This window comes from Hordeum vulgare, chromosome 7H (genome assembly GCF_904849725.1).
Source record: "Hordeum vulgare subsp. vulgare chromosome 7H, MorexV3_pseudomolecules_assembly, whole genome shotgun sequence".
NCBI lineage: Eukaryota > Viridiplantae > Streptophyta > Magnoliopsida > Poales > Poaceae > Hordeum > Hordeum vulgare.
The window spans coordinates 148,119,365-148,191,453 of record NC_058524.1 but is presented as its reverse complement, the minus strand read 5'-3'; the positions used below and the strand labels follow the sequence as shown (position 1 = coordinate 148,191,453).

The 72,089-nt window shown below is 42.9% G+C and overlaps 1 protein-coding gene and 1 pseudogene across 1 annotated transcript; both read right to left on the bottom strand.

Moving 5' to 3' along the window:
* Positions 1-12,683: 12,683 nt before the first annotated feature.
* LOC123408510 lies at positions 12,684-13,439 on the bottom strand (annotated as a pseudogene).
* A 31,166-nt stretch (positions 13,440-44,605) lies between these two features.
* LOC123410583 (thioredoxin reductase NTRA) lies at positions 44,606-49,641 on the bottom strand. Its single transcript, XM_045103527.1, has 2 exons — positions 48,482-49,641; positions 44,606-44,959 (listed from the first exon to the last, which is right to left on the bottom strand). Exons 1-2 carry the CDS (start codon positions 49,518-49,520, stop codon positions 44,889-44,891), a joined length of 1,110 nt encoding a protein of 369 aa, XP_044959462.1. The 5' UTR covers positions 49,521-49,641; the 3' UTR covers positions 44,606-44,888.
* Between the last annotated feature and the right edge of the window lie 22,448 nt (positions 49,642-72,089).

Genomic DNA, 72,089 nt, shown 5'->3' with positions numbered 1-72,089 from the left:
ATCTAGGGTTTTAGCACATACGATCTCGAGGCCGATCAACTCTGTAATCCCGATACACCATCAATATAATCAAGCAGGACATAGGGTTTTACCTCCTCAAGAGGGCCCGAACCTGGGTAAACACCATCTCCTTCGCCCCCCGCAACCGTTCGATCCAATCTCCTCAGTTTAGGAGCCCCTACCCGAGATCCGCCGGTTTTGACACCGACAGGGACGTCGCGCGTGAACTTCTCCCAGGAGGTGTCAAAAAACATAAAATTTCCATGCACAATGCAAAAAAATCTACAAAAATAACATAGGAAAAAAGACTTACTGGAAAAAGTTTAACACAAATCCTATATCTATTGAAAAAATAGCATCCTACTATTAATAAAAATGTCGTTCTCTTAATAATTGGAAAAGGCACAACTAAGTGACATGGTTTATTTAAATTAACCCACTGTTAATTAGAGTAAGTGGGGCCACTAGTCAAAGCGTCAAGGGGTTAATTAGTGGTGTAATTAGTGCCTAATGGTGATGCCACGTTGTCGGTTAGCCCCAGAGCTAAGTCTGGTGCGGCGGCGCTCGCCGGCCGGCCATTGCACACCACGGCTAGCCGCGTAGTTGGGCGCGTTGGAACGGCCGCAGCAAGGTAGTCGACCGGTGGCCTCGGTTTTGCTCGGATGGCCGGAGTCGAGCATGGCATCAACTACACCGACGGTCGGAGGTCGGTCAGCACGGGCTTAAGGTCGTGGCCGGATTTCGAGCAGGGCATGCTTCTACGGATGACCTACGGGTCCGAGTGCGGGCGGCGTTGCAGTGCCGACGGTGGTTCTACGGTGGGTGGGGGCGAGCACCATCGGCACAGGCGGAGGCGGGGCCGGCGTCGGCACTTCGGTGGGCGGGGGCGAGTAGCGGAGGCGGGGAGAGGGGAGGGCCGTTACCGGCATTGTCGAGGAGAGGGGCGGTGAGGATCGGAGGTGAATGGCAAGCAGGAGCGGCAACGATGACGGTGTCGGGGAGAATTGGGCAGCCCCGCAGCATCGTCTGTGATATTTCTCCCGAGCGGTAGGTGGCACCAGGAGAAGAGAGAGTTATATAGGAGGTACCTTTAGTCCCGGTTCTAGTCACTAATTGGGACTAAAGTTCCTTTAGTCCCGGCTCCAGCCACCAACCGGTACTAACGGTCCTTCTTTTCGGCGGCCCAAATTCCACACGGGTGGTGGTTACAACCGGGACTAAAGGTGGCTATTTCTTTTATATTTTGTTTTTCTGAACAGAACAATTTCTGTTTTTTTATTTTGAATAACTCTTAGAATATTGAAATTTTTTGAGTAATGTTTTTGCTTTAGGTCACAAAACTTATAAACTTTCTATTAGTGCCAGTAGTTTTCAAATTTGAATAGTTTAAATTGGAATTCTTTGAACTTTGTATCAATCACTAGTTTGTGAATAACTTTAGTGTAAAATAGCTTTTTGAGGGATTCTTTTTCCTCTTGTTCAATATTAATGTGTTTTATTAGCATGTTCAATTTGGATAATTTTAGGATAATTTGAATAGGTGTTTTAATCAAAAACAAATTTTGTTTAGCTCTTTTAGTTTTATACCTTTTTCCTTTGTTTTAATTATTTGGCAGTTCAATTTCATAGATTGAAATTAATTCTCGTATAATACATAACAATTTTAAACTAAACCAAATGAGTTAATTCAAATTTCTGTGGACTCATCTTGAACATCTCTATCAACTATATAGTATCATTTTGACAGAAAATTACATAATTAATTTTGCACTTATTAATTTGAAAAGCACTACAAATGAACTGTGAAAATGTTGAAATTTGGCATGGTATCATCACTTCACCCACGTAGCATGTGCTAATAAGTTGAGAGGGTTACGGCAAAAACTGGAGGCACTTCATGTACAAACTCGACAATCTCTTTCGAAGTTTCAAAGTTTCGAACGAAAACTCATTTGTTACAAAGGCATTTCATTTTTAAGCTTATTTCAACTTGAGACTTTTTATGCGTTCAATATGCACCATTCAAAACCACATCATCAATTTTCAACCCTTTCTGTCTTCATTTGCTATTTTTCATGCATTTAATGATTTTCTTGAGCTAAATGACCTTGAAACTAAAAACTACTACAAATGAACTCTGAAAAGGTTGAAGTTTGGTGTGGTATCATCATATTACCCACATAGCATGTGCTAAAAAGTTGAGAGGGTGACGGGAAAAACTAGATGCACCTCGTGTACAAACTGGACAATCTCTTTCCAAGTATCACAGTTCCGGACGAAAACTCATGTGTTACAATGACATTTTATTTTTTAAGCTTATTTCAACTCCAGACTTTTTGTGCATTTAATATGCACCATTCAAAGCCATATCATCAATTTTCAATCATTTCTAAATTCATTTGCTATTTTTCATGCATTTAATGATTTTTTTGAGCTAAATGACCCTGAAACTGAAAAGCACTATAAATGAACTCTGAAAAGGTTGAAATTTGGCATGGTGTCATCATTTCACCCACATAGCATGTGCTAAAAAGTTTACAGGGTTACGCAAAAAATGGATGCACTTCGTGTACAAACTGGACAATCTCTTTTGAAGTATCACGGTATCGGACGAAAACTCATGTGTTACAAAGGCATTTCATTTTTAAGCTTATTTCAACTCCATACTTTTATGCATTTGATATGTGTCATACAAAGCCACATCATCAACTTTCAACCCTTTCTGACTTCATTTGTTTTTTTGGACATAATTGCATTGATTAACTCCTACATAATGTTTCTTCGTGTTTCAAATGCCAAATTTCCAAAACACATATATACACCAACTCTTACAAAGATTCCCTCTAGTTTGTTTGATGTGGGACTTTCCAGCTATAAGTACGAAACTCACTAGAGAAGAAAGTGAGGACGGTGAATCCGATCACATCCCAGACTGGGATCTTGGGGTATAAAAAAATTTCTTCGCATGTGTCCCTTGCGCCGTCACCATGGACAATCTTCATCATTTAACAGGATGCTTGGGTGAGTCTTCAGTGTGAAGGGAGGAATTTCATGGAACTTTTCATAATCTTCTGACATGTCTGTCTTCTCCTCCACACCCACAAAGTTTCTTTTCCCTGAAAGAACGATGTGGCGCTTTGGCTCATCGTATGATGTATTCGCTTCCTTCTCTTTTCTTTTTCTAGGTTTGGTAGAAATGTCCTTCACATAGAAAACTTGTGTCACATCATTGCTAGGACGAATGGTTCATTTGTGTACCCAAGATTGTTGAGATCCACTATTGTCATTCCGTACCGTGGGTCTTCCTTTACCCCGCCTCATGTCAGATTGACCCATTTGCACAGAAAGAAAGGGACATTAAAATCACGTTCATAGTCAAGCTCTCATACCTCCTCTATGTAACCATAATATGCGTCCTTTTCCCTATTGGTGTTTGTTGCATCAAAGCGGACACCATTGTTTTGGTTGGTGCTCTTTTTATCTTGGGCGATCATGTAAAATGTATTCACATTTATCTCATACCCTTGGAAAGTCAATACAGTCTAAGATGGTGTCCTGGCCAACAAGTACAAGTCATCTCCAACAGTGTTGTTACCCATGAGATGTGTTTGCAACCAACCGCCAAAAGTCCCCATGTGTTCACATGTAATCCAGTCGTCAGACTTCTTCAGGTGTTTGGAGCGTACAATATTCTTGTGTTCATTGATATACGGGGCCATCAAGGTAGAATTTTGTAGAACTGTGTAGTGTGCTTGCACCCAAGAATGTCGATCCCTGCATATTACTATATCCTTTCCTATCGTGCCTTTTCGACTCAGTCTCCCCTCATGCCGCAATTCAGGAACACCAATCGGCTTAAGATGAGGAATAAAGTCAACACAAAACTCACTAACCTCCTATATTTCATGGCCCTTGGAGATGCTTCCTTCTGGCCTAGCGCGGTTATGAACATATTTCTTTAAGACTCCATGAACCTCTCAAAGGGGAACATATTGTGTAGAAATACAGGACCCAGAATGGCAATCTCTTCGACTAGGTGAACTAGGAGGTGCGTCATGATATTGAATAAGGATGGTGGGAACACCAACTCGAAACTGACAAGACATTGCACCAAATCATTTTGTAAACTTGGTAGGATTTTAGGATCGATTACCTTCTGAGAAATTGCATTGAGGAATGCACATATCTTCACAATGGCTAATCGAACATTTTCTCGTAGAAGCCTCCTAAATGCAATAGGAAGAAATTGTGTCATAATCACGTGGCGGTCATGTGACTTTAGGTTTTGGAAAAAAAATTATTTGCCATATTTATTATTCCCTTTTTATTCAATGAGAAGCCAGACGGGACCTTCATACTGAATAGACATTCAAAGAAGATTTCCTTCTCTTCTTTGGTAAGAGCGTAGCTAGGAGGACCTTGATACTTCTTTGGATGCATACCATATTTTCTGTGCATGCGTTGTTGGTCCTCCTGTGCCTCCGGTGTATCTTTTGTCTTCCCATACACGCCCAACAATCCCAGCAGGTTCACGCAAATATTCTTTGTCACGTACATCACGTCGATTGCACACCGGACCTCTAGGACTTTCCAATAGGGTAGGTCCCAAAATATATATTTCTTCTTCCACATGGGTGTGTGTCCACTAGCGTCATTCAGAACAGATTGTCCGCCAGGACTCTTTCCAAAGATTACTCTTAAATCCTTGACCATATCAAGTATATGATCACCAGTACAATGGTCAAGCTTCTTCCGGTGATCTGCCTCACCTTTGAAATGATTTCCTTTCTTTCTTAAGAGATGCTTGATTGGAAGAAATTGACGATGTCCCAGGTATGCATTCTTCTTACATTTATCCAAATATATACTTTCGGTCTCATCTAAACAGTGCGCGCATGCATTGTATCCCTTGTTTGTTTGTCTTGAAAGGTTACTAAGAGCAGGACAATAATTGGGGGTTACAAACAACAACGCTCGTAGGTCAAATTCCTCCTATTTGTGCTCATCCCACACATGAACACCTATTATATCCCACAACTGTAAAAGTTCTTCAACTAATGGCCTTAAGAACACATCAATGTCGTTGTCTGATTGCTTAGGGCCTTGGATGAGCATTGGCATCATAATGAACTTCTACTTCATGCACAACCAAGGAGGAAGGTTATAGATACATAGAGTCATAGGCCAGGTGCTATGATTGCTGCTCTGCTCCCCAAAAGGATCAATGCCATCAGCACTTATACCAAACCAAAAGTTCCTTGCATCATCTGCAAACTTCGGCCATTTTCTCTCGATTTTTCTCCACTGCGACTCATCATCGGGTACTCTCAACTTCTCGTCTTTATTGCGGTCTTCTTTTTGACATCGCAATAACTTGGCATGCTCTTTGTTTTGGAACAAACATTTCAACCATGGTATTATAGGAGCATACCACATCACATTGGTAGGAATCCTCTTCACGGGGCGCTCGCCGTCAACATCACCAGGGCCATCGTTGTTGATCTTATAACGCAATGCAACGCATACCGGGCATGCATTCAAATTCTCGTACTCCTCACCATAGTAGAGGATGTAGTCATTAGGGCATGCGTTTATGTTCTTCACCTCTAATCCTAGAGGGCAGACAACCTTATTTGCTTCACACGTACTATCAAGCAATTCGTTGTCCTTTGGAAGCATCTTCTTTAACATTTTCAGCAACTTTTCAAATCCCTTGTCAGATACACCATTCGTTGCCTTCCATTGCAGCAATTCGAGTGTGGTACCCAGATTTTTCTTTTCATCTTCGCAATTTGGGTACAACAATTTTTTGTGATCCTCTAACATGCGCTGCAACTTCAACATCTCCTTTTCACTTGTGGAGTTTCTCTTTGCATCAGCAATGGCCCTACCAAGATCATCAGCGGGCTCATTTGATGCCTATTCTTTAGCTTCTTTCCCCATTGTAGTGACATTGTATTCAGGGAACCTAGGATAGTTTTCATCATCCTCTTCTTCTTCATTCTCTTCCATTAGAACCCCTCTTTCTCCATGATTGGTCCAACAGTTATAGTTGGATATGAAACCGGACATAAACAAGTGGACGTGAAGGAATTTTGAGCTAGAGTAATTCCTATCATTCTTAAAGACACCACATGCACAACACATCAAACCATCCTGCTTGTTTGCCTTACCCGCACGCAGAAAACTATGCACGCCATTAATGAACTGGGGAGAGCGTCAGTCATTGTACATCCATAGAAAGTTCATCTTCATTACACAACACCGAAAAGACCAAATTAATACAAGTTCATACACACTTATTCTCATAAAGCAACATACAACTATCTAGCTAAAGCATATAAATGCGATCAGAATCGCAACTAAGGTAATAATTGATATAATATCATAATGATACCAAGCCTCTTTATTAACAAAATATTTTCTAATCTTTCTAATCTTCAAGCGCATTGCATCCATCTTGATCTTGTGATTATCGCGGCAACATACAACTCCAATTTCATCTTATATTTTTCTATTCTTTTCAATTTTTCTTTCAAATACTCATTTTATTTTTCAACTAAATTTAACTTCTCGACAAGACGGTCGGTTGCAATTTCTGGTTCACATATCTCCTAGATAAAAATATCTATGTCAACTTGATGGGCATAATTTTCATAAACACAAAATACAACAAATAGTTATAAAAGATATTATACCACATCCAAATCATAAACCTGACAAGGGCCGACGGGGAAGGATATCAAAACAATGGCACTACGTATATCAAACAATCATACAAGTAACAAAATTATACAAGCAACTATCTAAATCATACAAATAAGATTTTTTTACGAAAAAAGATAAGAACAAGAGCCTCACCAAGGTGGTGCCGGCGACGGGCAGGCGCAGGCGATGGACGGTCATGAGGACGGGGACAAGAAGGCAGTAAGTAAACCAGACCTACACATCTGTAAACTAAGAAGTTAATTTGAGCTAAAATTGCATATTAATCAAATAAACTCCCACATAATTACTCCCAAACTAAAACCCACAACTCACTATACTTATAGAGCATGAAACAAGCTAAACTAGCAATGAGAGGTGAAAGCATGAAGTTACTAACCTTTTAGAACCCTTGGATAGATCGGGTGCCTCAAATCTTGACAAATGTTGGCAAAAATAGAGGATGAGAGAAAACAAACATGAGCAAACAGAGAGGATGAGCTCGAGTTGGACGAAGGGGTTTATATAGGGACATCTTTAGTCCCGGTTATTGATACAGACCGGGACTAAAGGACCACCTCTAGTCCCATTTGGTAATACCAACTGGGATGAAATGGGTTTTCTCGGGCCCCAGCCTGAGGCCGACATGCCACCAACCATTTAGTCCTGGTTGGTATTACCAACCTGGACTATAGGTCAAGAATGAACTAGGACTAATGGTGACCGGGCCCCCATCCCCTCCTAGCCGTTGGGGTGGGACTAATGATCACATTAGTCCCGGGCCGAAACCTAACGAGGACTAATGCTGCAGACGAAAGGCCTGCTTTCTACTAGTGATCTCTCTCCCTCCCTCCCTCTCTATCTCTCTCCCTCTCTCTCCCTCTCTCCCTCTCTATCCCTCTCTCTCCCTATCCATCCCTCTCTCTCCCTCTCTCTACCTCTCTATCTCTCCGTTCCTCCCTCTCTACCTCTCTCCCTCCTTCTCTCCCCTCTCTCCATCTCTCTCCCTCCCTCTCCCTCCCTCCCTCTCTCTCCCTCCCTCCCTCTCCCTCCCTCCCTCCCTCTCTATCCCCCTTCCTCTCACTCCCTCTCTCCCTCCCTCCTTCCCTCTACCCCTCCCTCTCACACCCTCCACCTAGCTCTCCCACCCTCTCTCCCCCCTCCTCTCTCTCTCTCTCTTCTATACAGTGATCTCTTCGAAGACCAATTTGATGTAATAGTTTTGGTGTGTTTGTTGGTGTTAGGGCATATTTCTCCATATGTGGTTTTGGTAATTGATGACAATCCCTATGGACTAATGGTTGCCTTGAGTTATATTTGAAGCATTTGCACATAGGCACTTCTTGAAGTCCATATGTTGGTTTCAAGGAGTTTATATTATGACCAAGGTGGTATTCAAGGTTTTATCCAAAGATTGGTCATAAAGACACAAGGTTGATCAAGACTAAGTCAAAGAGTGAATCAAGTTGATCAACACATAAAGCATGCAACATGTACTAAGAGGGATCAAGTGATCCCATTGTATGGTAAGCATTGTCCATTACGCTTTGTGTATTAACCCATGGTCTTCGTGAAAGTTCTATGTGGGGTTAGGTGTGTTTCCATGGGCTTGCGTCAAGAGGAAGAAGATCTCATACAACCCATGTAGGATGACATCAAGTGGTGATCGTCATCGAGATTGCGGTGTGCAAGTTCAAGTGGAGCATAACAAAGATATCATGCTTGACACTTGTCATCCATTGTGGTGGCAATCGACTTGTGAAGATGTGCTCAAGAGTGCGTTGATAAGAGGTACCACCTCTCCCCCTAGCGGTAATACTTCTCCCCGAGTGGTACTACCTCCCTGGAAGAACTACGCTCGTGTTTTTCTGTCTTGTTGGGCTATTTTGACCATGCTAAGCGGTAGTGTCGCTCCCCCAAATGGTAGTACCACTTGATCATGACTTGTGGGCATAACGGTTAGATTCGGGGGAGCCTCTTTATGGGGGCATTCTTTCCCAATGGTCCCTATATGTTGATCTCGTGTTTTCCCCCCATTGTTGACCTTCTTCGAGCGTGCGAACTCTAATCCCTCCAATGATTCTTGCTAGTTCTTGAGGGAAAAGAGACAGGAGATCTACATCCACATTTCCACCAATCACTTTATAATCTATGTGAGGGGAACCCCATGGATCTTGATCTTGGAGTTCTTTGTGAGCTCCTTGTTCTTCCTCACATACTCCTCCATAGCTTTTTTTTGTTGTGGAGGTATTTGAGTGTGAGGTATTTGACCACTTCATGTGTTCTTGACATTGCATTATTTGCATCGGTTTGAGTTGTGATACATGGAATTGAAAAATTGAGAAGATTATTGCTCTTGGGTGTTTGGTACCCTAGAGCTTGTTCTTCTTGGGTGCTTTGGCATCCTAGAAGCTTGGTGGTGCCTTGGAACTTAATCATTGTGGTGTAAAGCTTCGGGCAAGCGTCGAGGTCTCGAATTAGGTTGTGGAGATTTCCCCGAGCATTTGAGGTCATCTCAGAGCCACATTCTATTGTGGTGAAGCTCCGTGGTGTTGTTGGGAGCCTCCAATTAAGTTGTGGTGATTACCCCAACCTTGTTTGTATGGGTTCGGTGACCACCCTCAAGGGTCCCTTATTGGAATCACGACATCTTGTATTGTGCGAGGGTGTGAGGAGATTACGGTGGACCTACTGGCTTCTTGGGGAGCATTGTGCCTCCACACTGCTCCAAATGAAGATTAGCATCCGCAAGGGTGTGAACTTCGGGATACATCGTCGTCTCTGTGTGCCTCCATTATCTCTTACCCGAGCCCTTTACTTATGCACTTTACTTTGTGATAGCCATATTGTTTCTTGTTATATATCTTGCTATCACTTAGTTGTTTATCTTGCTTAGCATAAGTTATTGGTGCACATAGGTGAGCCTAGTTGTTTTAGGTTTTGTGTTTGACTAATTAAACATTGGTTTTATTCCGCATTTGTTCAAGTCTAAAACATAATTATTTTAAAGCGCCTATTCACCCGCCCCCTCTAGGTGAAATCCACATCCTTTCAGTTGGGATCCGACGAATTGTGAGTTCATGTTTAGATTATTCATTAAAAGTAATTGATCCATTCTGAGATTTATTATGTGTGATTTCATTTGTCTATGTATGCTTTTCTATCTATGAGTTTGCTTTGGCCAAGTAGATGAGTAGATCTTCACAGGAAGTGGTGCATAATGGTAGGTTCAATCTTGCGGTGTCCTCACTCTATGATGGGAGGAGTAGCAGGGCACATATTTGTATTGTTGCTACTAAGGATAAAACGATGGGGTGTGAACATGTTATTTGGTCTTACTTTGTCTACATTATGGCATCTTGCTTAAAGCATTACTCTGATTGTTATGCTTAATACCATAGATGCATGTTGGATGGTGGTCGATTGGTGGAGTAATGTAGTAGGCGCCAGTAAGTTCAACGGTCTACTTATGATAGAGATAATGCCTATGTATTAACCATGCCATGAATAAAGATATAATTAAAAACTTCTCTATCAATTTCCCAACACTTATTTGTGCACCCACCGCTACCATGCTCATGAGAGAGATGCGACTAGTGAATTGCTATGGCCCCGGGTCCATCTTCCTATTATATATTCAGAAAATACATAAGAAATACTTGCTGCATTTATTTATCTTTTTATTTGTAATCATCTATCCTACACTACTAGATTTGATCCATGCAATTAATGAGTACAAGGGGCTTGACAAACCTCTTGCCCCATGTTGGATGCAAGTATTTACTCTTTTGTGATACTAGACTAGCGCCCTCGAGAAGAAAATTCTCCAAACTATTGCTTTCGGAAGATCCACAAACCCAAGATCTGAACCTCCAAGAAATATCGGATGTCGCACACCCCACCAACATGACGGGGAGGAAGCCAGCCTACCAAATTGTAAAGGGTATCCTTCTTCAACGCAACACCGACAAACCCTTAAAAGCTACCCTCACCAGCGAGAGAGGACATCTGGAATCTACACTAACGAGGCCCAAACGTGATTGCGGTCAAAACCATCGAGATTGGAAGGCTTAGAAAAATGTATTCGTTATACCGGTGTCATCGCATAACCCTACTCAAGGACCCAGAGCTCGGGGTGGGGAGGGGGGAGGGGGTAGAGTTCCATCTGATATATCCGGGCCTCCAAGCACTTCCCCACCAGTAGATCCCGTGGAGGAGGAGGCGGGAAACGACATACCGATGAAGGAGGTATGGTGCATGGTGAGCCCACGAAATCTCCTCTCTAGGGAAAGAAGAGGAGAGAGATGTTAACATAAGTGTCATGTACCCCTACCAATTTGATAATGTAGAGCTCATGTTAACTTTGTACATATGTTATGCTAGCCAAAGTGTATATAGGTATCGTGCTCAGTGTTAGACATAAGGTAATATATACTAATAGTAGCCTAAGCATTATGTTAGACATAAGGTAAAATACACTTCACTTTTTGTTGTATATATGAGGTGTCAGGGTTCTTATGGTATTGACACACGTGTACTTTTGTTGTATACAAATGACCTTTTCTCACTTCTCTTTGTCGTATTTATTACCTTTTGACACAAGTGCCTTTTCGTTGTGTAGAAATGGTATTTTTTCACTTATCCCAGTCTTTTTTGCTTGCCATTTTGGCATACTTTCATGTTTGCTTGCCTCACTGGTCCAAAGTCACGATATTTTCATTATAGACTTATTTTTTGTAGTCCAAAATAATTTACTAAAATAATTAGATGTAAAAATTTGGGTCGTGTGTAGCTACCATCATTGGTAGCAAATTATTTCCGATATATGAAATATGATGAGAAAATATATAAAATCTGAATATGATGTTACTTTGTATGTTAACCATTTAAAAAAGCTATTTAAGGTGCAACCTTAATCAATAGCGCATGATATGTCTTTCTTTGATAGCAGTGCTAATCCGGATTGACACCTCACCAAAACCAGGATTGAAAACAAAAAACATATATAACCTCAAAGGAAAAAAAGTTTGACAACATTCAAACATGTCGTGATTATGTCAACCCATAGGCCATCTTTGATGAGGATGGGAAGAAGGTGGCCTTAGTGTTCACATCCTATGTGTTGATATAAAGGACGTGGACCTATTAGAGTTCTAAGTCATGGTTCTTGGGTTAGGGAGTGTGGTATTTTTTCATCCGTTGCAACGCATACCTCTTTTGCTATACAAGCATATAGGATAACTATGATGATCCTAACCATAACTCAAGCAATTAAAAGTTAATACACCTTTTGTACAAATAAGAATAACTACCGATAAGATAACATTGAGATGGCTCCCTCCCACCCAACCAAACCAAACCATAGGTACCACGCCACCAGTGATCTCCCTCCCTTCTCGTGGACCTTCTGTGGGTTTGGCGTCTTTACCCTCATCTCCTGATTTTGCCGGACCTCTGTCCTCGCTCAATTGTATAGAAAATTTCAATCCTTGATTCACCCTCCCCCCCCCCCCACGCATGCGCTAAGTTGCATCACAAAATTTCAATCCTGCCCCCGGCACCAGCCCTCACTTTTTTTTTGAAAGACGGTCCCTTAGGACCCGATTCATTAGTTAAGATAGAAGAAAGTTTCCCGGTTAATTAATGGAAACTCGGGCAAAAACCGTTACAGCACGCCCCCACAGGGCACCAAACACGCACGTCGAACCCCAAGGCCGCACACCAGATGAGCCGTCGGCTCCGTCACCCGAGCAACCTGTAGCCGACACCCTACAACCAAACCTAAAGCCACCGCTTCGGCATCCACGCCAACCCCGAGGCCTTGCACCACGCGAGCCGCATGCCCAGCTACCCAACCAACCAGAGCCGATGCCCTACATATATCTCTGGAGCCGACGCTCCGACGTACATATGGTAACCACACACGTCGACCCCGAGGCCGCACACCAGGCTAGCCGCCAGCTTCATCAGCCGATCAATCAAAGCCGACACCACACAACCATATATGGAGCCGCCGCTCCGACATCCATGTCGACCCTGACGCCATGCACCAGGCTGGCCAACGACACTGTCACCCACGAGACCAATGCCGACACCCCTTCAAGACAACGAGATACGGAACCGCCGCTCTGACTTCCACGCCAGCCCCGAGGCCACGCACCACGTGAGTCGATGGCTCTCACAGGCCAAGACCACTCCAAAACGAAGCCTTCGAGAAGGGACGCGACACCACAGCGCCGCCATCATCCACTCCAGGAACCTGGAATAGGGGTTTCCCCCGGAGTGCGAGAGAAGAGGTCTTAGGCCCTCGAATGAAGGTGCCTCCAAGAAGGTGTGCGGCACCCACATGCGTCACCGTTGTCGGCTCCGTCCAAGGCCAAAGTAATGCTTTTACCTCGAGCAGCCAAAATAAGTCTTCCCCTCAAACCAGCCTACGAGAGCCACCGCCCGCCTCAACCACCACCCACCACCAAAGCCCAGAGCCATCAATCAAAACAGCCCCGCCATCGCCACTTGCACCACGCAGAGCCGTTGACCAGGCTAGCCAACGCGATCGTAGGAGCCACAACCGACCACGTCTGGCCAGATTCGACACCCTGCACCGCAGCCACAGCCAACCCACTGGCCATAACCAAGCATCCGTGGAATGACCGAGGACCGACGCACTACCGCAGAGAACTAATGCACCCGAGCTCTAGTCATGGCGCTGCCCACACAGCCACCACGGCGCCCATCGCTGAAGAAGGGGTCCGGGGCCACCGCCCCGGTGTTTTACCACCACACGCTCGCCAGATCTGCCCCGCAAGAGCAGCAACACAATCCGCCGAGCAGTCGTGCCACACGAGCCTGCCGACATGCTACCCTTCCCCTTCCTCCTCAGACCATTGGATCTGCGTCATCCCACATAGGAGTCGAGCCTGCCGTCACCGGAGCCGCGCCCGCCCTTCCCACGACCGCACCCTGACCACCTCTCAGTGTGATGTGTGTGCCCACATCACTCGATCGGATCTCCACCAAGCCTGCGCACCATCCCCGTCGCGTCCACGCTGCCAATGGCCGCTAGGAGCCCGCCACCGTGTCGTGTGTTGGAAATATGCCCTTGAGTCAGTAATTTATTGGTTATTATTATATTTACTTGTTCATGATAATCATTTATTATCCATGCTATAATTGTATTTATTGGAAATTCAAATACATGTGTGGATACATAGACAACACAATGTCCGTAGTGAGCCTCTAGTTGACTAGCTCATTGATCAAAGATGGTCAAGGTTTCCTGGCCATAGACAAGTGTTGTCACTTGATAATGGGATCACATCATTAGGAGAATGATGTGATGGACAAGACCCAAATAGTGGACGTAGCATATGATCGTGTCAGTTTATAGCTATTGATTCCTGCATGTCAATGTATCTGTTCCTATGACCATGAGATCATGCAACTCCCGGACACCGGAGGAATACCTTATGTGTATCAAACGTAGCAACGTAATTGGGTGACTATAAACATGCTCTAGAGGTATCTCTAAAGGTTTTTGTTGGGTTGGCGTGAATCGAGACTGGGATTTGTCACTCTGTATGACGGAGAGATATCTCGGGGCCCACTCGGTAATACAACATCAATGTCACTAAGAAGTTAGTTACAGGATCGAATCTCGGGAAAGTAACATACCGATGGACAAAGGGAACAACGTACGGGATTAACTGAATCCTTGATATAGAGGTTCAACCGATAAAAATCTTTGTAGAACATGTAGGATCCATTATGGGCATCTAGGTCCCGCTATTGGATATTGACCGGAGCATGTCTCGGGCCATGTCTACATAATTCTCAAACCTGCACGGTGTGCACACTTAAGGTTCGGTGACGTTTCGGTAGTATTGAGTTATGTATGTTGGTGACCGAAGACTGTTCAGAGTCCCGGATGAGATCTTGGACGTCGCGAGGAGCTCCGGAATGGTCTAGAGGTAAAGATTGATATATAGGAAGTCCTGTTTTGGTCACCGAAAAAGTTTCAGGTACTTCGGTAGTGTATCGGGAGTGCCGGGAGGGTACCGGGGGCCATCGGGAGGGGTGTCGCGACCCAAAGGACCTCATGGGCTGTGGGAGGAGTCAAACCAACCCCTAGTGGGTTGGCCGAACCACCCACTAAGGCCCATGTGGCTAGGGGTGGGAAAACCCCAAAGGTGGAAAAGGTGGAAAGGGTTTCCAAGTGGAGAGCAGGAATCCTACTCCTAGTAGGATTTGAGTAGGACTCCTCCACCTCCAATTTCGGCCAAACCTTGGGTTTGAGGCTGCCTCCTCCCCTCCCTCCCTCCTATATATACTAGAGGAATAAGAGGCAGCCCTAACCCTAATTAGCCACGTGTTGCCCTCTCTCTCTAGATCGTTTTCTCCTCTAGATTAGTTCTGCAGCGCTTGGTGAAGCCCTGCTGGATTGTCCACCATCACGCCCGCTTGTTGGAGAACTCATCTACCTCTCCACCCCACTTGCTGGATCAAGAAGGTGGGGGTCGTCATCGAGCTATACGTGTGCTGAGCGTGGAGGTGTCGTCCGTTCGGCACTAGATCGGGATGGATCGTGATGGGATCACGGGACGGATCGTGATGAGATCGCGGGACGGACTGCCATTTGGATCGCGAAGATGTTCCACTACATCAACCACGTTATATACGCTTCCGATTAGCAATCTACAAGGGTATATGGATCCCATCTCCCCTCTCGTAGATGATCATCACCATGGATAGGTCTTGCATGTGCATATGAAATTTTTTGTTTCCCATGCAACGTTCCCCAACAGTGGCATCATGAGCTAGGTCTATGCGTAGATGATATCTCGAGTAGAACACAAAAGAGTTTGTGGTTGTTGATGTTCAATTTGTTGTCCTCCTTAGTCTTTTCTTGATTCGGCGGTATTGTTGGATTGAAGCGGCCCGGACCAACATTACTCGTACGCTTACGAGAGACCGGTTTCATCGACTAACATGAAACTTGTTGCATAAAGATGACTGACGGGTAACTGTTTCTTCAACTTTAGTTGAATCAGATTTGACCGAGGATGTCCTTGGAGAAGGTTAAATAGCAACTTGCGTATCACCGTTGTGGCATTGCGTAAGTAAGATGCGATCATAATAGATACCCATAGCGGCCACATAAAATTTGCAACAACAAATTAGAGAACGTCTAACTTGTTTTTGCAGGGTATGCATGTGATGTGATATGGACAAAGACATGATATGATATATTGCATGTATGAGATGATCATGTTGTAATAGTTAAATATCGACTTGCACGTCGACTTGCACGTCGATCCTACACCAACCGGCATGAGCCATAGGGCTGTCTTTAATTATTTTGCACTTGGTGATGCTTTCCTTTATCGCTAGTAGTAGCTTTAGTAGTAACAGCATAGTTAGTGCGACAACCTCGATGGCAGCACAATGATGGAGATCATGGTGTGGCGTCAGTGATGATGGAGATCATGTTGGTGCTTTGGTGATGGAGATCAAGAAGCACAAGTTCATGGCCATATCATGTCACTTATGATTTGCATGTGATGTTAATCCTTTTCTGCACCTTATTTTTCTTAGGACGACGGTAGCATTATAAGGTGATCCCTCACTAAAATTTCAAGATAAAATTGTGTTCTCCCCGACTGTGCACCATTGCGACAGTTTGTCGTTTTGAGACACCACGTTATGGTCGCGTGTGATAGACTCTAGGTTCACATACAACGGGTGCAAAACAGTTGCACACGCGGAACACTCGGGTTAAACTTGAAGAGCCTAGCGTGTATAGACATGTCTTAGGAACACAAGAGGCCGAAAGGTCGAGCATGAGTCATATAGTGGATATGATCAACATGGATATGTTCACCATTGAAGCTAAACTCAACTCACGTGATGATCGGACCTGAGTTAGTGAATTTGGATCATGCGACACCCGAATGACTAGAAGAATGTCAATTTGAGTGGGAGTTCTTAAGTAATATGATTAATTAAACCCATTATCATGAACATAGTCAAAAGGTCTTTGCAAATTATGTTGTAGCTTGCGTTGTAGCTCTACTGTTTTTGATATGTTCCTAGAGAAAATTTAGTTGAAAGATGATAGTAGCAATTATGAGGACTAGGTCCGTAAACTGAGGATTGTACTCATTGCTGCACAAAAGGCTTATGTCCTTAATGCACCGCTCGGTGTGCCAAACCCCGAGCGTCATCTGTAGATATTGCGAACATCTGACATAACCGTTTTGATGACTACATGATAGTTTAGTGCATAATGCTTAAACGGCTTAGAATTGAGGCATCGAAGACGTTTCCAACGTCATGGGACATATGAGATGTTTTAAGATATCAAATTGGGATTTCAGGCTCATGCCCGTGTTGAGAGGTATAAGACATCCGACAAGATTCTTTGTCTATGAAGTAAGGGAGAAAAGCTCAATCGTTGAGCATGTAGTCAGATTGTCTGAGTACTACAATCGCTTGAATCGAGTGGGAGTTTATCTTCGAGCTAAAATAGTGATTGACACAGTTCTCCAAAGTCACTGCCACAGAGCTACAGAGCTTCGTAATGAACTATAACATATCAGGGATAGAGATGATGATCCTTGAGTTATTCGCGATGTTTGACACCGCGAAGGTAGAAATCAAGTGGGAGCATCAAGTGTTGATGGTTAGTAAAACCACTAGTTTCGAGAAGGGCAAGGGTTAAAAGGGATACTTCATGAAATGGCAAACCAGTTTCCACTCTAGTAAAGAACCCAAGGTTGAACCCAAACCCGAGACTAAGTGCTTCTATTATGAGGGGAACAGTCTGTAAAATGGAACTACCCAAGGAACTTGGTAGATAAGAAGGCTGGCAAAGTCGACGAAGTATATTGGATATATGTGATATTGATGTGTACCTTACTAGTACCCCTAGTAGCACCAGGGTATTAGATACCGGTTCAGTTGCTAAATGTTAGTAATTCGAAATTATAGCTATGGAATAAACGGATACTAGCAAAGGCCAGGTGACGATGTGTGTTGGAAGTGTTTCCAAGGTTGATGTGATCACCATCGCACGCTCCCTCTACTTTCGAGATTAGTGTTGAACCTAAAAGTTGTTTGGTGTTCGCGTTGAGAATGAACATGATTGGATTGTGTTTATTGCAATACAGTTATTCATTTAAAGAGAATAATGTTTACTTGAATAATACCTTCAATGGTCATGCACCTAATATGAATGGTTTATTGAATCTTGATCATAGTATTACACATGTTCATAATATTTGATGCCAAAAGATACAAAGTAGTAAATATAGTACCACTTACTTGTGGCACTGCCGTTTGAGTCATATTGGTGTAAAACGCATGAAGAAGCTCCATACTCATGGATCTTTGGACTCACTCATTTTTGAATCGTTTGAGACATGCAAACCATGCGTGTTGATGTAAACGCCTGAAGAAACTCCATGCAGATGAATCGTTTGGACTCACTTGATTTTGAATCACTTGAGACATGCAAATCATGTCGCATGGGCAAGATTACTGAAGGCCTCGTTTTCAGCGAGATGGAACAAGAAAGTAACTTATTGGAAGAAATACATTTTGATGTATGCAGTCCAATGAGTGTTGAGGCACGCAGTGGATATCATTACGTTCTTACTTCACAGATGATTTGAGTAGATACTAGTATATTTACTTGATGAAACACAAGTCTAAATTATTGAAAGGTTCAAGTAATTTCAAAGTGAAGTTGAAGATCGTTGTGACAAGAGGATAAAATGTCTACAATATGATCGTAGAGATGAATATCTGAGTTGCGAGTTTGGTACACAATTAATACAGTGTGGAAATAGTTTCCCAACTAATGCCACTTGGAACACATAGTGTGATGGTGTGTCCGAACGTCATAGCCGCGCCCTATTGGATGTGGTGCATACTATGATGTCTCTTATCGAATTACCACTATCGTTTTTAGTTTAGGCATTAGAGACAACCGCATTCACTTTAAATAAGGGAACCACGTAATTCTGTTGAGATGACACCGTATGAACTATGGTTTGGAGCAATCTAAGCTGTCATTTCTTAAAAGTTTGGTCTGCGACACTTATGTGAATAAGTTTCAGCTGATAAGCTCGAATCCAAAGTGGATAAATGCATCTTCATAGGATACCCAAAACAGTTGGAAATACCTCCTATCTCAGATCCCAAAGCAAAGTGTTTGTTTACAGAAATGGGTCTTTCTTGAGAAAAGGTTTCTCTTGAAATAATTGAGTGGGAGGATGGTGGAACTTGATGAGGTTATTAAACTGTCACTTCAACCAGTGTGTAGCACGGCGCAGGAAGTTCTTCCTGTGGTGCCTACACCAATTGAAGTGGAAGTTGATGATAGTGATCATGAAGCTTCGGATCAAGTTACTACAAACCTCATAGGTCGACAAGGTCATGTACTGCTCCAGAGTGGTACAGTAACCCTGTCTTGGAGATCATTTTGTTGGACATCAATGAACCTACGAGCTATGGAGAAGCGATGGTGGGCCTGGATTCTGACGCATGGCTAGACACCATGAAATCCGAGGTAGGATGCATGTATCAAAACAAAGTGTATAATTTGGAAGAACTACTTGATGGTCGTAAGGCTGTTAGGTACAATTGGATATTTAAAAGGAAGACGGATGATGATGGTAAATGTCACTATTAAGAAAGCTTGACTTGTTGCAAAGATGTTTTCGACAAGTTCAAAGAGTTGACTATGATGAGACTTTCTCACTTGTAGCAATGCTAAAAGTCTGTTGGAATTATGTTAGCAGTTGTTGCATTATTTATGAAATCTTGCAGATAGGATGTCAAAACATTGTTTCCGCAATGTTTTCCTTGAGGAAAGGTTGTATGTGATCCAACAAGAAGGTTTTGTCGGTCCTAAGGATGCTATCAAGTATGCAAGCTCCAGCGATCCTTCTTTGGACTCGAGCAAGCATCTCGGAGTTGGAATATACGCTTTGATGAGATGATCAAAAAATTTGGGTTTATACAAGGTTTATGAGAAACTTGTATTTACAAGAAAGTGAGTGGGAGCACTATAGAATTTCTGATAAGAATATGTGGCTGACATATTGTTGATCGGAAATAATGTAGAAAATCTGGAAAGCATAAAGGGTTGTTTGAAAGTAGTTTTTCAAAGGAAAATCTGGATTGAGCTACTTGAGCATTGAGCACCAAGATCTATGGAGATAGATCAAGACACTTGATAAAACTTTCAATGAATACATACCATGACAAGATTTTTGAAGGAGTTCAAAATGGATCAGTTAAAGAAGGAGTTCTTGACTGTATTGTAAGGTGTGATTTTGAGTAAGACTCAAAAGCCCGACCACGGCAGAAGAAAGAGAAAGGACTAAGGTCGTCCCCTAGGCCTTAGCCGTAGGCTCTGTATTATGCCATGTTGTGTACCGCACCAGATGTGTGCCTTGCCATGACTCTGTCAAGGGGTACTAGAGTGATCCAGGAATGGACCACTGGACAGTGGTCAAAGTTATCCTTAGTAACTAGTAGACTGAGCAATTTTTTCTCGATTATGGAGGTGATAAAAGAGTTCGTCATAAAGGGTTGCGTCGATGCAAGCTTGGACACTAATCCGGATAACTCTAAGAAGTAAAGCAGATTCGTATAGTGGGGCAGTCATTTGGAATAGTTCCAAATGGCGCGTGGTAGCAGCATCTACAGGATGACATAGAGATTTGTAAAGCACACACGGATCTGAAAGGTTTAGATCCGTTGACTAAAAACCTCTCTCACAAGCAAGATATTATCAAAATCCCTGGGCGTTCGATTCATTAAAATCACATGGTGATGTGAACCTCATTATTGACTCTAGTGCAAGTGGGAGACCATTGGAAATATGCCCTAGGGGCAATAATAAATTGGTTATTATTATATTTCCTTGTTCATGATAATCGTTTATTATCCATGCTATAATTGTATTTATCGGAAACTCAAATACATGTGTGGATACGTAAACAACACATTGTCCCTAGTGAGCATCTAGTTGAATAGCTCGTTCATCAAAGATGGTCAAGGTTTCCTGGTCATAGACAAGTGTTCTCACTTGATAACGGTATCACATCATTAGGAGAATGATGTGATGGACAAGACCCAAACTATGGACACAGCATATGATCATGCCAGATTATTGGTACTGTTTTCTGCATGTCAATGTATCTGTTCCTATGACCATGAGATCATGCAACTCCAGAACACCGGGGAAATACCTTGTGTGTATCAAACGTTGCAACGTAATTGGGTGACTATAAAGGTGCTCTACAGGTATCTCTGAAGGTGTCTGTTGGGTTGGCGTGAATTGAGACTGAGATTTGTCACTCCGTATGACGGAGAGGTATCTCGGGGCCCACTCGGTAATACAACATCACAACAAGCCTTGCAAGAAATTTCCCTAAGGATTTAGGTATGGGATCTTGTATTACGAAACGAGTAAAGAGACTTGCCAGTAACGAGATTGAACTAGGTAGGGAGATATCGGCAATCGAATCTCAGGCAAGTAACATACCGATGGACAAAGGGAACAGTGTATGGGATTGAAAAGGACGTGGATGTCGCCTAGAGGGGGGGTGAATAGGCGCTTTAAAATAGTTAAGGTTTAGGCTTGAACAAATGCGGAATAAAACTAACGTTTAATATGTCAAGCACAAAACCTACAAACAACTAGGCTCACCTATGTGCACCAACAACTTATGCTAAGCAAGATAAACAACTAAGTGATAGCAAGATATATTACAATAAACAATATGTCTATCGCAAAGTAAAGTGCATAAGTAAAGGGTTTGGGTAAGACATAACCGAGGCACGGGGAGACGATAATGTATCCCGAAGTTCACACCCTTGCGGATGCTAATCTCCGTTAGAGCGGTGTGGAGGCACAATGCTCCCCAAGATGCCACTAAGGCCACCGTAATCTCCTCACGCCCTCGCACAATGCAAGATGTCGTGATTCCACTAAGGGACCCTTGAGGGCGGTCACCGAACCCGTACAAATGGCAACCCTTGGGGGCGGTCACCGAACCCGTACACGTGGCAACCCTTGTGGGCGGTTACTGGTACCCATACAAATTGCTCGGGGCAATCTCCACAACCTAATTGGAGACCCCGACGCTTCCCGGAGCTTCACACCACAATGATTGAGCTCCGAGACACCACCAAGCTTCTAGGACGCCAAAGCATCCATGAAGAACAATATCAAGGGTACTAAGTACCAAAGGTAGTAAGCTTCTCAACTTCTCACTTCCACGTATCACCGTGGAGAACTCAAACCGATGCAACTAATGCAATGGCAAGAACACACGAAGTGGTCAAGTCCCTCACACTCAAATCCCTCCACAACAACAAAAGCTATGGAGAAATATGAGAGGAAGAACAAGGAGCTCACAAAGAACTCCAGGATCAAGATCCAAGGGGTTCCCCTCACATAGAGGAGAAAGTGATTGGTGGAGATGTGGATCTCGATCTCCTCTCTCTTTTCCCTCAAGAACAAGCAAGAATCATTGGAGGGATAGAGAGTAATCAAGCTCTAAGAATGTCAACAATGGAGGTAGAACAAGAGCTCAACGGATGGATAAGTCCAAGGGGGAAGAAGACCCCCTTTATATAGTGGGGGAAGGAATCAGACCGTTACCCCCACTTTCTACCCGAGCTCCAGCGGTACTACCGCTGGCTGCAGCAGTACTACCGCTGGCACTCCAGCGGTACTACCGCCAGCCCGAGCGGTACTACCGCTGGGCCCCTGGTAGTGCAACGGCACTACCACCGCCAAGAAAGTCTTCGCAAAAAGGTCCGTCCACGAACAACCGCTAGGCAGGCGGTACTAAGCTCCTGGAGCGGTACTACCGCTGACCAGGGGCGGTACTACCGCCAGCCAGCGGTACTACCTCTAGGGCCAGCGGTACTACCGCCAACTCCAGCGGTACTACCGCTAGGTCCAGCGGTACTACCGCTCGCCACTGAAACAGCCATAACTTTTGCATACGAGCTCCGAATCGAGCAAACCCAAGATTGTTGGATTCAGGACGACAAGGGCTATCCAAACAGCGACTGGAAATCTTAAGACCATGTGGTTATGAAAATGCCAAAGATATAGAGATGTGAGTCCTCGATGAATGAAGAACCGGCAAAAACTCCAACATCAAAAACATCATAGTAGATGCATATGGACTCCGTTTTCGATGAACTCGAGCTTGTCACGAAGATGACCATAAGCTCTAAAACTCCCAAAGAGAAACACCAAACAGGAACCAAGAAGTATGATGCGAGGATGCAAATGGTTTGAGCTCTCAACGAATGATACGATCAAACTACTCACTTGAGAGCCCCCTTGATAGTACAACAATCTATCCTAAACAGAAAACCTATCAAGGGCAAACCTATACCTTGCACCTCGTCCTCTTGAGCTAGATGATGATGATCTTGGCTTCCTCAAGATGGACCACCTTTCTTGATTGTGTTGGCTTGATGAAGACTAGTTGATTGCTCCCCCATACTCACTATGGGTGAGCCACTCTTCAGCATATCTTCACAGGTCCATTGCCACCACAATGGACGGCAAGCTTCAAGCATGATATCTTCGTGCTGATCCACTTGAACTTGCACATCGCAATCTTGATGACTATCACAACTTGACGTCATACTTCATGGGTTCTATGAGATCTTCCCTTTGACGCAAGCCCATGGAAACACACCTAACCCCCACATAGAACTCTCACGAAGACCATGGGTTAGTACACAAACACGTAATGGACAATGCTTACCATACCATGGGATCACTTGATCCCTCTCGGTACATCTTGTACACTTTGTGTGTTGATCATCTTGATTTACTCTTTGTCTGAGATCTTGATCCACCATTGATGATGATCACATCTTGACGTCATACTCCATGGGTTGTATGAGATATTCCCTTTGACGCAAGCCCATGTAAACACACCTAACCCCCACATAGAACTATCACGAAGACCATGGGTTAGTACACAAACACGTAATGGACAATGCTTACCATACCATGGGATCACTTGATCCCTCTCGGTACATCTTGTACGCTTTGTGTGTTGATCATCTTGATTTACTCTTTGTCTGAGATCTTGATCAACCATGTGTCTCTATGACCATTCTTTGGATAATACCTTGAATACCATCTTGGTCATCATATAAACTCCTTGAACCCAACAGATGGACTTCAAGAAGTGCCTATGGACAAATCCATACCATGGGATCACTTGATCCATACCATGGGATCAATTGATCCCTCTCGGTACATCTTGTACGCTTTGTGTGTTGATCATCTTGATTTACTCTTTGTCTGAGATCTTGATCAACCATGTGTCTCTATGACCATTCTTTGGGTACTACCTTGAATACCATCTTGGTCATCATATAAACTCCTTGAACCCAACAGATGGACTTCAAGAAGTGCCTATGGACAAATCCTATAAATGTAACTTAAGGCAACCATTAGTCCATAGGAATTGTCATCAAGTACCAAAACCACATATGGAGATATATGTTCCAACAGGGATTAACTAAACCCTTGACATAGAGGTTCAACCGATAAAAATCTTCGTAGAATATATAGTATCCAATATGGTCATCCAGGTCCTGCTATTGGATATTGACCGAAGCGTGTCTCAGGTCATGTCTACATAGTTCTTGAACCTGCAGGGTCTGCACACTTAAGGTTCGGTGATGTTTCGGTAGTATTGAGTTATGTATGTTGGTGACCGAAGGTTGTGAGGAGTCCCAGATGAGACCCTGGACATCACGAGGAGCTTCGGAATGGTCTCGAGGTAAAGATTGATATATAGGAAGTCATGTTTTGGTCACCGGAAAAGTTTCAGGTACTTCGGTAGTGTACCGGGAGTGTTGGGAAGGTATCGGGGACCATCAGGAGGGGTGTCTCAACCCAAAGGACCTCATGGGCTGTGGGAGGAGTCAAACCATCCCCTAGTGGGCTTGCCTAACCACCCACTAAGGTCCATGCGGCTAGGGGTGGGGAAAATCCAAAGGTGGAAAAGGTGGAAAGGGTTTCCAAGTGAAGAGGAGAATCCTACTCCTAGTAGGATTGGAGTAGGACTCCACCTCCAATTTCGGCCAAACCTTAAGGGTTTGAGGCTGCCTCCTCCCCTCCCTCCCTCCTATATATACTAGAGGAATTATCAGCAACCCTAACCCTAATTAGCCATGTGTTGCCCACTCTCTCTCTAGATCGTTTTCTCCTCTAGATTAGTTATGCGACGCTTGGCGAAGCCCTACTGGATTGTCCACCACCGTCACGCTATCGTGTTGGATAACTCATCTACCTCTCCGCCCCTCTTGCTGGATCAAGAAGGCGGGGATCATCATCGAGCTGTACGTGTGCTAAGCACAGAGGTGTCGTCCGTTCGGCACTAGATCGGGATGGATTGTGATGGGATCGCGGGACGTATCGTGATGAGATCGCGGGATGGACTGCGATTTGGATCACAAAGATGTTCCACTACATCAACTGCGTTATATACGCTTTCGCTTAGCGATCTATAAGGGTACGTGGATCCGATCCCCCCTCTCGTAGATGATCATCACCATGGATAGGTCTTGCGTGTGCGTAGGAAAAAATTCCCATGCAACGTTCCCCAACATCGTCAACCTCAAGGGTCGTTGGATCCGCGCCAGATCCGCCTGCGAGCCCCCGTGAGAGATGCCCCGCTGCCACCTTCCCAGGAGCCAGCCCAGGCTTCACCGGTAGGCTCCTCAGGCGGTGGCAAGGTGATGAGGAGGAGGGGTGGGGTGGTGACGATGCTGGGAAGATCCCCGTGTAGGATCGAAAGTATGTCTAGATTCGGGTGATTGCACTACTTAACCAATAAAAACTTACCGTTTTCCCAATTTTAGTTGTGGGAAAGTTTTAACAATTATGGCAAGTCAAGTACATTTCAGCGACTCCTTCACCATCCTTCATCTTGAACTTGTCAAGTTGACTTTGAAACACATCGAACATAGATTATCTAACAGAATCAGTACCTTCGTGCGTATCAACCAAAGTATCCCAATTATCCTTTGCATTCTCAAGGCGACTGATTTTGTTGAATTCTTTGGGGCATAGGCAGTAGAAGATGATGCCATAGGCTTGTGCATTGAATTGCAACATCTTTAGTTCTTCCATTGTCGCATCACGATCCGATTCTCGCCCTTTTTCGAAGAAGTCACCTTGCACGCCAACATGAATAACAGCCCATACGGAAGGATTATAACCAATAATATGCATTTTCATCTTATGCTTCCAACTAGAAAAATTAGTGCCATCAAAATATGGACCTCTACGGTGATAACTTCCCTCACTAGACGCCATACTCTCCTAGGTTGTGAAACCAATGCAATGGAGACCAAAGCTCTCATAACAATTGTAGGATCGGAAGTATGTCTAGAGGGGGGGTGATTAGACTACTTGACCAATAAAAACTTAGCCTTTCCCCAATTTTAGTTGTGGGCAAGTTTTAGCAATTATGGAAAATCAAGTACACCCTACACATGCACATCTAAGAGTATAGCAGCGGGATGTAAAACATGCAAGTGTAAAGTAAAGGAGTAAGGTAGGGAGATCAAATGCAAGAAGTTGACACGGCGATTTTTGGCATGGTTTCGATAGGTGGCGCTATCGTACGTCCATGTTATTGGAGACTTCAACCCATGGAGGGTAACGGCTATGAGAGTCCATGGAGGGCTCCACCCACAAGGGGTCCACGAAGAAGTGGCCTTGTCTATTCCACCACGGCTTCCGTCCACGAAGGACTAGCCTCACTCACGGTAGATCTTCACGAAGTAGGTGATCTCCTTGCCCTTACAAACATCTTGGTTCAACTCCACAACATGAAGTAGGAGGCTCCCAAGCGACACCTAACCGATCTAGGAGGCACCACCCTCCAAAAGGTAATAGATGTGGTAGAACGATGAACTCCTTGCTCTTATGCTTCTAGAGATAGTCTCCTCAACACTCAATCACTCTCTCACAGAATAGGCATGGGTAGGAGAGATTGACTTGGTGGAAAGCAACTTGGGGAGGCTAGAGGTCGAGTTTCAAATGAATGGATTGGAATATCTTGATCTCAACACATGAGTAGGTGGCTCTCTCTCAAAAGAATGGATCTCGCAATGAAGTGTGTGTTCTGAGTGCCCAACCCAGAATGAGAAGTTGGTGGAGGGGTATATATAGGCAGCACAAATCCAACTGTTACACCTAAAGTGACCAACTCGGTGACACCGAAGTCATAAACTCGGTGGTACCGACTTGCACAAAAGGCAACTAGTTTTGAATCTCTGTGAGACCGATATACACAAGTCGGTAGAACTGAAAAGGTGGCTAACAGTCAGATGACCCAACTCGGTGACACCGATACCCAAACTCAGAAATTCCAATCTTGTGTACCGAGGCAACAGAAGGTTGGTCACCTGAACTCGATAGCGCCGGTGCAGAATCGGTTGTACCGAAATGGTAGGTTTGGCTAGGGTTCTGTCTGGGTTGAAAATCAGTAGGGTCGAATGTGAAAACTTGGTGGCACCGATTTTGGATATTTGGCTTTGCACAGAAGTGTTATGTGGGAAAATGACTGAGTATTTTTGGTGGCTATCTCTGAGCACTTGAACAACCAGTTCATTTTAATACCTCACCCTCTTTTAATAGTATTGGCTTTCCTATGGAGTCAAAAGTGATTTTTCTCATAAATATAAAATGAAGTGTCGTCTTGCTTGAAGCTTGAGCCAATCTTATTCCTTTTTTGCATCAAGGGACATCTCCACATAAACCTTTAGCCAATGCATCTCTTTGAGTTTTTCTGAAATGTAGTAGGATAAGATCATTAGTCCAATGATACATGTTGTGATCAATTATCAAAACCACCTTAGGGAGCAATTGTGCTTTCACCCCACGAGTCGTCAAAGACAAGATCGGGAAGATCAACCCTCACTTAGGTGTTCCACAACACCCCCCCCCCAGCAACCCACCCACCCCCCCCCCCGGCCCGGCCCGCCCCTCAACCCACCTCTTTGAAGAGCAGGACATCAGTGAAGATTCGGCGTCCCTGAGCTGAGTGACAAAAGATTTTGGTAGCCATGATTTCTAATAAATTGGGGCATTTCATCTACTCCCTCTAGATGGAAATATAAGATCAAATGCAAGAGGTTGACACGGCAGTTTTTGGCATGGTTCCGATAGGTGGCGCTATCGTACGTCCATGTTATTGGAGACCTCAACCCACAGAGGGTAACGGCTGTGAGAATCCGCGGAGGGCTCCACCCACAAGAGGTCCACGAAGAAGTGGCCTTGTCTATTCCAGTACGGCTTCCGTCCATGAAGGACTAGCCTCACTCACGGTAGATCTTCACGAAGTAGGCGATCTCCTTTCCCTTACAAACATCTTGGTTCAACTCCACAACACGAAGTAGGAGGCTCCCAAGCGACACCTAACCGATCTAGGAGGCACCACCCTCCAAAAGGTAATAGATGTGGTAGAACGATGAAATTCATGCTCTTGTGCTTCTAAAGATAGTCTCCTCAACACTCAGTCACTCTATCACAGAATAGGCATGGGTAGGAGAGATTGATTTGGTGGAAAGCAACTTGGGGAGGCTAGAGGTCGAGTTTCAAATGAATGGATTGGAATATCTTGATCTCAACACATGAGTAGGTGGTTCTCTCTCAGAAAAATGGATCTCACAATGAAGTGTTTGTTCCGAGTGCTTCCTCTACGAATGAGAGGTTGGTCGAGGGGTATATATAGGCAAAACCCAAAATCCAACCGTTACACCTAAAGTGACCAACTCGGTGACATCGAAGTTATAAACTCCGTGGTACCAACTTTCACAAAAGACAACAAGTTTTGAATCTCTGTGAGACCGATATACACAAGTCAGCAGAACCGAAAAGGTGGCCAACGGTCAGATGAACCAACTCCGTGACAGAGATACCCAAACTCGGAAATTCCATTTTGTGTACCGAAGCAACACAAGGTTGGTCACTTGAACTCGATAGCGCTGATGCAGAATCGGTTGAACCGAAATGGTAGGTTTGGCTAGGGTTCTGTGTGGGTTGAAAATCGGTAGGGTCGAATGTGAAAACTTGGTGGCACCGATTTTGGATATTTGGCTTTGGACAGAAGTCTTATGTGGGAAAATTACTGAGTATTTTTGGTGGCTATCTTTGAGCACTTGAGCAACCAGATCATTTTAATACCTCACCCCCTTTTAATATTATTGGCTTTCCTATGGACTCAAAAGTGATTTCTCACAAATATAAAATGAACTGTCTTCTCCTACTGCAACAAAAGACCTTCCAACGGCGCCAGAAACACGTGCTGAAGGGAGACTGTTCTTGTCTTGATTCTCCTCAGCAACGGCACCAGGAATGCTTCTGCTACGGCTATGCCTTTAGGGACTTCCTAGGCAAATATGCAAAGGATTTCCCCGTGGCCTTGGAGCCTTGCGTTGGTGTTCCCTCGAAGCGGAAAGGGTGATGTAGCGCAGCGGTGGTAAGTATTTCCCTCATTTTTTAGAACCGAGGTATCGATCCAGTGAAGGAGTATCACAAGTGCTTGCACAAACACAAAGAACCTGCTCCCAACGCTATGAGGGGGTTGTCAATCCCTTATAGATTGTTCGCAAAGTGAGAACTGAAAGCAACAAAGTAACAAAGTAAAGTAAAAGCAGAGGAGTAAACGATAGATGTGAATAGACCCAGGGGCCGTAGTGTTTACTAGTGGCTTCTCCCATGAAAGCAAGTAGACGGTGGGTGAACAAATTACTGTCGAGCAATTGATAGAACCGCACAAAGTCGTGACGTCATCTAAGGCAATGATTATATCTATAGGCATCACGTCCAAAACAAGTAGATCGATACTTTCTGCATCTACTACTATTACTCCACACGTCGACCGCTATCCAGCATGCATCTAGTGTATTAAGTCCAAAATAACAGAGTAACGCCTTAAGCAAGATGACATGATGTAGATGGACAATCTCATATCAACGACAGAGCCCACCTTGTTACCCTTGATGGCAACTACTCAATGTGTGCCTTGCTGCCCCTACTGTCACTGGGAAAGGTCACCACATGGTAAGAACCCAAAACCAAGCACTTCTCCCAATGCAAGAATCATAGATCTAGTTGGCCAAACAAAACCCAAGAGTCGGAGAGCCTTACAAGGATATCAAATCATGCAAATAAGAAATCAGCAAAGACTCAAATATATATCATAGATAATCTGATCACAAATCCACAATTCATTGGATCTCGACAAACACACTGCCAAAGAAGATTACATCGGATAGATCTCCATGAAGATCATGGAGAACTTTGTATTGAAGATCCAAGAGAGAGAAGAAGCCATCTAGCTACTAACTATGGACCCGTAGGTCTCAAGTGAACTACTCACGAGTCATTGGAGGGGCGATGATGTTGATGAAGAAGCCCTCCAACTCCAAAGTCCCCTCCGGCAGGGCGCCGGGAAGGGTCTCCAGATGAGATCTCACGGAAACGGAAGCTTGCGGCGGCGGAAAAGTATTTTCGAGGCTCCCCTGATTTTTTTCTGATTTTTAGGGAATATATAGGCGCAAGATCTAGGTCAGGGGGCGCCTGGGAGGCCACAAGCCTGCCCACCGCCAGCTCCCCCCTGGTGGCGGAGTGGGGGCTTGTTGGCTCCCTGTAGCCCTCCTGGCTTGGCCCACAGGCCCCCTGATCTTCTTCCGTTCGGGAAAAAATCATTTCGGGGATTTTATTCCGTTTGGACTCCATTCCAAAATCAGATCTGAAAAGAGCCAAAAACACAGAAAAAACAGGAACTGGCACTTGGCACTGAATTAATAAGTTAGTCCCAAAAAAGATATAAAAGGTACATAAAACATCCCAAGATGACAAGATAGCAGCATGAAACCATCAAAAATTATAGATACGTTTGAGACGTATCAAGCATCCCCAAGCTTAACTCGTGCTCGTCCTCGAGTAGGGAAGTGATAAAGAATGAATTTTTTATGCTTTCATGCTACCTAGCATAGATGTCCTTTGTAACTCCTCTTATTTGACGTGAATGTTCAGATCCATTAGATTCAAAACAATAGTTTGCTATTGACGTGGAAACAATAATAATTCAAGCAAACTAGCAAGGTAATCATGAACTTTCAAAATAACAAGGCCAAAAGAAAGTTATCCCTACAAAAGCATATAGTCTGGCTATGCTCTATCATCATTGCACAACGAATTTAAATCATGCACAACCCCGGTATTGGCCAAGTAATTGTTTCACACCTTTACTTTCTCAAACCTTCTCAACTCTCACGCAATACATGAGCGTGAGCCATGGTTATAGCACTATAGATGGTGTGGAGTGTGGTGGAGGTTGCAAGACAAAAAAGGAGAAGATAGTCACATTAACTAGGCATATCAATGAGCTATGGTGATGCTCATCAATAGATATCAATGTGATGAGTAGGGATTGCCATACAAATGATGCACTAGAGCTAAGAGTATGTGAAAACTCTTAAAGAAAACTAGTGGGTGTGCATCCAACTTGCTTGCTCACGAAGACCTAAGGCAATTTTGAGGAAGCCTATCATTGGAATATACAAGCCAAGTTATATAATGAAAATTTCCCACTAGCTATATGGTGGTGAAAAAACGAGAAACTCTTAATGATGAAGATCATGGTGCTTAATATGCACAAGTGTGGAAAAGTGGTAACATTGTCCCTTCTCTCTTTTTCTCTCATTTTTTTATTATTTTTTTGGTGGGCTCTTTGGCCTCTTTTTTATTTTATTTTATTTTGGTGGGCATCTTTGGCCTCTTTTATTTCCTCACATGGGACAATGCTCCATTAATGGTGATCATCGCACTTTCAACTCAAAACTTAGAGCAACGATGACTCTATATGGAATGCCTTCGGTAGTGTACCGTGGCAACGATCTAGCATGGCATAGACATTAATGGAAACATCATGCTAGCTATCTTACGATCATGCAATGGAAATGTAGATGTGGTGACACATGTCATGGTGGTAGTTGCATGGCAATATATCTCGGAATGACTTTGAAAAAGCCATAGTAGGTAGGTATGGTGGCTGTTTTGAGGGAGGCTAATGGTGGGTTTTGTGCACCGGCGAAAGTTGCACGGCACTAAGAAGATAGTGATGGTGGAAGGTGAAAGTGCATCTAAACCATGGAGTCAACATTAGTCATGAAGAACTCATATACGTGTTGCAAAAGTTTTATTAGTAATCGAAACAAAGCGTTCAACGCATACTCCTAGGGGAAGGGTTGGTAGGTATAAACCATCGCATGATCCCGACCGCCACGCAAAGGATGACAATCAATAGACTAATCATGCTCAGATTTCATCACATAGCGGTTCACCATACGTGCATGCTACGGGAATCACTAACTTCAACACAAGTATTTCTAGATCCACAGCACCTTCTAGCATGACTTCAATATTACCAAAACCACAACTCAAAACTAATTGAGATGAATCAAACTTCTCTAACTATTCAATGCACATGAAGGTGGAAGTATTCGTATCCCTTTGGATAACTACCCCTTTTGAGACTACTTTCAAAGCATAGATAAACTACCAAGACACACACCGTTGTGCTCTAAAAGATATAAGTGAAGCACATAGAGCAAAAGTATCTAGCTCAAAAGATATAAGTGAAGCACATGTGAGCTGAAATGTCTACCAAAGATATAAGTGAAGCTCGGCAAAATCACGGTGTGTGCATGTCTCTCTCTCTAGGTGCGCAGCAAGGATGATTGTCACACAACAAAAATAAAAGACCCCTACGATACAAGACGCTCCAAGCAAAAACACATAACATGTGGTGAATAAAAATATAGCCCCAAGTAACGTTACTGATGGATTGAAGACGAGAGAGGGGATGCCTTCCCGGGGCATCCCCAAGCTTAGGCTTTTACGGTATCCTTGAATCTCTTGGGGTGCCTTGGGCATTCCCAATCTTGAGCGCTTGCCACTCTTTATCTCTTTGTCCATAAGAACTTCACCCAAAACTTGAAAACTTCACAACACGAAACTTAAACAGAAACTCGTGATAACATTAGTATGAGAAAGCAAACCACCACTTCCTTAGGTACTGTAGCAAACTTAAATTCTACTTGTGCTGATGTTGGGTTACTGTATTTTGAATCTTCCATGGCTAATACCCCCCGATACTATCCATAGTTTCATCAAAATAAGCAACCAACACAACAAAAACAGAATCTGTTAACAGCAGACCAGTCTGTAGCAATCTGTATATTTCGTATACCTATAGTACTTCAAAAATTCTGAAACATTACGACAGTCTGAAGAATTTGCGTAGAAATCATAAGCAAAAAGGATCAACTCAAAATCTCTTACAGAAAAAAAAAATGAAAATTCTTTTCGTGTGAAGAAAGTTTATATCTTTTCCAGCATGACCAAACGATCATCCCCAAGACTAATCATAACTGTTTTGCTTGGCACAAACGCAAAAAGAAACACAAAAAACATAATCATAACAGAATTATGAAAGTGTGGAAAACACAAAACAGAAAGAAAAAGGATAGATTCGTTGGGTTGCCTCCCAACAAGCGCTTTTGTTTAACGCCCTTAGCTAGGCGAAAGGTGATGGAATCACGTATAGTCATCTTTGGTGCTCAAACCATAAGTAGTGTGATCATTTATCATCTTAAGATCTTCATATTTATTGGATGACTCACCACTAGCTTTAGGAACAAAAGCAGACTTGACGGTCTTTTTGAGAGTGAGATTTGGAGTATTTTGCACAACGGCAAAAGCGGAACCCAAGTTAGTTATGACATCTTCTAATTTGCCAATTCTAGAAGAATCATTAACTATAAGTTCCTTCTCCCTTAAATTTTTCAAAAAATTTCCCACTTTGGATCTGTACTGAGTAATTTGATTGTGGATCTTTCTATCCAACCCCTCAATAAGTTCAACTATGGCAATTTTGCTTTCAATAGCGTCAAGCCTTTGCATCACGTGTTCCAAGGTCAAGGTAGTTCCATTAACCACGAGTGGGGGTGAGCCTACCAATTTCATGATAGCTCTATAGGAGTCAACAGTATGGCTCCCCAGAAAATCCCCGCCTACAGTGGTGTCAAGGATATACCTATTCCAAGGAGAAATCCCAACATAGAAACTGCGAAGGAGGACGGTAGTGGATTGCTTACGAGTAGATCTACTTTGAGCATTGCAAATCCTGTACCAAGCGTCCTTCAAATTTTCTTCCTCATTCTGCCTGAAATTGAGAACTTCATTTTCAGGGGTATCGTTTGGAGTGGTGGGTCTAGCCATTGATAGGCTATCTCACACACAAACGAGCAGGAAGAGAGAGTGAAACAGGCAAAAGAAAACGGCAAAGGAGAAAGGCAAAAGAAAACGGCAAATGTGAAGTGGGGGAGAGGAAAACAAGAGGCAACTGGCAAAAAAAGTAAATGCAGGTGATGAGTTTGTGAGACCTGCTTGGATAGATCTCTCCTCCCCGGCAATGGCGCCAGAAATACTTCTGCTACTGCAAAAAAATACATTCCAATGGTGCCAGAAACACGTGTTGAAGGGAGACTGTTCTTGTCTTGATTCTCCTCAGCAACGGCACCAGGAATCCTTCTGCTACGGCTACGCCTTCACGGACTTCCTAGGCAAATATGCAAAGGATGTCCCCGTGGCCTTGGAGCCTTGCGTTGGTGTTCCCTCAAAGCGGAAAGGGTGATGTAGCGCAGCGGTGGAAGTATTTCCCTCAGTTTTGAGAACCAAGGTATCGATCCAGTGAAGGAGTATCACAAGTGCCTCCACAAACACAAAGAACCTGCTCCCAACGCTATGAAGGGGTTGTCAATCCCTTATAGATTCTTCGCAAAGTGAGAACTAAAAGCAACAAAGTAACAAAGCAAAGTAAAATCTGAGGTGTACACGATAGATGTGAATAGACCCGGGGGTCGTAGTGTTTACTAGTGGCTTCTCTCATGAAAGCAAGTAGACAATGGGTGAAAAAATTATTGTCGAGCAATTGATAGAACCGCGCAAAGTCGTGATGTCATCTAAGGCAATGATTATATCTATAGGCATCACATCCAAAGCAAGTAGACCGATACTTTCTGCATCTACTACTATTACTCCACACGTCGACCGCTATCCAGCATGCATCTAGTGTATTAAGTCCAAAAAAACAGAGTAACGCCTTAAGCAAGATGACATGATGTAGATGAACAATCTCATATCAACGACAGAGCCCACCTTGTTACCCTTGATGGCAACTAGTCAATGTGTGCCTTGTTGCCCCTACTGTCACTGAGAAAGGTCACCACATGGTAAGAACCCAAAACCAAGCACTTCTCTCATTGCAAGAATCATAGATCTAGTTGGCCAAACAAAACCCAAGAGTCGGAGAGATTTACAAGGATATCAAATCATGCAAATAAGAAATCGGCAAAGACTCAAATATATATCATAGATAATCTGATCACAAATCCACAATTCATTGGATCTCGACAAACACACCGCCAAAGAAGATTACATCGGATAGATCTCCATGAAGATCATGGAGAACTTTGTATTGAAGATCCAAGAGATAGAAGAAGCCATCTAGCTACTAACTACGGACCCGTAGGTCTGAAGTGAACTACTCACGAGTCATTGGAGGGGCGATGATGTTGATGAAGAAGCCCTCCAACTCCAAAGTCCCCTCCAGCAGGGCGCCGGGAAGGGTCTCCAGATGAGATATCGCGGAAACGGAAGCTTGCGGCGGCGGAAAAGTATTTTCGAGGCTCCCCTGATTTTTTTCTGATTTTTAGGGAATATATAGGCGCAAGATCTAGGTCAGGGGCGCCAGGGAGGCAACAAGCCTGCCCACCGCCGCCTCCCCCCCTGGTGGCGGAGTGGGGGCTTGTGGGCTCCCTGTAGCCTTCCTGGCTTGTCCCACAGGCCCCCTGATCTTCTTCCGTTCGGGAAAAAATCATTTCGGGGATTTCATTCCGTTTGGACTTCGTTCCAAAATCATATCTGAAAAGAGCCAAAAACACAGAAAAAACAGGAACTGGCACTTGGCACTGAATTAATAAGTTAGTCCCAAAAAAGATATAAAAGGTACATAAAACATCCAAAGATGACAAGATAACAGCATGAAACCATCAAAAATTATAGATACGTTTGAGACGTATCATCTTCCTGCTTGAAGCTTGAGCCAATCTTATTCCTTTCTTGCATCAAGGGGCATCTCCACATAAACCTTTAGCCAATGCATCTTTTGAAATTTTCTGAAATATACTAGGATAAGATCATTAGTCCAATGATGCATATGTTGTGATCAATTATCAAAACCACCTTAGGGAGCAATTGTGCTTTCAATCTCCCCCTTTTTTGTAATTGATGACAGCATATAGATCAAAGCTTTGACAAAAGATATAATCAATGATTAGCATCAACGCTTTGAGAGGTATGTGAAAAGCAAGAGATCCCCCTAAATTTGTCTGTTCTTTATAATTTGCATTTGAATGCAAATGCACAACCAATTAGGATCATGGGTCACTCTTCCATGTCACATACATCTTGGTGGTGCGCATACATGATATGAATGAATAGTAATGCACATGACACCAAAAGAATAAGTGAATGATCATCATATGAATAGCTCAAAGATAATAATGTAGTAGCATCAACCAAGCAAAGCGTATGATGAAACACACGTAACTAGATAAAGTCATCCAACGAGACAAAATATTTGTAAACACCAAAATGAGAGCAAGTAAAGTCAAAAGATCTCTCTCTCTCTCTCTCTCTCTCTCTTTCTCTCGAAGCCCTATGACCTATACATTTCCCCCCCTTTGGCAACAAGTTACCAAAAAGTTCAAAAGGTATAGAGCTAATCGTTTATCTAGGCCCTATCTCCTACGGCAGTCGATGATAAAGTAGACAGAAGAGCGTCGGCGAAGGCTTCGGCGGAATGTCCTCGAGCTGGAGGTGTTGATACTGGAGGTGTTGGAGCTGGGCTGAAGCTGAAGGTGCGGGTGCCTGAGCTGATGAAGTTGGTCTTGCTTCCCACACTATCGCAGCTACTGACTGGGTCTTGGTACTGAACTGAGTAGTAGTGCGAGGAGGCGACTCTTCATCATCACTAGTTGAACTGGGTGTCTTCACACCATCAACTTCATGCTTGAGATGATAACCACTAGCAGATATCTCTGTCACTTTGACGTCCAAATCATGGAATTTGGTTTCCATGATCCTCTCTAAGCTCCTTTGGTTTAGCAATATCTTTGAGATGTTCTTCTCCATACCCTGGATAGTTCTCACTAGAAATGTCATTTTCTCATCTTGAGTTCTGAGTTGTGGAACTGGTGGTGGCACATTCCTAGCAGCCTCTGCTTCTGCTGCCCCTGCTGCCTCTCTGGCTGCGGCTGAGCTGGGATCTTTGTCATCCATCACAACCACATTATCTTCAAATTCAGGCTGAAGGGGCAAATGGGGACGATCAAGCAGATATGCATGCTTTCCAAGTTTGGCATTGATAAGAATTTGAATGTATGGGGCGTATCCACGAGATCTCTTTTGATCAGCAGTAGTCCTCTTGATAGTCTCTACTATCAAATACATCACCTTAAAGCGAGTGTGGGTGTCTATATGCTGTAGCATGTTAATGGAATAGCCTCTAATCATCTAATCATCGCCTGACTTAGGCACCAAGGTGTGTCTCATAATGGTATTGGTAGTGGGTATTCCTTCCTGCAAGAAATAGACAAAGCCAAGCTTGTGTGTGGCAACAAACTGGTAAGGAATTGGCTTATGCATATTAGCCATGGAGTTGTGGTTCATCTTCATCTCAGAGTAGACATCCAAATCATCTTCTTTCTATTGTGGGGCACCAATGATAGTGGCCCACTCATCAATTGTGGCTTCATACTTGTGACCATCAGTCATCCAGACAATAGAGCCATCACCATAGAAATGAACAGTTGAATATAATTGCATGATCAATTCATCATTCCATGGGGTCATCTATCTCCCAACAAATTCTTCAATATCCACTGTATTGAAATTTTCTTGTACATGGGGAAAGAAATCTTCATTGGCTTTGATGTAAGCCCAGTCAACATATCTCATGTCACTAACAGCTCGACTTTTGTCATACAGTACAGTCTCATAATAATGTTGTTGTTCCTTAGTCTTGAATCTAGGATCAACAGCAGTCCTTCTCTTGATACCATATGGATCAATAGCTCTCCACCTCCTAAGCCCTGCATCTCCCCTCTTCTTCATGTCCTCAACTACTGGGTGAGTAGCATTATGCAGTGGCAAATGAGATCTGAGCTTCATGAGAATGGGTGCATTCTCATGTTCCTCTGCAGCAAAGGCATTGGAAGCAGGGCCTTTCTCCTTGGTAGCTATAGGTATGTCCTTTGTAGTTCTCTTGGGAGCTACATCCTTCTTTGCCTTAGTAGGAGGCTTTGGAGTAGATTTCCTGGGCATGGCATCAGCCACGAGCTTCTTCTTCTTTGGAGGAGGGGCTTCAGTTGGGATCTCTTCTTCAGCGGCAGCTTTTGGGTCCTCATACATTGAGGTTTGTCTCCCAACAACATGAATCACCCTCTTCCTGGCTCTCTTCACACCTAGCTTCTTAGCAGGTTTCTCAGAGGTGATTGCCATCCCTTTCCTTGCAAACTTAGGGGCTCTACGATCAGTAGGCTTTGCATACTCTTTCCTGGCAGTCTTCTTCGGAGGAGCCTTGTCCTTCTGTTTTTGAGGAATGGAAATTTCCTCTGGCACAAATTCACAATCTTCTTCATAAAAATTGAGCTTCTTTCTTGACCTGGTAGCTGCCTTGGGCAAGCCATGGGAGCTGGAGGTACTTGGGTCAGAAGTTGTCCTCTCAGGACTTGTGACTGAATCCATCTCAACACTGTCCTCAGTGAAATTGTTCTGTCTATCATCAGAACCTGACATCATGACAGTCAAAGTAGACTAGCAACGAGTACACCAGCAGACAAACAACCCTATGAAATAGATATGGAAGAGTAGAAGGGTTGAGCATCACAAAAAACAGAAGATTTTCAAAATTTTGAATTCAGAAACTTAGAGTATGATCTTCTGAAGAATATTAATTGGTAGCACCGGGTTGGTCATTTCGGAGTCACAACAGAGACTTGGCAGTCTTTTCGGTGTCACCAAAAAGAACTACTCGGTCTCACCGAGATGTTTCTCAGGAACCCTAAAACTGAAATCCGTGGAACCGATTCCACCAACTCGGTATCACCGAGATGCATGCTGCGGGGGATCAGATCCAAAATTTCATCGTTCTCTATGCTGCAGGATCTTCTGGTGGAGAGGAGGGTTTGCACATGATGGATTATAGATAAAAGTTTCTAATGCGCATGAATTGGTACAATGGAGCGCAAGGGGAGGCGGATTTGTATCCTAGCTTGGTGGCGGTCCGACTATGGCGGCGACGGCAGCGAAGAAACCATCGATGGTGGTGAATCCCAATGGCGGAGGTGCTCGGGGATGCGAAGGCGACAACCAGGGGTCCAGGTGCGGCAGATTAGGGTTTGGGGTCAAGGCATTTGAAGAGGTGATTTCAAAATGCTCGGTCCGCCATACTTTATACACGCACTGCCCGAGTCACCAATATTAAATTTCGGTGTCACTGAGTTCCTCTACTGTCAGTTGACAGGGAAACTCTGTGTAACCGAGATGATGATATCGGTGGTACCGAGATGGAAATTCTGATCAGCTTTGGGAATTCGTTGGAACTGAGTTTGTGGGGTTAGTTTCACTGAGCTTCACAAAGAGGTTTTGGAGTGCAGCCTTTGTCGATACGGAACTTCGAGTCCTGCTTCACACAGAGGGATCGAGAAGTGCTTGTTCAAGTTTTGTGATGAAGCATGAATAGAACTTGAGACGAGAAAGCATAGATAGCTAGAGGAGGGTCCTAGGCATTCTTGTCCATCCAATTGGCAAAAGATAAATCAAAAAGGCAAATAACAACAATTGGATGTCCTCGAGTGAGCAAAGTATGCACACCAAAATGCTCACACAATAAGATGATGGGAAAAACAAAGTGAACATGCACAAACATCCTAGCATCTATCAAGCACTTTGGCGATGACGAAGTCATCTATATGTGAGTATATTGACATAGGAGCCAAGTAAGAATACTTGATCATAGTTCGTACTCATTAATTAAGCACAAGTGGGGTTACCACTTTTACTTAAAGCATTAATGTGTTCATATACTTAGGATATGCTTATACTCAAGATTTAGAGTAAAGCTCCCCATTGATATGACATCCCCCCCTAAGATGGATAAACTACCTTGGGTTTTTTCATACAAGACTTCAAGTAGGATAAGTAGTGGTGGATGCTCAATGTTGATGAAGATCATCTTGAGTTGGGAGCAATCCTTGTTGTTTATTACTCTTCTCACCTACATGGGTTAGTCCCAAACACAAGGATCATATGCAAGAATATCTATGGACATGGAGTGAAGCACATGTGTGATGATGTCCAAAGATACATTAATTACCTTGTCCCTTGCTTACCTTTGAGGGAATGTGTGACTCCTTGAACTAATGCATATGGTTGAGGTTGATTGCATATAGTTCTTGCCAAAATGAATAAGAGTGAACTTTCTAGTTCTTCCTCTTGGGGATCCACATCAACTTGATGGGAATCCTTGGAGTTGTGGTAGCACTAGATGAGGTAGTGCTAGTAGTGTCCTTGGGAATCCACTTGACCTTGGCTTGGGGTTCCTCTTCAAATAAGTCAAGCTCCTCTTGAAGCTTTGTTTGCCCTTGTGGTCTTGTGGTAGAAGGCCATCTTGAGAGCTTGGTCCTTTGGGAGGAGTAGGATCATACTTTTCCTCTTGAGGAACAAACTTGGGAGTGGGATATGGACCTTCTTCCCAAACATCTTCGTTGACGTTGAAGTAGCCAACACCTTGTTTCTTCTCATATCCTCCTTGCTTGCGCACAATTTCCTCAAATTGCTTACTTCCAGCAAGACTTTTGAAGTCACCACTCTCTATAATCCCTTTCAGTAAATCATTTTCTTGCTCAAGTGTAACTTGGCTAAGAGAATCATTAGTGGAATCAAGAGAGCTACTAGCAACAACATCATTAGATTTAACTTTAGCATTGTTGTTACTAGATGAAGAAACTTTCTTGCCTTTGTTACTAGTGTTCTTAGGTTTAACTTGTGGAACAAAAGTAGACAAGAGTAGTCGTTTGGATAGATAAGAAGAACTCTTCTTTCGAAGATCATCATTGATTGCGTTTAGGAACTCATGCTCTTCCTCCAAGTTGAGCTTCTCAAAGCGTACCTTCTCATGAGTTCTTGCAAGCTCTCTATGAACTTCTAGAGTAGTTTCATGAGCTAACTTAAGAGTGTTTAATTCTTTAGTTAGTCGTTCAATATCTTTCTTGTCATCATCATTTGACTTCTCTTGACTAGCATGATAATTAGCAAGTTCATTTTCAGTGTTATCACTAGTTTTATCAAAGAGCAAGTCATCTTCTCCTAACAATTCATCCTCATCACTATCAAAATCAAGATATTCGGGTTGTGATACCTTTGGTCCTTTAGCCATGAAGTAGTTTCCGAACCCCTCATTTGGTGAATCAAATAAGTCATAGGAGTTGGAGGAAGTGAGTGCAATGCCGGCAACACCTTCATCTTGACTATAGTCGGAGTCGGAGTGGTAGCTTCTCTCAGATTGGTTGTCAGACTCGGAGCCGGAAACTCATTCACCAACATGAGCTTGATGTATTCTTCTAGAGACGCTCTTGGTGTATTTGTCCTTCTTCTCCGATTCCTTCCCTCTCCGTGAGTGTCTTTGTTCATAACGATCTTCTCTACTCCATCTCTCTCTCTGCGAGGTGGCTCATCTCTTCAGCTTCGTCTTCGAGGTGACTCTTCTCTTCATTTGTAGGGAGCCGAGCACTCATTGGAGTAGTGTCCGGGCTTCCCACCATTGTAGCAGTTTCGATCACGACTGAACGAACGCTTCTCATCATGTCTTGAGCTTGAGCTGTTCTCTTTGCCTCTACTCTTGTAGAACTTGTTGAATTTTCTAACCATGAGGCTTATCTCTTCATTAGTAACAAGGTTGTCCTTTGAAGTAGCGGGAGCATCACTTGAAGCTTTGTAAGCATTGCTTGACTTGTTGTGCAACTCATCTTTGTCCTTGAGTGGCATCTCATGAGCAACAATCCTACCAATGACTTGTGTTGGCTTGAGATCTTTGTACTTTGGCATCATTTGGATCAATGTGCACACGGTGTCATACTTTCCATCTAGAGCTCTAAGTATCTTCTTGATGATGAATTTTTCGGTCATCTCTTCGCTTCCTAAGCCGGCAATTTCATTTGTGATGAGATCTAGCCTAGAGTACATTTCAGCGACTCCTTCACCATCCTTCATCTTGAACTTGTCAAGTTGACTTTGAAGCACATCGAACTTAGATTCTCTGACAGAATCAGTACCTTCGTGCATATCAACCAAAGTATCCCAAATTTCTTTTGCATTCTCAAGGCAACTGATTTTGTTGAATTCTTCGGGGCATATGCAGTTGAAGATTATGTCATAGGCTTGTGCATTGAATTGCAACATATTCAGTTCTTTCGCGGTCGCATCACGATCCGGTTCTCACCCTTCTCCGAAGAAGTCACCTTGCACATCAACACGAATAACAACCCATACGGAAGGATTATAACCAAGAATATGCATTTTCATCTTATGCTTCCAACTAGAAAAATTAGTGTCATCAAAATATGGACCTCTACGGTGATAACTTCCCTCACTAGACGCCATACTCTCCTAGGTTGTGAAACCAATGCAATGGAGACCAAAGCTCTCTTACCAATTGTAGGATCGAAAGTATGTCTAGAGGGGGGTGATTAGACTACTTGACCAATAAAAACTTAGCCTTTTCCCAATTTTAGTTGTGGGCAAGTTTTAGCAATTATGGAAAATCAAGTACACCCTACACATGCACATGTAAGAGTATAGCAGCGGGATGTAAAACATGCAAGTGTAAAGTAAAGGAGTAAGGTAGGGAGATCAAATGCAAGAAGTTGACACGGCGATTTTTGGCATGGTTTCGATAGGTGGCGCTATCGTACGTCCATGTTATTGGAGACTTCAACCCATGGAGGGTAACGGCTATGAGAGTCCATGGAGGGCTCCACCCACAAGGGGTCCACGAAGAAGTGGCCTTGTCTATTCCACCACGGCTTCCGTCCACGAAGGACTAGCCTCACTCACGGTAGATCTTCACGAAGTAGGTGATCTCCTTGCCCTTACAAACATCTTGGTTCAACTCCACAACATGAAGTAGGAGGCTCCCAAGCGACACCTAACCGATCTAGGAGGCACCACCCTCCAAAAGGTAATAGATGTGATAGAACGATGAACTCCTTGCTCTTATGCTTCTAGAGATAGTCTCCTCAACACTCAATCACTCTCTCACAGAATAGGCATGGGTAGGAGAGATTGATTTGGTGGAAAGCAACTTGGGGAGGCTAGAGGTCGAGTTTCAAATGAATGGATTGGAATATCTTGATCTCAACACATGAGTAGGTGGCTCTCTCTCAAAAAAATGGATCTCGCAATGAAGTGTGTGTTCTGAGTGCCCAACCCAGAATGAGAAGTTGGTGGAGGGTATATATAGGCAGCACAAATCCAACTGTTACACCTAAAGTGACCAACTCGGTGACACCGAAGTCATAAACTCGGTGGTACCGACTTGCACAAAAGGCAACTAGTTTTGAATCTCTGTGAGACCGATATACACAAGTCGGTAGAACTGAAAAGGTGGCTAACAGTCAGATGACCCAACTCGGTGACACCGATACCCAAACTCAGAAATTCCAATCTTGTGTACCGAGGCAACAGAAGGTTGGTCACCTGAACTCGATAGCGCCGGTGCAGAATCGGTTGTACCGAAATGGTAGGTTTGGCTAGGGTTCTGTCTGGGTTGAAAATCAGTAGGGTCGAATGTGAAAACTTGGTGGCACCGATTTTGGATATTTGGCTTTGCACAGAAGTGTTATGTGGGAAAATGACTGAGTATTTTTGGTGGCTATCTCTGAGCACTTGAACAACCAGTTCATTTTAATACCTCACCCTCTTTTAATAGTATTGGCTTTCCTATGGAGTCAAAAGTGATTTTTCTCATAAATATAAAATGAAGTGTCGTCTTGCTTGAAGCTTGAGCCAATCTTATTCCTTTTTTGCATCAAGGGACATCTCCACATAAACCTTTAGCCAATGCATCTCTTTGAGTTTTTCTGAAATGTAGTAGGATAAGATCATTAGTCCAATGATACATGTTGTGATCAATTATCAAAACCACCTTAGGGAGCAATTGTGCTTTCACCCCACGAGTCGTCAAAGACAAGATCGGGAAGATCAACCCTCACTTAGGTGTTCCACAACACCCCCCCCCCAGCAACCCACCCACCCCCCCCCCCCCCCCGGCCCGGCCCGCCCCTCAACCCACCTCTTTGAAGAGCAGGACATCCGTGAAGATTCGGCGTCCCTGAGCTGAGTGACAAAAGATTTTGGTAGCCATGATTTCTAATAAATTGGGGCATTTCATCTACTCCCTCTAGATGGAAATATAAGTCGGGCATGGGAATTTAGGTCGTCAGTTTAACTAACAAAACATGTATAATATGCCAAATATATATACATGTTTGAAAGTTCATTCAACAATAAAGCTAGAGATATAATTTTTACGGTATACAACACAAGTTTTGCTAGTGAAATCAAGAACCTAAAAACCAGTGCCCAACTTATATTCCCATCCAAAGGGGAGTATGATCTGAAATAACAGAATTGGCCTGAGTTTGAATGTTCCTTCCATCTATTTCGTCGGAACGGCAGACAGTAATCAGGATTCACAAATTCGTTTTGTCAGGAATTTTGAATGTGAAATCGCCAACACAACTTGACCGTCAACAGGAATAAATTTTTCAACAGCGTATCATATACTTGTGGCCTAAAAACAATAAGAATCTGCTGATTTTGGGTAACTGCTACGATTGGTCACAATTGGGCCTCCGAGTGCAGATTTTGGCACCAACGAAATTCTCGTAGAATTACCAGCCGCTTTCACCAGATATAGTCAATCAGTCTTCCCTTCCTGTGCGCCAACCTCCTGCAGGTAGTGCTCCGCGTCCAATGCAGCCATACAACCTGCATCACCAATGCATTAAAAAATTATTCCACGTCACTAAAATGAGCTAATTCCACAGAAACACGCATCACAGACAGATACTGCAGCCATATGACTGCAGCTTTCAAGTAGAGAACCATAAAGAGTGCCATAGTTGGGAGAATGCAATGGGGCTCCTTTTTGGAAAACCGTCAAGAGGCCCTTATGGTGTAATTTTAGAAAGAGAAAAATGATGGTTACATGGTGATGTGCAGAGGGGAGACTCGTCAAAGCATGTCACAGTTCTGTGTTCATAAAGCCGGTTGGTTTTGATGTCCATAGCCAGGATATTGGGGCAACCTTTTCAAACAATGGCAGCAACCCTTATCCTACATCTTGATACACTACTCTTATTGTACAACTTTAAATCAAGAACCAAAGAGATGAAGCCATGGAGGCTTCACCTTTTCACAGTGAGCTTCTATGTTGTAATGTGACACATCTTCATTGCAGGGCATGTGATGGAAGAACACAATTATGTCTTGGTATATTACTATGATTTCAGTTGGTTAGCAGAACTTATTAATCATACTCATCACATGACAGTTGAGCGTGAGACCTAGTCGCTACAGTAACCTCAATGGTTTAATAAATCAAATAATGCACATAAAGGATGATGCCATCAAACCTATGCCATAAATAACAGGTGCCAGAGTGATGCAACTATACCATGCCTGACAATATCAACTAAATCAATGCTGACAAATGAGGCTGTGGTGATTTCAATATTGACAATATGGCTTATAATTTCAATGCTTAAAAGATTCCAAAAAAAAATGTTACAGAAAAGCTGATACTCTAGCTTTAACGACTCCGACAATCCTAGCCAGCCCCAACGCACAACAATCTATAAACTGCACAACGGAAACCCCATATTTTTAGCCAGCCCCAACGTACAACAATCTATAGATTGCACAACAGAAACCCCAATTTTGGAACATTAATATGGAACGGAGGGAGTAGCTTAAAGTTTTAGTATGATTCTAAATCCCATTGAGTGTCTCAAAGGATCTACTAAATTCGTTAAGTTATTCCAAAAAAATGTGGTCCTGCATGTTTCTCAAAAAAATCAACCTGGGTAACTTGGACAGATTGGACAGAACAGATGGTTTGGAAAACAAAAGTGACTATATATTGCTTGTACTCCATATAAGGAAGTCAGCATACCAAGTCCAAAATAGATGTTATGTTTTCTAAAAAATGAACCACCCTTAGTGCAAATTATCTGCTTTTAATCATGAAAGTGCTTCATGTTGCTTTGTTATCACAAAATCAACCACAGTGGGCTCTTGCACTAGCATTTTTTTAAAAGCCCTGCACTTGGATTTTGGTGTAGCAGTGACATGATTCTACGTCTAAAATGATAGTCAATACTTTTGCAACCACATATAACAAATTAACATGTTCAGATTAATTGCCACAATGTCACAATTTAAGATTTACCCGCAAGGCTCGTTGAAGTCCTCTGATATTGATATTTTATTTGAAAAGAATGGTATAGAAAAAAGTCTCATGGTCTGAATGAGAAGCAAGCAGATTTTCTTAAGGCTTTGTACGGTGAGACTTCGTTTGTACTGGCTGGTCACCTAATAGGAACTAGGGGAAAGTCCCCATCAGACATAACGGTGAAAGGAGAGACCTAGTGAGAAAACTCTGAAAAAACTAGAGGATGCTGATGCTTATAGCCTTATAGGTCAATTTTACTTTCAAGTAAACACATAGGCTACATGGGCTGCTGCCATTCTGATATTACTTCAAAGAGAACATAACCAAATAGCTTGAGCTACTAATCATGTGGGGCTAGTTTTTCATTCTTCGGCAGAGCAAGTTGTAAAAAGAATCCAAACATGCCCAAAGCTCTATGATTCGGCTACTCCAGTCTGGGCTTAGGAAAGTGTAGGGAACAACTTCATGTATATACAACCAAAATGGAGCATCTCCTATTATTCCCCAAAGAAACCACGACAGCATAACCCTTTTCATGTGACTACTATGGATGCAGCTAGAAGGGAGACATTAAGAAAAATATCTAACCCCTATTATTTAGTGATAGCAACACCATACCAAACAAGAGTATGCTATTGCTCCCCAATCCCACACATAAGGGTAAGAAATTCACAAGAGCAGGCCCAGTAGTTCAGATTTCTCTAGTTGACTCCATGGCATATCTTCAACAGCTGATGCATCATAAAATCAATACACAAATTACCTACTATACTCAAAAATATAATTACTAGGAACTTGGGTAGGCTGCACGAAAACGACGTAGCTAGAAGAGGGTGCCCAAAAAAAGAGATCACAGGTGGACAGTGTTCTTCAAGATGGTAGCTAATAGAATGCAGAGAGTGACCTAGTAAATCAAGGTTGATGACCCAACTAAAGTGGGATGACTCCTTATATACAAGCAATCAAGGTTGATGACCCAACTAACGTGGGATGACTCCTTATACAAGTAACCAAGGTTGATGACCCAAGTAACGTTAAATGATACCTTATACAAGGCAAGTGTCTTTGGAAAAGAAAAGGGATAATAGGAGAAGCAAGAGCAGGATGAATCAGAGGTCCTCTGGGCCGGACTTTCCTTTCTCCACCACCTCACTCAATCCCTTCCTGTCTCGCTCGACTTGCTCCTCCCATAGTGCCGCCTTCTCAGAAATCCCCTTCCTAAGTCTTCAGAAAAGAAAAGGAATAATAGAAGGACAACTGAGAGGAGGATGAATCAGAGGTTCATTGTGCCTGGCTGCCCCTTCTCCATCAGCACACTCAGTCCCTTCCTACGATGCTCAACTTGCTCCTCTGCTAGTGCTGCCTTCCTAGGAAGCCCTCTCCTCCCGGTCTACCTCTCTCGCTTGTGAAGCAGTTATCAACTGTAGCGGTTGGCAGCAATGAGCCGATGACCACCACAAGGAACAACAATGGCAGGAACAAAAATGACATAAGTCAGTGGCCTTAGTGGCTACGCTGCATCACTCTCCTCTTCCCATATCATCTGATCTCATCCCCCTCCCTCGATCATGATAAGTGGGGTACAGCTAGCTAAGCATTCAATGGCAATTCACAATGCAGGATCCTGACCCCAGACCAGAATATACTTAAACAGCACAAATGACTAACTCCAGAAAGGAATACCTATTTGGTTATTCCTTGCATATGAGTCTCTATTAAGGCTTGGTGCAAAAAAACAGCACTGGAGAGCTACATTATCACGTATTATGCCTACTGTTTGACTTCAAATTCAATGGAGCACAAATGCTTGAAAATGAGGTAGTAAATAGAATATCTGATCTAAAATGCTGAACCCGACAGAAATTTCTATATTTAAACTAGACGTGTCAACCATCTGCATGTTCTAAATGAGAAAACTACATTGCAGGAACGTATTTAATTCTAAATTTATCAAAACATCATACCCATGATTGGCAGTGATTTCTAGTCGTAACTAATAGCAATGGAGCGTCATCAAATGCAACTTAAACAAAAGTCTGAAAGCATTTTATATATACCTGATCCTGCGGCAGTAATGGCCTGGCGGTACTTCTTGTCTTGAACGTCCCCGGCAGCGAAGACCCCCTTCACACTGGTGTGCGTGGAGCCCGGCTTCGTGGCCACGTACCCCTCTGAGTCGAGCTCGAGCTGTCCGGCGAGAAACTTGGTCGCTGGCTCGTGCCCAATGGCAAAGAAGAGGCCGGCCACCTGGACGTCGGATACCTCGCCGCTCACCAGGTTTTTTACCTTGACGCCAGCCAAGGGGCCGCCGTCCGAGCCGCCGTAGGCCTCAACGACCTCGGAGTCCCACACGACCTGGATTTTGGGGTTGGAGAGAGCCCGGGCCTGCATGATCTTGGAGGCGCGGAAGGCGTCGCGGCGGTGGATGATGTAGACGCGCGAGCCGTACTTGGTGAGGAAGTTGGCCTCCTCCATGGCAGAGTCCCCGCCACCGACGACGGCGATGGGCTTGTTCCGGAAGATGGGCGCTGCACCGTCGCAGACGGCGCAGGCGGAGATCCCGCGGTTCCAGAACGCGTCGGAGCCGGCGAAATGGAGGCGGCGGGCGACGGCGCCCGTGGCGACGACGACAGAGTCGGCGTGGACGACGGTGTCGTCGGAGGCGACGCGGAAGGGGCGGGAGGAGAAGTCGACGGAGGTGACGGTCTCGGAGAAGATCTTGGTCCCGAAGCGCACGGACTGCGCGCGGCAGCGGTCCATGAGGTCGATGCCGAGGATGCCGTCGGGGAAGCCGGGGAAGTTCTCGACGTCGGTGGTGGTGGTGAGCTGCCCGCCCGCCGCGATGTCGTTGGCGAGCCAGCCCTCGAAGAGCACGGGCTTGAGCTCGGCGCGCGCCGCGTAGACGGCCGCCGTGTGCGCGGCGGGGCCGCTCCCGATGATGCACACGCGGGTGCGCAGCGGGCCCGCGGCCGCCTCCTCCATGCCGTTGGCGGCCGCCGCGGCGGTGGCGGTCGCGGAGACGGACGCGGCGGCGGTGGCTGCCGCAAACGGGCGGGACCTCCGGAGCAGCGCGGCGAGCTTGGAGCAGAGGCGCATCAAGACCGGCGGGGGGTGCGGGCGGGCGGCGGCGGCCGGGGATTTGGGTGGGTTTTCGGTGGCGCGGGTCGTCGGGCCGGGCCGTGTCAGTTGATGACTGGAACGGGCCGACGCGCGCGTGGCTTTGCTGCCGCCGTGGTTTTGCGCGGGATTTTATGCAACCGGTCGCGAACGTGTGGTCCTACTCGACCGCGCTCGACGCCGTGGAGTCTGGAGAGCAAATATTCGGCACGGCTATGTCGACAGGTCGACCAGGATTTCAATCTCGGCTAGCTCCTTGATTTTACAATCTGTTCATACATCACGTGCGTTTTCATTTTTGGTAAATCTACTAACAAAATATCGGCAAATATTCGTATGCGATCACGAGGATTTATCTTTCATTTTTATTATAAATGTGACTAACCGACTATATACCTTAAATAGTTCTTCCTACTCACTCTATTGTCTTAACATGCAGATATGTCACGTCAATATGCTAGAAAGAAAAAGGAGAGTATTTCTCAAGCTTGATATCACCAGAGGTTTTGACTCCCTCTCATGATCGTTTCTGTTCGAGATTCTTCGACAAAAGGGGTAGATGCAAACTTTGCATCGATGGATTACGATCCTTCTTTACTCTGCCTCAACTAAGGTACTTGTCAACGGCGTTCCAAGAAAAACCTTTTCTCATGCTTGTGGATTAAGGCTGGGAGACCCGATCTCCCCCTTTTGTTTTGTGATTGCCATGAAAACCCTAACAGCCATGTCCACCAAAGCCATGGAAGAGGGAGCAATGAGTTCGTTCAATGGTGTAACGGCACCCCAGTGCCTATCGATATATGCGGACGATGTGGCCTTATTCATTGAACCCACGGTATCGGATCTGAAGTTTGTGTGAGCGGCGTTGGACGTGTTTGGAGAAGCTTCGAGCCTGAAGATCAACTACAAGAAATCTTACACCATCATTATCAAAGGCCCCAAGATCGATCGGAACCGGATAGTTGGGATCCTACAATGTGAAACTGGAGCATTCCCATGCAAATACTTAGGCATCCGGCTTGCCATGTCTCCCCTAACTAGAGCGAAGTGCAACCCATGCTCGATCAGGGCAGGCACTTTGTTCCAGCTTGGCAGTGCGGACTAATTTAGAGATCGGGCCAACTAGTTCTTGTCAAGTCAGTCATCGCGACGCAACCTATTCACCACCTCATGATCTTGGAGGCACTACAATGGGTATTCGACGAAATCAACATCTGGCTCCGCTCCCTCTTTTGGGCCGGCAAGGAGAAGTCAAATGGACGACACTATCTGGCGGCTTGGAATTCAATATGCCGGTCGTACAATTTTAGTGGTCTGGGAGTGAAAGATGTGAAGCTGGAAGCCCCTGCCCGTCGGGTATGGTGGGAATGGTTAAGAAGAACTGGCGATGTCTGCCCTTGGCAAGGGTTGAAACTTATGGTGGATGACGACGCAAGGGAAGTGTTCGACCGCCTGGTCTCGATGGTTGTGGGTGATGGGTAAAAGATCCTATTCTGGAAGGATTGATGCATCAACGGATGCACGACTACCAAGATTGCCCCAACCACCGTGAGTGTAGTCCTCATGTGCACGAACAATACTCGCACGGCGCAACAAGCTCCAGTAGTAGAAGATGGGAACTTGATATCCCAGATGGACTGAATTTCACGATGCAAATGCAGTTTTACATGCTACAAGCCTACAACAATCCATTGTTTTGGTGTAGAGGGATGATGAGGAACAAGACAACTTCACATGGCCTTGTGATAGCTCAGGATCATACACGGCTAAGTCAACATACAAGAGGTTGTGTCTGGGTTAGACCTCCTTCGAATGTGCGGATTACATCTGGAAGTGCTAGGCACCTTTGAAATGCAAAATCTTCATCTGGTCGGCGGTCCAATATCGGGTTTGTACTTGGGACCGCCGAGCTCGACAAGGATTGTTGGGCCTCCCCTCCGAATTCTACACCTGTCATCAACAGGAAGATAATGTGGACCACACGTTGTTTGAGTGTGCATACTCTAGGGAGACATGGTACTTAATCCTGAACCACTTTTGATTGGAGTTCGAAATCCCCTTCCCACAAAACAAGTTGATGCAATGGTGGACTACGGCCACAAAAAGGTTCTATAGAAGGCCCCGAAAAGGGTTTGATTCTCTTTTCATCCTTACGAGTTGGTCACTATGGAAGCAATGGAATGCGAGGGTATTTGGGAGGATCACCCAACAGCTAAACCCCACGCCATTGTTGCACCAAAATCGTCAGTAATATTGAAGATTGGAAGACGGTAGAAGCGGGTGGTCTAAAGCGTTAGTAGCCAACCGTGAGTTTAGGTGTGGGCGTTGGTGTTCGATCAACGCTTTGTTCGCAATGACTTTAATTGTCTTGTAAATTGTTTTGCTCTCTTTTATAGAAAAATGGGACATCACTGGCGTACTATATGTATATATATATATATATATATATATATATATATAAATGCAGCATGTATGCGTACGCATATCAATAGCCAATGCACACACATGTGCATGTTTGCAGCCAAGTATGCCCGCATACACATATCAGCAGACAGTGTACGGGCACATGCATATCCAAAGATTGTAATATTCCTGAAGATTAAAGTCCAAGACAAAATCACGACGAAGAAGAAAATCAAAAAAGAAGACAATGCCACCTCCATTGGCAGCCAAGACACGGTGTGCAAACCTCTCCAACATGCACTCAATATCCTAGAAAGAAGGGCTATAATGGCTACAAAGCCTATAAAGCCTAGAAGGCCTAAAAACTAGGTGCATAATGGACAAGGAGAAAGAAGGAGGAAATAATAGAGGAGCCTTCTCCCGGAAGCCATCCAAGAGGTGCTCTCTTGCCTATAAAAGAAGGAGTCTTGCTGCGAAGAGAGACACCAGACGGAGAAGAACCAGCCACAGATAGAGCACAGAGTTGCAACTCAGCTAGCAAGCTCTTTGCTCAGTTGTAGTAGTAGTAGTACTTCCTCATCGTGTAATAAAGAGCTACAATATTTAGAGCATTTGTAAGCTCGCAAAGGTAGTTAGAAGGTAATTTCTTTACCCTTGTGTAAACCCTTCGGGGGTTCCCGAAAGGGAAAACCATATGTAAATTATGTTGTGGAAATGATGTAGTTTCGTGTTTTCACTTGGTATTTTATTTTTGAATTTATGGAACGAGTTCTTATGCTAGAGATCCTATAGGAGAAAACTCTGTCGGTAGTTCTCTGTGTAGCCTTTTATGGCATTTGAATGATAACCTTATGGCCGTAGAAAAGTGTTCCCTTTGGGTGGAACTGCCTGGGAAGACGATAGGAATTTACTCCATAAATTTGCAACTAAAACATCAACTGAACGAACTTAGCTACATCTGAAACAACATAATGATAAATATGGTGAGTACTGAGTAGGATATTACACCACTGCGTACACCTCAGTCGTCTTGTTGGCCTCGACAGCCCCTCAAAGATCCTGCAATATAAGCGAAATAATTTAAAAACACTTCGTATTAAAAATAATATAAAATAAATAAATAAGTTTGTATTTACTCGTATACGTAATCACGTATATCAACATAAAAACCTGAATTTATAACTTAGTTTAGATTAATTATAAATATTTTAATTATTCCGTATATTTGGTATCAGGTCCAGCGTTTTAAACATTGATAGGTTAAAGTATTTAAATTTAGAAGTTAGCGCAGGTAAGGTAATAAATACTAAAGAGAATATTAATATAAGGTGCAGAATAAATCCTTCTGAAGAGCATACGTGGCATACATCTCATAGCCAGCTAAATACAATTGTCGATTTGATATATAACTTTTACATATCTTGGGGGAAAAGACAAGATAATTTAGACCAAAAAATTGAGAGTTTATCCAAAGAATACCAAAAGCTTGCGGATAAATATTCTGGTCTGAACAATAAAATTGATCTCGCCTTACATAAGCTAGAAGAAGCAAAGGCCAGGCAGAACATACTTTGCAAGAATAACGATTATATTAAAGAAGAAATGTTGTCAATTGGCCGTTACCTAAGTAAATGCAAAGACTCACTTCCTCGCACAGAAGCAAGACAAGATATACTCGATATAAAGAAGTTGCTGCAAGAAGTTAAAACTTTGATTGTCTCATAATTATATGACTGAATATAGCCAAGCATTAAACGAAGTAGCCAAATACTTGTCACCTCTTGTCGGATTTTCTGATCACGACTCACCAAAAAAAGACTCTAAAATTATAATAAGACAAAATAATAAAATTCTTCAGCTATTAATCCAAGTTTTAGACAAGCTAAAAAGTGTCCAAAACAACAAAGAAATTGTGCTATCGTCATCTGGAATCGTAACGTCATCAAGAAATATTAATTCAGAAAAATGGACATATCTAAAGGCTTCCTTAGAAGAGATAAAAACCCTCCAGTTAGTAAGGCAAGACTCAAGACCACTCGCAATGAAGCATAGATTATCATGTAAAGCCGATGATATTGATAGTATTGAAGAAGTTATAGATATTCAGAGAGACCTCGAAAGATATCAAAAGGATACCCTAAGAAAAATAAAACCGCAACAGGTATATCACATGCGTATGTTTGAGAGTAAGAGCGGGTTATACCGAATATCAAGAGAAGTAGAACTAAGTGTGTTAACACACCCAGTTGATTTAAGAATAGTAAGCAAAAATATTGAAAATGAACTAAAATATTGTGATTACAAATATATTCATCAAGGTATGTATATTATAGGAGTTAAAGGTATGACAAGAAAGAAATTAGGAGCAAAGGTGCTTATAAATCTATTAGACCGAAGGTGGGAATCAGTAGATAAAGCAGCATTAGGATTTTTAGAAGGAGACATGAATGAAAATAGATTAATAACCTATATAGCTCCAGACCTAATGATGCCTGTAAAAGAATTTATTGAAAAAATGAGTTTTGGTTTCCAAACTAAGGGATATGAAGATTTTAAAGGAACAAATTTGTTAGTAAGCATAGAATTTATAGGAAGGCTCACTAACAGAAGTAACTCTAGATATAGAGTTAATGTGAGCGATGTAATTGATAGTATGCAATCAAAGGGTATTAAATTTATGAATCCACTTAAAATTGGTTCTGAAGAAAGAGCGGTAGAAGAGTGGAAGATTGGTGAATTAATAGAGAAAAAAGAATTAAAGCAACTTGAAAACTATATAAGTTATCAAAATTGTGAAGGAAGTAGTAGCATTAGATTTGTGAACTATAAATCAGCATCAATAGAAGACGCAGAATCCTTTATGTCAGAAACAGAATCTATTGACGATAAGAATAAAGGTGTGTCCGAATGCATGGAAAAGGCTAATTTAGATGATGAAATAATTCACTGGGAAAATAAGCTAAAGCATATAGATTGGGAATATAAAAATTCTATGACAAAAGATTGGCCTAAGATAAGAGAAAGAGAATTGTTTATAATTAGAGAAATTGCAAGGTTAAAAAACTAAAAAATGAGAAAAAGTTGGTAACTAGTGGTTCATTTATGCCAAATACATCATCAATTGAAAGGGGAGAACATGTTGGTAGTAATAATGATGCTATCACTAATAGAGATAAGAATATTGCTCAGGAAGAAGAAGTTGTTAGTGAAGAAGAGCAATGGGATATAAATAATAAGTTATTACTAGAAAGTTATGAAGAGGAAGAGGAATTAGTAAAAGATATGTGGTTAGAAGATGAAAATTATAATGATTCGGAGCAGAATAGTGATTTTTATAACTCACTAGATGATGTGTGACTACAAAATTTAGACAATGCAATGGAAACTATGGAAGTAGAAAGTAGTAATAAAAGAAGAAAGGGATATGGCGAGTCTTCGGTAAAAAGAGAAGGAGAGAGAGAGAGACCTACCAGATCAGCTGGACAATGGCCTCCAGAAAAGGATGATTATCAACCTACATATATCCCTGGACAATATAGATATATGGGTGCTAAAAGAAGAGATTTTGAAAAGCCAGTGCAATTTCAAAATTATAAGAATGATGGCGCTATTTTAAACCTAGCAGCTCATGACCCGATAGATTGGCCGAATATAATCAGCATATGGAAAGGTTTAATAGTTCAAAAATATATACAAAACCAGTATAATATAGGAACTAAGGTAGAAGATATGTTAACATATCTTGAAACATTTTTAGGAGAATCTGTAAAAGTTCTATGGGAACAATGGGTAGAGACATATCCTAATCAGTATGAAGAATTAAAAAGGGCCGGAAGTAACCCTAATAACTTTGCGAATGTTATTTCAAATATGATCATCGCAGAAGACCCGGAATTAGGATATACCTCACTACAAAACGAAAGGTTGAGAGAAATAGAAAAACTAACATTAACTAGCTGGAAAGGAATAAAAGAATTATCTCAACATTATTTATATAATGCTACCACTGCGAAGCAAGGGTTTAATGTAGGTGTTGTAGAAAGATATTTTAATAAGTTGCCAGACCCTCTAGGATCCATAATGTTTGAAGAATATAAAAAAGAAAAAGGCGGAAACGTGGTAAATATATCTCAAGCCATAACATTTGTTTTTAAACAATTAAGAAAGGTATGTACAGGCATACAAGCCCAAAGGTCTATGAAGAAGTCAGATTACAATTTCTGCAATAACATTGTCCAAATACCGCTTACGTATGGAGAAGAAAGGCATCGGAAAAACAAATATTATAAACCACAAAGGAGAGATAATAGAAATTTTAGAACAAAGAAAAGATATTTCTTGAGAAGGTCCGATAATAGAGCCCTATTCTTGCATAAAAGAAATGTAAGAAGATATAATCCTAAGAAATCATATGATAAAACATGCAGGTGTTTCATATGTAACTCTCCCGATCACTTAAGTAGAACTTGCCCTAATAAAGACCAGAAAAGGTACTCTAGCAAATATGAGGAGCAAGAGAGAGTATTAATAGTAGATAGTGTTAATGAGAATATATTGGTATGTGATGATGAAATAAAAGACGACGAGTCAATATATTCAATCATAGAGACAGATGGAGTAGAAAATGAGACTCCAGAATATGAATCAAGCGATGATGAAATAGACCTAATTGATGAATTATCCGGTTTAAAGATCGAAATGATGAATCAAGTAGATTGTGAACATGACTGGATTAAAGGAAAAGGGGATTATAACATAAAATGTGCTTTCTGTATATATTATCCTAGCCAAGATAATAGATTCACATGTAGTTTATGCTTAAAGCAAGCATGTACCTCCTGTCTAAAAGTCAATAATCAAAAATGGAGACAGGAAATAGAATGGGAACCAGAAGAAAGAATATTATCCAGCAGGGTTAGAAACTTAGAAAATAGAATAAATAAGCTAGAAGCAGAATTAGAAAAGCTAAAGGATGAATTAGAAGATAATAAAGAGCAAGATAATAAGGTTGCAAAAATCACAGAGATGAAAGAACAAATGATAACAATAAGGGATAAAAAAGGAGATAAATTAATACAATTAAAAGATGCAATAACTAGTTTTGGAAACAAATATATTGTTCGATTACCATTCAAAGAAGTGTTAGGGATAAGAATCCCAGTTAGAATAGTTCTAAAGCCAAACATTTCTTATAAAGTGTTAGCGCTACTAGATACGGGTTGCACAAAGAACATCATACATGATAAATATTTCATGAGATGTCCAGAAATAGTTGAAACTATAGATAATAATAAAGCTGAAGTATCTACCGATATGTCAGGAATAAAGAAAATCCACAACCAGTTAGCATATAATATTGAAGCATACATAAATGGCACGAAATATATAATAGATGAAATTACAATAAGAGATTTATCTGTAATAAATGATGACATGATAATAGTGTTAAGGTTTTTACAACAGTCTTTACAAACTACAATTATACATGAAGAAGGGGTTACATTTATCCCTTATCAAGATAATCTCCCATACATATCTGAAGTAAGAAAGCAAAGAAAAGCTTTGCAAAATGTAGAGATATCTAATTTGGATGGAGAATATAGTACGAGTCCAGAGGTAGCCCTTGAATTCTGTAAAGATGAAGAACTTAGTGAGACCATAGAAGAATATCATATAGAAAATACAAGTACAGAATGCATAGCATTACAATCATTTTCACCAAATTGGTATAGAGACATAAAATCCAAAAAAGATATAGATAAGATAGTGCAAAGATTAGAAAACATACAAATTATAGGGGAAATACCGATGAAACATTGGGAAAGGAACTCTATAGTTTGCAAAATAAATATTATAAATCCAGACTATATCATTAAGTTAGGGACAATAGAAGCTACTCCTAAAGATATTGAAGAGTTCAGAATGCATATTGAGGAATTATTAAAATTAAAAGCAATTAGAGAAAGTAGAAGTCCTCATAGGTCTGCTGCTTTTATAGTGAGAAATCATGCTGAAGAGGTGAGAGGTAAATCCAGAATGGTAATTAAATTTAAAAGGCTTAATGATAATACGGTAGATGATGCATACAACATACCTAATAAACAGGAATGGATCAATAGAATACAAGGAAGCAAATTTTTCTCTAAATTTGACTTAAAAGCAGGGTTTTGGCAAGTGAAAATGGCCGAAGAATCCATTCCATGGACTGCCTTTACTTGTCCACAAGGCCATTATGAATGGCTAGTAATGCCATTGGGTCTAAAGAATGCACCTGCACTATTTCAAAGGAAAATGCAAAATATATTTAATGAGAACCAAGCCTTTATATTAGTATACGTAGATGATTTGTTAGTATTCTCAAAATCATATAAAGAGCATATAGCCCATCTCGAAGTGTTCTTTCGCAAGGTAGAACAAAATGGCTCATATTATCAAAAAAGAAGATGGAAATTTGTAAAGAAAGAATAAATTTCCTTGGTCATGAAATAGGAGAAGGAAAAATATAGTTGCAAGAACACATTGCAAAGAAAATTTTAGAGTTTCCTGATAATATGACTGATAAAAAAGTTCTACAACAATTCTTAGTAATTGTAAACTATGCAAGAAATTACATAGATAACCTAGCAAAGCTAGCCGGACCTTTATATGCTAAATTAAGAAAGAATGGTCAGAGATATTTTAATTCTGAAGATATAAAATTAGTAAAGGCCATCAAAGAAAAAGTCAAGAATTTAAAGCCCCTAGAATTGCCTCTAGAAGATAATTATTTTATTATTGAAACAGACGCATCTAAAGTAGGATGGGGTGCTATATTAAAACAAAAACCTAATATATATTCCCCGAAAGCAGATGAAAAAATATGTAGATATGCTTCAGGAAGTTACAAGTTAAAAACGGTAAAAAATATTGATAGAGAAATCCTCGCAATTGTAAATGCAATAAATGCTTTTAGGTTATATCTAGGATTCAAAGAATTTACAGTGCGAACTGATTGTGAAGCCATATGTCGATATTATAATAAAATTACTAGTAAGAAAAGTTCAACCAGAAGATGGGTCTTATTTGAAGACACCATAGCTGGGAATGGTTATAAAGTTATTTTTGAGCATATTAAGGGAAAAGATAATACTTTACCTGACATATTTTCTCGTGCATCAAATTTGCAGAAATGGAGAAAGGATTATTCCCCACCAGGGACGAATGCTTCTTCTTTGGAGAGGAGAACAGGCTGAAGATATTTCAGCCAAATACCTTCAATTTCAAGCCAAAGGCCCATATCAAGCTTGATGAAATTCAGAGGTGCATACTGGACAATTTCTGGTTTCAATATACCAATAAGAGAGGTGAAAAAGGATATATGCTATCAATTCTAAATAGCTTGGCAGAATATTTTAACCAAATGAATATGAAGGCGGCAAAACTAGAAAGGGCTGAAATACAAAAAGGAGAAATTTATATGTTTTATTTGACGGAAATAAACCCGGAATATATTTGACATGGGAAGACATCATGATAGAGAAACTAGATGCAAAACGAATGGGACAAGACTTAACATTCAAAAAATATGAAAGTATTGATGAGGCCTTGTTTTGGGCAAGAAAAATGATAGGGGAAAACTATTATATTGACCCCAAGGCTAAAGATTATATCGAGAAGAGAAAGAATGCAGATAACAATGCATCTAAGATGCCAATATTTAAAATTACCAAGGGAGAATCATCAGGAAAGAATATAAAGGAAGAAGGTTCTCCAAAAAATTATACATATAAAGAATGCCTTCTGAAGGGCCTAGACCCTTTGGATAGTGAATATATAGATCAAGAAATGGACAAAAGATTTGAAGAATTGTCAAAAATAATGAAGAAAGAATTAAAGGAAGAGACATTAGAAGAAATAAGGGTTGAAATGAAAATAAGATTTGAAGATATAAAGAAAGAATGTGATACGAAGTATGATTTCCATCTCTTAGATGAGGATCATATGGATATCGCAGGGCATGGGCAGCCACCTGAGTAAAACCCAACTTCAAATGTCACTGAATTTGAATTGATATTACTATCAATTATTCGGGAACGGAGGACATATACTCCGAGAATCTAGAATCTTAGTGTATATTGATATGAAATATCAATTATATGGGCAGGGAAGACTCCCCCCTCAAAACAAATGCAGCATGTATGCGTACGCATATCAATAGCCAATGCACACACATGTGCATGTTTGCACACAAGTATGCCCGCATACACATATCAGCAGGCAGTGTACGGGCACATGCATATTCAAAGATTGTAATATTCCTGAAGATTAAAGTCCAAGACAAAATCATGACGAAGAAGAAAATCAAAAAAGAAGACAATGCCACCTCCATTTGCAGCCAAGACACGGTGTGCAAACCTCTCCAACATGCACTCAATATCCTAGAAAGAAGGGCTATAATGGCTACAAAGCCTATAAAGCCTAGAAGGCCTAAAAACTAGGTGCATAATGGACAAGGAGAAAGAAGGAGGAAATAATAGAGGAGCCTTCTCCCGGAAGCCATCCAAGAGGTGCTCTCTTGCCTATAAAAGAAGGAGTCTTGCTGCGAAGAGAGACACCAGACGGAGAAGAACCAGCCACAGATAGAGCACAGAGTTGCAACTCAGCTAGCAAGCTCTTTGCTCAGTTGTAGTAGTAGTAGTACTTCCTCATCGTGTAATAAAGAGCTACAATATTTAGAGCATTTGTAAGCTCGTGAAGGTAGTTAGAAGGTAATTTCTTTACCCTTGTGTAAACCCTTCAGGGGTTCCCGAAAGGGAAAACCATATGTAAATTATGTTGTGGAAATGATGTAGTTTCGTATTTTCACTTGGTATTTTATTTTTGAATTTATGGAACGAGTTCTTATGCTAGGGATCCTATAGGAAAAAACTCTGCCGGTAGTTCTCTGTGTAGCCTTTTATGACATTTGAATGAGAACCTTATGGCCGTAAAGAAGTGTTCCCTTTGGGTGGAACTGCCTCGGAAGACGATAGGAATTTACTCCATAAATTTGCAACTAAAACATCAAGTGAACGAACTTAGCTACATCTGAAACAACATAATGATAAATATGGTGAGTACTGAGTAGGATATTACACCACTGCGTACACCTCAGTCGTCTTGTTGGCCTCGACAGCCCCTCAAAGATCGTGCAATATAAGCGAAATAATTTAAAAACACTTCGTATTAAAAATAATATAAAATAAATAAATAACTTTGTATTTACTCATATACGTAATCACGTATATCAACATTATATATATATATATGAAAATGTTTTTCATTATTAGATGATCTAATACACACTTCTCATCCCACCAACACCTTATCAAAGGTCCACTATATGCATGCGAAAAAGTTTTCCATTATTATCATGTCACTTAAATTCAAAAAAAAAAGACTACAAAAAAAATCAAATACAATATAAATTATATATTTTTAGTTTTGCTTCAGATATTAGTAATTCAACTATGCACGTTTCATACATCAAATCACTGAAATATATTGTAACCGATTTCAGCAGCAATGCACTGGCTATTTTCTAGTTCCTTAGACAAGAATCAATACTAGCTTTTTCTTTGAAAAGGAGAATGACCCCGCCTTTGCATCAGGGTGATGTATACATCTATTTTATTAATTATTCAAAAAGACCTTCCAAAGCAGTATATCAAGAAGTCTAAAGCCATCATTTCGACAACATCTCTCACTACTTCTATCAACTTGATGAAGGGGAACAGATTGTCTGAGCCACATACCCATACCTCACACCAAAGCTAGACATCTAAAATCAAAGGACCCAACCAAGCCGCATTGCGAGTCCTAGGGCATGCACCGGTCCACACACATTATCAATGGTCATCGCACATTGTAGAGGTTGCCGCCACCATCTTCCATCAATCCATCTTCAGAGCATGTACTAACGCATCAACCTTGTGAGGCCCAACTGCTGTCAATGCCACCATGACGCTAGATAATGCCACCATCCTGTGCTTTTCCATCATCATGCGCCTATCATCGAGACCCCGTTACTTTAGGCTACCGAGACCCGCCGTTATTGACGTCCCAGGTGCCATGGTGCTCCTCCTTCATGAACACCACATGTTGCCACTAGTCCCACCCATCTGCCTGTAGTTCCTCCAATAGAGCACCGAAACGCCCCAGGTTGCGCCTCCAAGAAGGGCACAACACACGTAGTGCTGTCACCGCCCAATCAGAAGAAATTTTGGGTTTTCTCGAGCGCATGGAGTTGGGGTGGAGGGTAGGGACCTCGACAGTGCGTGCAAGGAGGAGAACAATGACCTTAGTCCTCACCACCATCGGGCTGAGCGAGCCATCCAGGGTTTCCCCACTCCGATGCCACCTCTACTAGCACCCGCGAACGCACCAAGACCGACAACCAAGACCACAAGCCACCAAGTGCAGCGGGAGAGAGGCTGCAACAGGGAGGATATCCGCCAATAACTTACCGCCCACGCGGTCAAGACGACATCCATCCACCACCCGCTAACATCGCCAAGCTAGGGCTCCACAGCCTCACTTAACGAGGTCGTCGTCCGAGGTCCAAATTCCTCCACAAGGACGGGAGCGATGAGGTCCACCATCATGCGGCCCACACTGTCGCCCAAGCCTGCCGTCGCCCGAGCCCTCCGCATTCGAGATACCTGCACCCTGTGGATCTAGGTGCCATCGGATCCGGGAGAGGGAGGAGAGGCCCTTCGTCATCACCATCGCACACAAAAGACTTTGCCCAACGCCGACCACCGACAACGATGGAGGGAAAGGTGGGTCGCTGGGGGAGGTCTCAACGGCGACGGTTGAAACCTCCTGTGTAGCCTACGAGAGGGGCGACACGAGAGGAGGGGGCAAGGGGAGCTTCTCTTTGTGACTTGAACATTATCAACACTGGTTGACTTATAAAAAACATAAATTTCATTTTGTAACACAAATAAGACACGGGCAGTTTTAAACAAAAACCAATGTGTGAAGAAAAAAATTAAATTGAAATTGGGAGGAAGAGAGGAATATACCTACCGGGGTTAGACGAAGGCACGGGCGGAGCCAGAAAAATTGATCATTGGGTTCACTAAGTAAGTCATTGTGAGGATTAGGCAAGCGTTAATCAAGTGTAAGAAGTCCAATTTCACACCATTTTATAACAAATATACTGCTAAAAGACAACATAATCCATAAAAATAAATTATCATTATCACATATATAGCGGTCTAAACTCATCTTACTTCTTAGGATTACTTGTGTACTCTGACATTCTCTTCACATTACTTAAATCATAAGGCGGATCATCTAAATTAATTTTGCTCTGAACACTAATTTTTGGAGACTAGTTGCATCAAGAACATTTTAATGCACCTTTTTCACATCTAACGGTTGTCTTAAAGTGCTTCGCATCGTTATCTAGATCCGGTTATTGATTGTTTTTTGAGAAATATTGTTCCCTAGCCTAAATTAATCTGTTTATTCCCACGCTACTTGTGTGGTCTTTTAGTTGGGTCAGTTACGTTAAAATATATGGGAGTTAAATGGACTAAAAGGCTTCACAGGTGCGCATTGAAACTTTGATGGGTGCAGCCTTGCCATTTTAATGGGTTCATACACAAAAAATATTACTATTTCCGTCCGAAAATACTTGTTATAGAAATGGATGCATCTAAACATATTCTAGTTTTAGATATATTCATTCTATCCATTGATGCGACAAGTAATTCCGGACGGAGCGAGTAGTTACTAGTACGTTGTAGGAAATTCAAACCCAATGGTTATACTGTAGCTCCGCAAAATAGAAAATAGAAAATCTTAGGTAATTTCTAAATATATAAACAGAAGAGAGGGATAGAGATAGAGATTTAGCATGTGCATTGAAGTCATCTATGAACATCGATGCTCATGCAGGCATGAGAATGCGTGGAACGTACCCGACAAGGTGGAACTTCTTTTTTTTCATGAGACGTCCAACCAAATATATTTAGATTATCCAACGCTTACCAATTATTATTGTAGTACTCCCTCCTTTTCGGTTTAGAGGGTTCATCTTAAATTTTTCAAATTTTATTATATTAGGCTTACTTTGAGTTTGATTGTGTTAAATAGCTTTGAGTTTCACGTCACATTCAATAAAAGTGAGGGAGTTAGTGTCCATGCATGGATCTTACTCCCTTCGTTCCTAAATAAGTTTTTGTAAAGATTTTACTAGTGACTACATATGAAGTAAAATGAATGAATTTATACTCTAAATTATGTCTATATGCATCTGTATGTAGTTTGTAGTGAAATCTCTAAAAAAGACTTGTATTTAGAAATGGAAGAAGTATTTTACATGCACCATGCAAGATCAATAAGAAAGACGGTGTTGCATTTATTGCCTTGGGAGATGAGTAAGTGGGGAATACTTTATTAGGCAGTTTTGTATCAACAAAACTCGTGTCAACCACTCGAAGTCTACCTTGATTGATGGGATTTTAGATTTGATCCCTATAAATCAAAAAAATGAGTAGAAAATAACAAAACAATCTTTGGATATATCTAGGTCTGCACTCCGACCAACATGACACCCACAAGACAAAACACATTGTTGAGGAAAAGACACCATCAAGACTACCTACAATGTCATCGTCATCACCTCTCCTCGAGCAGGCGACTTTGATTCCGACGCACACGACCCCTCAAGGCTCTTCCGAACAAATAAGGCACAAGAACTCTATCGACCAAAGCCAAGCAATCGGTCGGCGACGTTGAGGAATATACAACTCTGACTTTGATGACGAGCCTTGCAGGAGAAAGGGAGCACGCCTGGCACCTATTGAGTCCGAACGACCAATCGCCTGACATCGTTGCCGCCGCATAGCCCCGCAGCACCGCAACTCCGACTTCATGCTCATAGACCAGCCGACTGTTGACGATGAAGGCATGCCACGATCTTGCACATCTCTTCACCATCATCGTCGTCATACAAGTCGCAATGCCAACCACACACACCGCCGATCAGATGCCTGTCAACCATGATGTTGTGCACGTCTAGCCTGCAAGTAACACCAATGGGACAAAGATCTTCAAGATGACGCCCAAAGAGGGATCATGACGATGGTGATGCCGCCGCCATCTGATCCATATGGATCTAGACTTTCGCCCGAAGATCTTGCCCAAGAGTTGAGGAAGCGTTGAGCGCCCCGACAAAGCCTTCAGGAAGGATAGCGACGCCCAAGGCGCCGCCGCTACCGACCGTCACCGGCCAAGCCTTTGCCTTGAGCAGCACTACCACCACCCCACCCAGACGCCACCATTGGCCCACACACCCGCGGCGCAACGAGCACACCAACACCACGTCGGGCGACCTCCATCCTCACCGCCTGCAAAGGCGGGCCAAAGCTAACCAACCGGCCAGATCTGGCACCCGCCCTGCTGCACTGCTATGGAGCCACTACGCATCATCACCAATATGCTCCATGCCGCACCCACTCCGGAGTATACCGCCCAAGCCGAGCCAGTCATCCCACATGCGTGAGCAAACCAGATCTGCACCGAAGTCAGCGAGATCTGGCGAGTCGCAACCCCCGAGCCGAGCACCCACTGAGGAGAGCTCGCACGAGAAGGAGAAGGGGGCTGCCACCCCGGCTTGATCTGCCGCCGAAGAAGACCCGTCGACAACGCCGGCCGCCACACATCGCAACAAAGGGGTCGAGCCTCCCCATAACCGGATGCTCCCACCGCAAGGAAGGAGAGAGATCTCGCCGCCGCCGTCCGCAACGTTCATCGCCCGGCGACGACAAGGAGAAGGAGGGACAACCGACATCGCTTATCGGGATCCCGCCCGTGTCACTAGAGAGACGACCGGGGGGGGGGGGGGCTCTAAGGGAAACTCTAACGAAGCGACCCAAATCGTCCGCACGCGTCCGTTTGGGTCGACGTGAACAGAAGTGAAGGCGCAACACGCCGATCCAAACCCAAAACGCGTCCCCACAGACCCATTTCTGGCCAAAAATTGCGCCTAAAATGCGTCGACGAGGACAAGTCGTGCGCCTTCTCATATCCATGCCCATGCACACGTGTCGCCCGGTCAAAGCGAGCGTCGTCTTTATTAACAACGACCGCCCACCATGGGCCCACGCGTCAGCGACCCACATGTGTCCTTTTTAATCCGAGCGTGCGGGGGTGGGGGGCTCATCCTCTTCGAGAAGTCGCCCCCATCCCCATCTATCCACCCCTGCTCCCTCACCGGCAGCAAACCCTAGCCTCCACCACCATGGGGTTCTTCTCCACGAAAGACAAGGGCAAGTTCCCCGCCATCCCTGTCCGCGTGAACTCGTCGCCGGCGTCTTCTCGTCCGCCTCGCTAGCGGGTCAGTGTACCAGTGCACCATGCGAGGTGGCACTGGGAGCACCACGTTTCCCTCCCCTACCCTGACGTTACGCTACCGCACGACTGGCATTTCGATCCTAAGAGGATCCCAGTGTCGCGGTCTGCGCGGGCGCATGCGGAGGAGGTGAGGCGCCGAAGGGAGCAGCTGACGCCAGAGCAGCGGTGCAACCCCCTCTACGTAGCCGACTCCCCCGACTGGGAGGCCTGGTTCGCATGGGAGCACGAGGAGCAGTGCTGGCATGGCGTCCGTGACGTGGTGTCTGGACCGACGTCGCCCCTCGCCTCGCGCGAAAAAGACCAGGAGGCGAAGGCGACGTATGAGAATGCTTTGGCGGCTGTCCTATGTGCGAGCGAGGAGGAGGCATGCCTGAAGAAGAAGGAGGAGGAGGAGGAGGCCTACCAGAAGCAGCTAGCGGAGGCCATTGCGCTCTCCGCTGCCGGCGACTGCTTCGTGCCGCTGCTACCTCTTGAGCTTGCGTTGGTTTTTTCCTTGAAGAGGAAAGGGTGATGCAGCGAAATAGATAAGTATTTCCCCCAGTTTGTTGAGAACCAAGGTATCAATCTAGTAGGAGGAACAAGCAAGGCTCCAATAGTAGTACCTACACAAATAATCAAAAAATTGCACCCAACGCTATAAAGGGGTTGTCAATCCCTTAAGAGTTATTTGCAAGAATGAGATCTGATAGAGATAAATATAAAATAGTGCTAGATATGAAAGTGAAACAAAAGTAAATAAATTGCAACAAAGTATTATTGGTATTTGGTTTATAGATATGGAAATATAATATGGAAAATAGACCCGGGGCCATAGGTTTCACTAAAGGCTTCTCTCATAAAGGAAAATAATACGGTGGGTGAACAAATTACTGTCGAGCAATTGATAGAAAAGAAAATAATTATGAATATATCCAAGGCAATGATTATGCATATAGGCATCACGTCCGTGTCAAGTAGACCGAAACGATTCTGCATCTACTACTATTACTCGACACATCAACCAACTCCTGCGTGCATCTAGAGTATTAAGTTCATGAAGAACAGAGTAACCCATTAAGTATGATGACATGATGTAGAGGGATAAACTCAAGCAATATGATGAAAACCCCATCTTTTTTATCCTAGATGGCAACAATACAATACGTGCCTCGCTACCCCTACTGTCACTGGGTGAGGACACCGCAAGATTGAACCCAAAATTAAGCACTTCTCACATTGCAAGAATTACCAATCTAGTTGGCCAAACCAAACAAATAATTCGAAGATAATTGCAAAGATATGAAATCATGCATATAAGAATTCAGAAGAGACTCAAATAATATTCATGGATAATCTGAATATAAACTCATAATTCATTGGATCTCGACAAACACACCGCAAAAGAGTATTACATCGAATAGATCTCCATGAAGATCATGAAGAACATGGTATTGAATATCAAAGAGAGAGAAGAAGCCATCTAGCTACTAGCTATGGACCCGTAGGTCTGTGGTGGACTACTCACACATCATCAGAGGGGCAATGGAGTTGATGTAGATGCCCTCCGTGATCAATTCCCTCTCCGGCAGATTACCAGAAAAGGCTCCCAGATTGGATCTCTCGGGAACAGAGGCTGCCGGCGGCTTAAAAGTATTTTCGTGGATTTGTTTGGCAATACGGGAATATTTGGGAATTTATAGGCCAAGAATTAGGGTTAGGAGACCTGTAGGGGGGCCACAAGCCAGGGGGCGCCCTGCTGGCTTGTGGCCTCCCGGCAACTGCCTTGGCTCCTACTCTAAGTCTGTTGCGTGTCTTGTGGTCCAAGAAAAATATTTCCAGAGATTTTATTTCGTTTGGACTTCGTTTAATATTCCTTATCTGCAATACTCAAAAACGTGGAAAAAAACAAAAACTGGCACTAGGTTCTAGATTAATAGGTTAGTCCAAAAAATAATATAAACAACATATAAATGCATATAAAACATCCAAAACAGATAATATAATAGCATGGAACAATAAAAAATTATAGATATGTTGAAGACGTATCAAGCATCCCCAAGCTTAATTCCTTCTCGTCCTCGAGTAGGTAAATGATAAAAACAGAATTTTTGATGCGGAGTCCTACCTAACATATTTATCCATGTAATATTCTCTATTGTGGCATAAACATTCAAGTCCATAATACGCAAAACAAAAGTCTATATTGACATAAAAACAATAATACTTCAAGCATACTAATAAGGTTATTGCTTTCTTTCGAAATAGCATGGTCTTAGAAAGTTATCCCTACAAAATCATATGGTCTGGCCATGCTCCATCTTCACCACACAAAGTATCTAAATCATGCACAACCTCGATGAAAATCAAGCAATTGTTTCACACCTTTTATGTTCTCAAACCTTTTCAACTCTCATGCAATACATGAGCGTGAACCATGGATATAACACTATAGGTGGAATAGAGTGTGGTAGAGGTTGCAAAAAGAAAGGAAGAAGATAGTCTCACATCAACTAGGCATATCAACGGGCTATGGAGATGCCCATCAATAGATATTGATGTTAGTGAGTAGGGATTGCCATGCAACAAATGCACTGAAGCTATAAGTGTATGAAAACTAAAAAAAGAAAACTAAGTGGTTGTGTAAAAGATGTAATTACACTGGTTATATGAAAGTGACAACATAGGAGACTCTCTATGAAGAACATGGTGCTACTTTGAAGCACAAATGTGGAAAAAGATAGTAGCATTGTCCCTTCTATCTTTCTCTCAATTTTTTTTTGATGGACATCTATGGCCTCTTTTATTTTTTTATGGGCTTCGATGGCCTCTTTTATTTTTTTGTAAAGTCCGGAGACTCATCCCAACTTGTCAGCCGACGGATACGTTGGAGACGTATCAGCCGCTGCTGGCCCCGTCGCCCCCGCCGAGCTAGGGTAGTTGGTCCTGAGGCCCGAGCTGTATGCTTGGGACGGGGTGGTGCTTGAGTAGGTCAGCGCGCCACTCGTCTGGTTGGGTGCGATGCCGGAGTAGGAGGCGGCCTACTTGAAGCAGCGACGGCATCGGCGGATGAGGGAGGAGGACACAGAGGCCCGGTAGATCGAGCAGATGAAGCGCGAGGCCGACACTGAGGAGGAGGAGCGACATGCTGCCCAGCGAGCGCCGGTGCAACCACCGGCGGATGACGTCGCCGCCGCGTGGGAGACGGCCTTCCCTTGGGCTGGCCCGGTGATGGCGCTCGTAGACCTTACCGGTCCCGATGACGACGATGACGAGGACGCCCAGGATAGTACGCCTCCTCGTTTTTAGTTTACTTAATCTTACATTTAATGTAATGTGGACTATCGTCGGCCTTCTAGACCGACATTAAATGTTTAATTAATAGTTTCTTTATTTTTTTAAATGTCTATTTTTGTTTTTTTCGTGTCGCCTAAAAATGTATCGTTGGCCGTTTTGAACGTAAGCATTGATCCAATTACAAAAACGAACACCGATGTCCGTCGGACCGATTCAAATGGACAAATGCGGACATAACACACGTCTGTTTAGATGGACCGGTTGGAGTTGCTCTAAATTCCCGAAGGATCCACGGAGCCAGGATAGCGTTATTGATGCAACGGTTGAGAAGATAGAGGATCAAGTCACCGTCCCGCAGAAAAAAAAACCCATAAAGAAGGCTGAACCACGGTTGAGAAGATCTGTGCAGGCAGAACTGGCGAGTCTGACCTCACAAGCTTCACGACATGCCAAAACTCACACTGCTTCGCTGAACGGAGAAGAAACCAGATGACAAAAATACGAACCATTGGCGTCCACTCTGCCGAACGACGCCCGTTGAAGACCGTGTCTTTGGCCTGATGGAAAAGAAAAGGATAGAAGCATCCACTACGAAGATAGAGAATAGGAAGCTAGTGCCGTCAAAGTTCGTTGCTTGGTAGTTGGAAAAGCGAATTTTGTCATTCTTTACTTAGACTTCATCGCCGGGATAGTGCCCGGTGATACCAATGATCGTCTCTTGACTCTTCCTCTCATTTGTCTTTCCTTTTGCACGGATCAGGGTCCTAGTAGAGTTAAATATAGGCACCATACTCTGATGTTTTGTCTTTCTAAAGTTGGAAATGAGTGAAGGAAGCACAAAGCAACAAAGGCAAACACAAGATTACCCGACCCCCATGGCGGGATTGTGTTCCCAAACTCGACCATGGTGCTAATATACTATAACACCAGTCTTTTTAGAATTGAAAAGTCCACATTCAATTAATGTCTTTAATTAACATTGTAACATCCCATTTTAACCTGTTTAATAATTTTTTGAAGCTCTTTCATTTAATTATTTTATTTATACCTACTATATTACGTAGTTTTAAAGAGTCACATTCAATTAAGGTCTTCAGAACTTCAATTAAAATTGGATCATCCGATTTTAACTCGATCAACAGTTTCTCAAAACTCTATGGTTCAATTCTTTACAAATACATTATACTTCCTAATGAGTTTGGTTTACGACTTTGGTCAAACTAATAACTTTTCAAATCAACAATAATCAGCCTATAAAAACATATCAATCACGTCATGCATCTGTCGGCGTAGAATTTTCCCCACATATATAAGGTTGGTTAGCATATAACATGGAATCACACCACGAAATGATCATCAAATTACCGAACTATGAATAAAAATAAAACATACTATGTCATTTCCCCCACACATCAAATGAAATATTTCATTAGTTTCCAAATATAAGGGGTATTAGTTTTTAGAAAAGTCAAATACTTTAATTTTAATCAAGTTGAGAGCAAACATATCGACATTCACAATATTAAATTTAAAATATGATCATTCATTTAACGATGAATCTAATCACAACAATTTAATATATTTATCTACAAATGTAATAAAATTTAAAAGGTTTGATATTTTCAAAAAAATAATACAAATTGTATTTTAAAACATAGTGATTAGATCTTTTAATCTAATGATGCAGCAAAACGCAGCCAATCCTTTTAATTATAAAGATGTACCAAAGAAAATGGGTCAAAAGAGCAATCAACTTTTAGATTAGTGCCGAAGTGCCTTTGATGAGCACTTGTATACCTGAACCGGTCGCTATGCATCTGGTCACCAAGTGAACGATGCATTGTCTCACAGTTCAAACCACACGTGATTCAAGGCCAATTTCTACGCACGAACCCCATCTAGTCCGTGCTTGTTTAATTTAACTCAAGCAGAGAAATGAGAGCTCTAACACACGGCCCATCCTTAAATTCCGTCTGTTTTACGTCCGTTGAACCCATTTATGATGCAAAGTCGCGTCCGATTTGCGTCTAGACGGATATTGAACAGACGCCCATGCGTCCGCTCCTCGTTTGTCTTGGGCCGCCTATGGGTCGTCCACCTACCTCCCACCGTCACATTTATTACACACGAGTGGGCGGACCCACATGTCAGCCACCCATCCACCCTTGCTGTCGTGCTTTTTAATATGGAAGCTGTGGACCGACGAGTTGATGCGGAGTATCCCATGGATCCACCACCAATACCTCAAGCTCCAATTGGTCCTATGACAAAAGCCCGTGCACGTGTCATCGAAACCGATGTGACATCTCTCATTAGTGACTCTTTCTTTGATACTCTTGGAACTTGGATACTACCTCAAGCGGAAACTCTATTCATGCTTAGGTACCGTGGGAACGACCTCGAAGGCGGTCGGAGTGAGGGTCAAGCCACCATGAAGACGAGCATAAAGATGGATGAAGAGGGCTACCAAGGGAAGGCTCCAAGACC

Coding starts and splice junctions, on each gene's coding strand:
- LOC123410583 (XM_045103527.1), bottom strand. CDS start 49,520: ATGCGCCTCTGCTCCAAGCTCGCCGCGCTGCTCCGGAGGTCCCGCCCG. Junction 44,960..48,481: donor CATTACTGCCGCAGGATCAG/GTATATATAAAA, acceptor TTGGTGATGCAG/GTTGTATGGCTGCATTGGAC.